Source organism: Lepisma saccharinum, chromosome 9 (genome assembly GCF_977018435.1).
Source record: "Lepisma saccharinum chromosome 9, izLepSacc3.1, whole genome shotgun sequence".
In the NCBI taxonomy this organism is placed as follows: Eukaryota; Metazoa; Arthropoda; class Insecta; order Zygentoma; family Lepismatidae; genus Lepisma; species Lepisma saccharinum.
The window spans coordinates 46,680,060-46,752,148 of NC_139237.1; the positions used below are offsets into that span (position 1 = coordinate 46,680,060).

At 37.8% G+C, this 72,089-nt stretch overlaps 1 long non-coding RNA gene across 1 annotated transcript; it reads left to right on the forward strand.

The window, feature by feature from the left end:
- Positions 1-23,101: 23,101 nt before the first annotated feature.
- Positions 23,102-53,896, forward strand: LOC145992655 (uncharacterized). Its single transcript, XR_014442191.1, has 4 exons — positions 23,102-23,225; positions 37,124-37,279; positions 39,584-39,643; positions 53,696-53,896. It is a non-coding gene; the product is annotated as an uncharacterized LOC145992655 (long non-coding RNA).
- The last annotated feature ends 18,193 nt before the right edge of the window (positions 53,897-72,089 follow it).

Sequence of the window (72,089 nt, forward strand, 5' to 3'; positions counted from 1 at the left end):
TTATGCACAGTAAGGCTAATCGGGACGACATACAATTTAAAATGGGATCTGAACCACCATGTGCTTCCACCTGGTATCGAACCCAGAACCCCTTGATTTAAACCACATTTTTTAAAAAAATACCCCTATGTGGTAGTATCCCCTGTCATTCACTCCTTTCTCAACTTTCACACATACCATTTTTTACTGTATCCTTGTTTTTTCTCATTACGGACAAACACAAACATCCATCTTTTAGCCGGGATCCGAACCCGGAACCCCTGGCTTCGTAGCGCTTTGCGCGGACCACTCTTTTTATTTTTAAAAGGAATACCCCTATGCGGTGGTATCCCCTGTCATCCACAATTTCTGTTTTTACACTTATCAATTGTTGCAGTATTCTCAGTTTTACCTTCGTATGGACAAACACAAATACCCATGTCTTACCCGGTACTCGAACCCGGAACCCCTGGCGTTGTAGCGCACTCCGCCACCGAGACTGACTACCCATCGGGGAGGCCTAGATCGGACTCTAATTGCAAATGGCTTCTCTGGCTGATGCTGTAGTAACAACCAATCACAGTGAAAGTTGAAAGATAATCTTTGAGTTTGGTAACGAAAATGGATATTTTTTGGCTGTGCTTTCCGACTCTTGTTTTTCTTCGCTGCTCGATGAAAAAAGAAAACAACAGAAACAAAGTGCATTCGTGTTCATTAATATATAGGAATTAATCCATAGAAATGAGATTTGTATACGACAGATGTGATTAGTCAGGAGCCGCGGTGGTCTGGTCGGTGGGGTGTCTGACTCCCACGCGGGAGACCCGGGTTCGGTTCTCGGTGTGGATGATCTAAGGTCTGAACTTTTCCCACTAGCCACGCATGAAGCGGCTCTGGGGCTCACCCTGCTTCAAATCAATGGGCGCCTGGCAGGTTAAGTTGCTGATCACATTGCCTCCAAAATGACCGAGATCGAGAATGTGTGGGGACATCCTATGAACTTTTTCGTCAACTGGATCTAAAATCCTTTTTTGATATTCAATAAATATTCAATTCGTTATCTATTTAACATTAATTTCCTTACCATGTCGGCAGGCACGTATCTAGAAATCTGTTTTGCGGGGGGGAAAGGGGGTGTCCGAAGCAAGTGTCTCAGGTATGATAATCGTTTATTTTTTTAATAATCGTTTATTTTTATTTTAAGTGTTGAGCACAGTATGAAACGTAATGCAGCACTAAGTCAAATACAAAAGTACAAAGTTACACGAATAAAATACATAACATAACTAGTTAGCATATTTACACTTCAAGTTACAAGTTACATCATGATGATGATGATAATAATAATAATAATGTTTAAATTAAAATAATTATATTAAATCAAATTAATACAAATTGCAATACATAAATTAATATAATATTATTATTACACGAATAAGTAAAGATATAATAGTTTACCTGTAGTTAAGATCAGAATAATTTACGTAAAAACAAATGCCCTAGCAATGAAATTAATGTCAAATAGATGAATAATTGAATATTTATCGAACAACAAAAATGATGTTACATGTGGTTGGATAAAAGTAATAAGTTTCTGATTAATATGTTATGCATATTATTTTGAGTAGTCCTACATAAATTTTCTTTGTAACGTCATTCAAAGCCATATGATCCCAACATGATCCTTGTCTTCGAATAACTTCAGAGGAAACAATGCAACAAATGTTAAACGAGTATATTTACATTATTTAATTTTTGTACTTAATAAGTCTTTCGGCTGGGGGGGGGGGGGTCCGGACCCCCTAAATATGTCCTTCCTGTCCTTGAAAGCTGCATCATCCTTGCACGTCGGTTTTTTTTTACAAATTTTACCGAGCTTGACTATATGTAAGCTGGATAATGAATACGTGCTGCACTATCCTTATACCGGATTTTTGCCTATTTAGCCTATGTAAAAGAAATAATTTGAATATTTTAATTAATACTATTTAAATTAAATATAATTCTAATTATTTTAATTTAAACATTATTATTATTATTATGGAATACTTGGTTCGGATCGTCCCGAAATATATTTCTAGATACTTGTCTAATACATATATATATATATATATATATATATATATATATATATATATATATATATTTGATTGACTAGAAATTAAACCAATATTTTCATAATGAATAAGTAGGCATTTAAAAACTTGAACAAGTTACACTTGGTATTATAACAGAAGTTTTTTTGTTGGTGGACCCATGTTTCTTTTCTTTTTACACAGTTGGTAAAAATTAACAAAACACAAAATAATACTCACAGAAAAAACACGATCACACAATACGACCTCAACCCAACAGCAACGAATGCTAACTGTTGACTGCACTAGGGTTTTTCCCACCCCCGCTGTAGCGGTAATTGGAGATCCTTGCCGTTTTATGACCTGAATGCAGGGATTTTTACTATGTGACTGTATAAGCAGCATTTAGATGTCAGAAAAGCAGGGACGGTGCTACAAGGGGTCTGAAGTCCCTCCACCCTCAAATCGGATCTCAGCCCTCTCTTGTACGTCTGCCACCATATTTTTTCTAGAAGAACTAGAGGTGATCTTACATAATAGTTTCAATTATAAAACTTCCATTGGGGCAGGACCATTACAATGTTCAAGTGCATGTCCTACGTTAGTAAGATCACAGGATTACTCTATTACGGTGTTTTCCAAAATCGCATAGGTGGATTTGAGAGGGGGAATCCGGTAGATCTGACTGGATCAACAATGAACGCTGATCATTTGATACGAAGTAACTGGTCAATCACAAGTCGCCAACTGACTACTAAAATAACATGATACTCTGCTGTCTACATGGTTAGGTGGATGTATTCAGCGACAGCGAGGTGGTTGTTAGAAGCTTTGTGCTATTGTATTGTCCATACTCCATCATTAGCTGGATGTGAAAGAAAATTTTCCAGTTTGCGGCAAATCAAGTGTTACCTTCATAATCGGCTTCATAACGAAATTTTAAGTGCTCTATCTAATTCTCTCCAATGAGAAAAAGTTTGCAAAAACTTTGTGGATAATTTTGCAGCTGCCTCCCACCTAAAAAGACGTATCTCATTGTAGTTTCTTGATGAGGTTCATTTTTCATTTCAGCAAAAAAAGTAGCTGCACTCTTTCCACAGAAATAGTGTTACCTGTACTATATCCAGAGAGTTCAGAGTGAGTGTAGTTTTTATGGTGTATTTTTATGTTAATATGAATAGTAAGTCTGTGGCATTATTCCGCTAAATAATGTCTAGAGAAAATAAAGAAAATTTATGTATGGTATATTATTTGGCCTTTTAGATTGTGCGTAAGAGTTCTTTTGAATATGATGGAACAGAATGCATCTCAGATAGCGATTTATCTTTGGGTTTGGCTGTAAAATATGCCATTGGTAAAACATCTTTTATCTGGTATTAGTTAACATAGGCATAACTTAGCGAGGTCAAAGGGGAAGCATTTGCGTCCCAAAATTTTCAATGTTATAATTTACCGAGTTATTTTTTTTTAACCTCCTGGAACCTGAGGAACAAGAAATAAGGAGTGATTTGTATGATTTCTCAAATGTAACAGTTATTTACCCAGTTGTTCTGGACATTATTTCTATGGGATGGAAAAACTTTTCTATTCTACACTCCCCCCCCCCCCAAAGTTAAACCTCAGTTACGCACATGTTAGTTAGCCCACCTAGAATTTGAAACTGATATCTGTAGCCCCCCCTACTTATATCAGGCTGCCGCCATCACTGCAGAAAAGATCTAGATTTCATTAAAGCCACACAAAAATAAAATCCTACATTATATTGCCTACACCACTGTCCGTTTTTTTAAAGAATAAATAAGGAAGGCAATTGACATGTGTTAGCTTAGTTAAGAATCACCAAGAAATGCTTTGTTGTCCTTGCTGGCTCTTGTGTATATTGCAGAATACAACAATGCTCATCTGATCCGAAGCAAGATAAGCACGCAATTTTCTTCCTCCAAACCACGACAGATTCGGGGAGGACTAAAATAACGAAGACAATGCTGCCATGTCGTCAGTGCAATGAAAATAATGAGTCAGAGCCCAACTAGGGCTGACACTCAAATACAAACACAACCCGCCAAGATACTGACTAAACTTGACTCCTACAGTTTGCAATATTTTCGTAAACTGATCATTCGAGGAACTTATCGAATCACAAAATAGATATCTGAATAAGCTATTCAGCATTGTATTAGTATCATAGTATTTAGGTGGTAGAACAGCCGCAGGATGAACCTCGTCCTTTAATTAACGAAATTGAAATTAAAATCTGGAGTATTATCATAACATAAAATTATTAACCTGGAATAAATTGACAAATGGGGAATAGCGATGTGTTTTGAAGAGTTTAAGAGAATAAGTTTAGCTATTCATACATAACTCTTTCTAAGATAGCCTTCTTTTGACGTAATATACGCTTGTCGACGTTTCTAATGACAAAAATTATTCCAAGTTAACAAGCATTGACAGCTGATTAAATTATTTGCTTTTACTTTTTCGAGACTTTTCACGAGCCGTCCCGTCCCGTCTCGTGTCCCGTTTCGAAAACGAGACAGGCATTCCGTCTAGTCCCGTCTAGAATTTCAAAGGGTCTGTCCCGTCTCGTATCTCGTCTCGTTTTCGAGACAAGACGAGGACATGTCTCGTTCCGTGAGCAACACCTAGTCCAGTGCTTTTTGAAAATTTCCAATATTCAAAAGTAGATCAAAATTGAAAACTCTTCCAGGGACTAATTTTCCTTGTACGATTTTTCAATAAGACTTTCAGCATTCTGTTTAGAACTTCTCTTTAGAATATTGTTTGTAAATTTCGTATATAAACACATTAAATGGGATTTTAATTTACATTGATAAACAATCAAATAGGAACTAAGAAAATAAATAGATTTATGTTCCTTGATCATAAATTGGTGATTGAGTAATATCCTGAGACTAACGCTGTGAGGAATTTCAGAGATTTACATAAAAAGTATAAACGATGCAAAGACCAGAAAAAGAGCAGTACAGCGAGAGGTGATGCTAACCTTACTTTTGTGAGGTGTGTTATGAAGCTCCAAGATAATTTCTTTGTTATCCATGTAAGGTGTATCACATGTAATGGTTGTAAAGGAGATAGTGGTTTGGTTTACATACAGCTTTTATAAACACATCCCTAAGAACCCCCAAAATTTACTGCTGTGTGTTTATATATATGAATCTATATTCGTGTGTGTGTGTGTGTGTGTGCGTGTACCATAATTTGAATATACGGGCTACGTATAAATTTGAATTTCAATAATTAGTCATTTCATTATTCACATAAAGGGTTGAACAATGCGAATATTTCGCAATGGTTCCCTAATTGGTACTCCCCATTCAATTCAAAACTATATCTTTTCGTATAACCTTTTATGTTACAATTTTCCTACTTCACTAAATTAATCAATATTTTGGAGTTTATCTGCTCTGAATCTTGTATAAGCAAGTTAGCAACAAGATTTATGACAACATTCTTCTTCTCTTTCTCTTATGCCGATGATATTTTAATTGATCCTCTTAATTGCATTCCCAACTAATTTCTTATCAATTCTAATATCAGCAATATTAGTAAGTGTTTCTCTTGTTCTTCTTACTTTCTTGTATTTGATGCCTTTGTTGTAACAAAAACATTTCTTGGTGTTTACAGTTTGTTAGTATTTGGCTGTCCGTTTCAAGAGTTTCTAGGCATGACTTGATGAGCAAAGGCTTTCAGAGAACATATCGTAGAATGAAGCTTGAAATGTTTTCAATCCCAAGTCTTCTTGACGCTTTGATATTAATAAAATTTGCTCGACATATGTAATGAAATATATTCATCCGATATATAACGTAGTTTGCTTATTGCTTGAGAAATTCTACTCACGGCAGCGTTGTACAGTCATGGACACTGTTTGGTTGTAACTATTCCATTGAAAGTAAATGTATTCATTACAACCCGGCAGTGTCTGTGACTGTACGAACACGAGTGTGTTTTGGTGAATGTACAAATACCTCATTCTACGATACCAACTCCTCACATATAACATACTACTTACAATTAATCTTCTGTGTTTACAGTTTTCACTTTCCTCAAAGCACACGTTGCAGATGTAATAACTAATCGATAGTGCGAGTACGTTCTAATGTTCTTTGATAGACACCGGTAACAAATAAACAAAAGTCATTGTTAATTAATAGTAGTAGCACTACTACTACTAACAACAACGACGACTACAATAATAGTAATTGTTATTGTGAACGATAGTAATTGCATATACTTAATTGTTCAATAATATAGTATTAAAATAATATAGTGTTCAATATGCACAATTATATAGGACTACGGACATAACAGGCTACTAAAACTTGCTGTACGCACTGCATAATTATTCGCTTAAAATGAATTTTACGGTTAAAACCAAGAAGTAATATGTCAGATTAAGGATAAGCGATTACGCTACACTATTTCCTAGAAACATTTTCTTCAAAGATGTCTAGTTTGTTGTTAAATTTATGTTAAATACAAAATTATTAATACCAAATGCGATGTTTTTACTAATACGTGATTTACTCATTAACGGTTGCTTACAGAGGTCATATTACAGAACATTAAATTAAGGTAATATATATCGGACCATTGGTTCCAGAGATATTTTATATTCTTCAAAAATCAGTGTCTGCCACCTTCGAATGACTGCCATTTCTATTAGCTATCACTTTCTCATGGAAATACGTATTGTTGTAATTTTCTTTTCTATCATTATACGCCTATGGAATTGTCACATGAAAGAAAATTATCATTATCAACTAATACCAAAATTTTTACCCGCACGTAGACTCATTTAAGCAGTATTGTACAAAGTGTTAAGAGTTTTGTATTAAACAAATATCAATTTTAGTTCTTATTGCATCTTATGAAACATCTTTTTCACAAATAAGCAATAATACTTTTCCTAATATTTAAGTTCCATTGTGTTCGTATCTCAAGCAATAGAATGAGACACAATTTAGTCAAGGAACCTTTTATTTGTTGCGTACAATATAGAACATTTCCCGATATTACTAGCCCAATAAATAATAAATCTTACATGTAATACTTATTCTTATTTTCAGACGGCGTAAGGTATTGCAGTTTTGAAGATGCCGCATGTGCAGATGCTGCAGAAGGTAGGAACGTGAGCACAAATACTTATTCGCATTTGTTAATCTAATGAGAAATTTGGTCAAATGTACAATCTAGTGAGTCCTGAAAGAGTATATTTCATATACATTCATATATTTAAAATATATTGCCTGCTCTTGTACCTCGATTTGTATATTCTTGAATTTATAGCTCCAAATTAGGCTCTACACGATATTTTAATTTCATATGTAAATATTACATTATGATTGGTTCTTAGAAATCTGTAACTGTTGCAAATAACCGGTAGCAGCATTTTACAGTTTTATTACTTTGGGGGTTAATGATACAAAAACAACATTCTGAAGCTTAATTCTTTCAATTTCAAGTTTTTTACCTACATAGCGTTTGTGGTTTTTCTTTTATTGTATTCTAGTAGGACAATTATAGTACGTCTTTTAATAACTTTAACCGTGAGAATACTTTGATGATAGGGAATCTATGAATTATTAAATACTAAACCTGTAGTCAATGGTGATATTTTTTTTCTTCCCCAGTTCCATTAGAAGAGAGTAGTTCAGAAGCAATCCCTGGATTTAATGAAGAGGAATGTGGATGTTTGCCCCTTTGCCATGAGATTATATACATCGAGCAAGATGTCAATGAATATCCATTTCACAAGTACTATAAAATTGCGAGTAGCTTCTAGATTTTAAATTTCTTAATGTATTAAAATGAATTCACCTAAGGCATAATCATTATAAAACATGTATTCATCAAAGAACTATTAACGTTATAGTGGGCAGAAACACATAGACAATTTAAATTTGCCAACATACAGACATCTTTGTAGGTATCATGGTGAAACACACATCCCTGAGTAGAGCGGTTCAAAGCCTCCAACGTTGGTCGGAAGAACATCGAGAGCTTGCTTTGAAAACGCCTATCAGAAACAATGACTCCGCTACTGTAAGACAGCGGGTTTTTCGACGACATTTTGACATCGCAAGGAATGGAAAGATTCCGACACGCCAAACAATATTAAATTGGGTTACACAATTTAAGACTACTGCATCCATTGTCAGCAAGAGGCTTCCTGGTGGCTCTCGAACTGTACGAAAACGGAAAGTGTTTATCGAGTGGCAGAAGAATTTCAGCATAGTAGTCCATTGCGTTCTGCTCGTCTCTATTTAATAGCCCTACACTTAACCCCTACAACCGTTCGAAACATCTCACATGAGGTTTAAAATTGTGACCCAGTTCAATGTTGTTTCGCATGTCAGAATCTTTCCATTCTTCCGATGTGAAAATGTCGTCGAAAAACACGCTTCGTTATACTAGCACTGTCATTGTTTCTAAAGAACGTCTCCACAGCAAGCGCTCGATGCTCTACCGATCACCGCTGCATGTCGACTAAAGGCTTTAAACAGCTTTACATAGGGATGTGAATTTCTCCACGCTACTTGCACAGATGTTGGTATGGCGCCAAATTTAAATCGTCTAATTGTTCCTGTCGCACCCTGTATGGGACTTTGAAACTAAGTTAATATTTAATGAGTTCCTTGCACGAGCCGAAAGTTGTACTTCTTATATGAGGATTGTAGTTCTCCAAATGATACACCTACCAAACAAATTGGTTGTACAGTGGGATCCATGAGTATTATCGTGCAAATTGTCCATGACTATTCCATTAATTATTCTCGTGCATCCTATGTGTTGTTAGGTGATGGATTTTTGTGTACGCTGCTGCAGAAGTGTCAACAGCATGTTTTGAGATTTCTTATAATTCTTTAAGCCCTTATTGGGTCAAATAAAGTGCACGATCATGGTGATGGACAATTTGCACGGTAATAGTCATGGATCCCACTGTACATCTCCTAAGATTTATAAAAAATATAATGGTGCATGGAAATTTTCAAGTTCCTGTTCTAAAAAGAATATTAATTACAAGATAATACTGTCGTGTAAGTGAATCTTTAGTTCCTCGCCTTGTAACCATGGGGTCCCGGGTACGATACTCGGTGGAGGCTCATAGTGGTTCGGATCCCACTTTAAACTGTAGGTCCAGCCCCGATTAGCCTTACTGTGCATAAAGTGAAACACCAACTCAATCAATCAAAAGAATCTTTAGTTTCCAAAGCTCACATGAAAGAAACATATTGCAAGCGCAACAAAAGGCTGCTTCTGTAAGGTTACTGAATTTCTTTCGCGACGACAATAATACAGGGTGACTCAAAAAGTCACTTAACACCCCCGGTACAAGGCCACTGTAGCGAGCAACATGGAAATGGTGATGACCAATCGTTATCAGGCCAAGGGTGAACCACATTGACGCTACCCACGTGGTCGTCGGCCATCTTGATGTCCGACATCTTGAATTCAGCTTCAGAATTTTAAATGGGAAGGGAGTGATATGATATATCAAATCAGGCTAGAATTTCACGAGAAATGCAATGGTGAAGGTTTTTTCGACGTATCTTTATGACTGAACTATTGTACCAATTTACTCCTTTTCGAGGTGTTAGAAAAATGCCTTAAAATTTGTTTAGCGCATCGGTAATGCATCGAGATCAAAGTGATGTCTAGGGAGAGAAGTTCGCATGCCATTGCACACGATTTTAATCGGATACATCCACGAAGAGCTGCGCATTATGAATGATTGTCGTGAACAATTTGCAGTGTAACGCTTCCTTTGAATTAAAAGTCCTTCACAGTGACAAGGCCAATGTTTATGTTCATAAGGAAGTTCATAAACAGAATATGCGACCCCTGTGATCTGATAACAAACTTTGGACAGAAACTGCTTCACAACGTTCCCATACTGTTCTGGTGTTCCTCCCTATTGAAAAAAAAACCCTCTGTAAACAGTACCTTCTTCCATAAGCAAGAATGAAGAAACCTGTTTATTTAACAAATCCAAGTAGCCCTAGGCATTTAAGGTTACGTTGATAGAAAATTGACTAACCAATTGTGTTCCACACAGCACGCCACACCATTAACTTACCAGTACTAACCATTCAGCTTTGATATGTCGAAAAGGGGTTATCAGATAAAAGGCATCGAATATTCTGATTATGAACTTCCATATGAACATAAACATTAGCCTTCTCACTGTGAAGGACTTTTCATTTAATGGAAGAGTCACACTGTAATTGTTCGCGACAACCATTCATAATGCGTCGCTCTTCATGGATGTATCCGATTAAAATCTTGTGCAATGGCATGCGAACTTCTCTCCCTAGACGTCACTTTGATCTCGATGCATTATCGATGCACTAAACAAATTTTAAGGCGTTTTTCTAACACATCGAAAAGGAGCAAATTGGTACAAGAATTCAGTCATAACTTTTATCGGTTAAAGATACATCAAAAAACCTTCACCATTGCATTTCTCGTAAAATTCTAGCCTGATTTGATATATCATATCACGCCCTTCCCATTTAAAATTTTGAAGTTGAATTCAAGATGACGGACATCAAGATGGCCGCCGACCATGCGGGTGGTGTCAATGTGGTTCCCCCTAGGCCTGGCAACGATTGGTCATCACCATTTTCATTTTCATGTTGCGCGCTGCAGTGGCCTTGTACCGGGGGTGTTAAGTGACTTTTTGAGCCACCCTGTATATCAGCAATCTGTTTCAAAATGTCTTCCAATCGCCTTTCTAGAAAGGATTCTGCTTTAAATTATTTCCTAGCTTCATTTCGTTCTTTCAGCACTCAACTTATCAAAAGCTCAACACGTAACTTATTATGAAATTTCCATTCTCTCTACCGTTTGTCTAAAGCTTTTAATTAATTATGCAATACTGCCATTAACAAAATCCGTTACAACTCAAACATTCAGGAATTCCACGTTCGAGTGTCCAAATACACAGCACGAAACATGTTACGTGTCAGGTCTTTATCACTAAATATACTTACTAATAATCCTTAACGGAGAACACAAGACGTTCCATCTTACTATGAGGCCACCTCAGACGTGGTATGTACTTTTTACCGTTTTCATAAAATGTTTCTTCAACTCACTCTCAGGATTCCATATAAATTCCTCTGAAATTAATTCCACACTCTGCACTCACAAATAAAATTATAGTTCTAGATAAAGTTACATTAATTTTAACAATCTCTTCTTGATTACACCAACAAAAACATACATTTTATATCAACTTACATCAAATATAAATTCAATAAGGCACATTACCTAGCAACCGGAACTAAAAATTTTAAGGTTAGTCAATAGCCACAGGAACAGATTACAAAATTGCGTTAACCAAATTATGACGTCATACAACAACACAATTATTTATTTTTATATTTAACATACTAAACATTGTATTTTAAAATTAATTAAGAGCCTAACCAACAGAAACCGCTGGTATACAAAAAAACCTAAACTGGAAACTCAAAATATATATCTACTGCATACTTCCAACCCCATACAATGAGTCCCCATGAATGTTCAATATGTTTTCTTCAAAGCATGCCTATCGGCCAAATATTAAAGTAAATGCTCTCAAATAATATGAAAGACCCATCTTGTCTTAATAATTATTGTATTATTATTATTATTAATATTAATATTATTATTAGTTCTTCTTTTAATATATCTAGGTAGAAAATTCAACTATATATTCAAAATAAAGTTTATATTCAGAGATGTGCTAGATTTACATGGATAAATAATAAATTCAAACAAATTCAAAACAGTACGATGCACCCACACTTATACTTAGTAAGTTCACACAAATCTTATATAGGTGGAAACAAACAAACAATAATATGCAAATAAAAATACAATAAGTTAGATATTATCAATTTAATCAGTATCTTAAAATTGTAGAAATATTTTAATATTTTTGAAATGACATATATTTATTTTCAATAATCATAAGTGGTTTACATATTTAAAAGAAAGCATGAATATATTGCTGATGATCACATCAACCACATAATGTTAGAGTTTGGGAGAGACAGGTATGCAACTAGAAATTAACAAGTCCTAGTTTTCAAAATCATTTCGTCGGCCCTATAGTTGATTTAGTTTTCTTATAAATTGGTTGACTGGTATTTTTTTGTTTTGGAACCCCTCTCCCAAGGGGTATAGAAACAGTACTTTTTATAATTTCACAATAATTAATATTTTATTACTGATACTAGCAAATATTCTTAAAATATTATTAATTTTTTTAACAATTATATTCCCGTTTTAGTGGTAGATTTTCAGTAGGAATAACCAAGTCTAACAAACTACGTTACAACAGAAGGCTTATATGCGGATGGCAGGATATTCTAGGTAAGTAATACTAAGTTTTACAATTCCAAAAATTAAGTCCAGATGAAGCAAATCTTAAATTCAAAGTAGCAATGTATGCTTCATGGAATATTTACATTTAAACCTAACTTCATATTGTCTGTCCTAGACAGTGACCGCACATTAATGGGGCCAAAATGGAAGGTGGAGGGTGAGAGCTCAACCCTTGATCCTCCGTCTTCCATCAGAAGGCACGAAAATTAAATTAGCCCATATTTAGATGTATTTGAAGTGTGAACATGCCCTAGGAAATATTTAGCCTCCATCTATCTCTCTACTCCGTGTTTTCTGGCACAGTCTATGATACACGACTACAAATTTTCAACAATCTACAGTCACCACAAACTTAGTCTTATTGCAAAAGGTGTGCTTTGTTAGATTCCTCGAGCACTTTTTACCTGAATTCGAGGGACAATTGTATTGCTTGATGAATATACTTTTATAACGCCAAATCAATTTATCTGTAGCATTTTAAAACCACGTATACTATACACCAATATAATAACTCTGATGCCTATTAGTTCACAGTGGTTTGAAAAAAATGCACCTTCCATTGTTATAACCTATTCACTTGACAACCACTCGCCTTTCAAATCTTCGTCTCGACGTAAGGAAGTCAAGGGCCATACATTTATTCCTCCCAGTGAGATGCCTAGTTGAGTAAGTTACTTGAGTTTCTTTAGGGTTTCGGTTTTAATGTAGTTCACACAGGCCTTTAACAAAGAACAATATCCTACGGAATAGTTGGTTTTGCCGTGTAAGCTTTGATGCTAACAAATGTTCACATTTTAACTATTTCCTTACTTAAAACAAGCATTAACTCTTAATTTAAAATATACAAACTGCTGAATGTATGCTCCTCATAGCCTATACACAAGTTACATTCAATATAATTCTTCAACTCTAATTAACAAAAGTACTTAAGAATTTCATGCCGATAAATATAGAATCAAGTATATTAGGATAGTAATAAAAAAACACCTTTTATGTATATTTCAGTATCTTATGGAGGCGTCTTTGGAGTTTTTCTTGGAGCCAGCCTTCTGAGTGTACTAGAATTTATATCTTTCTGGTTACTTCAACCCATAAAGCTTATTATGCTATACAAAACAGAACGGGATAAGAAATTAAAAGAAGAAAACCTCAAGTCTAGAATTATAATCGGAAGAAGACATTTCATCTCGACTAATGTAGATCATCAGATTATAGAAACGGATAATCGAAATTTTACACTTTCCTATTCTCGAAATAAGAGGAATGATACATGTGGTGTTATGTACTATTCTTAATGAATATTTTTAATTTTGTTAACGAAGGAACAGTGATACAGTCATTGACTTCAGGCTAACAAGAACCAATCACAAGTTCATTGGAATATTAGACACTGATTAAATTTATTATTTTGTAAGAAAATGGAAAATAAAAATTTTCATAGAAATATATGAACTATTACACCTTAATGGAGCTAAAATAGTTAACAGGTTAGTACGCTCACATATCGTAAAATCATATTAGTATATTGAAATACTGTAACTAATTTTCAGTCATTCACTAATTCATAATATGTAAATTCTCTGTTGAACGATGATGTTTTTCACTGGTTCACAGTTCAAGGCTATTAAAAATAATGATAACGCTAATTCCAAAATGGTCAATCTGCTATGTGACAAATCCAGTAGGGGAAGGTGGGGGACTTTGCAACACTTTTCAGTTTAATTTTTTTTATTCAAAAACTGTTACAGTTGAAACAAGTTACAAATATGCTATGAAACGGTACATCTTTTGGCTACTTAAGAAACAAATATGAAATTTTAATTTTGAACCTCAAGTGAGAAAAGTCTGTTAATTTAAAGCAGGTCCGAGGGTTGCTATGTGCCCCATGCATGGGGTAAGTTGCAACAGTGTTTGGGGTACGTTGCAACAGGGATTATGCGTTGTCTGAATGACACTATTTGCAATCAATGCACACATAATAACACATCCGCGCACAGCCAATGGGACCACGTTTTGCATTGCTTGCACTGCACCCAGTCTTCTTCTTCTTCTTTGTAGGATTCTCCACACACTAAACAGTGATATTCTTTGCAAGAACTTTGGAATAATATTTTCTTGCACATAATTTTCTTCTTGCCCTTTTCCTTTGCACTACTCTTTTTTGCATCTTCCAAAGCCTTTTTTTCAGGTGTGTCTGTTAGAATGGCATTTCGTTTACGTTTACGATTCGTCGTTTTCCTGGGTTCAGCCTTTGGGTATGGACGAACATTTTCAGGAGAGAAGGAAACTTTAGGTCTACTCACTACTGAAGACATTTGTGTGCCACTTGGACCCGGGATTTCAATTTGCGAAAGCAAATGTTCATTTTGAACATCACCTGAAGATGATTTAGTTGGAAGTGCATCGCACCTGGCAGTTTGGACTATGTCATCACTATCAGATACGGGAGGCCTACTATCTACCTGTCCTGCTGGATTTGGTCGATCTGAAACGAAACACGACGCAAAGTCGCTTTCTTGGAATACCTCAGAATTGAAGGGAAATATTCCTGTTTGAACAAAACCTGATGTTATGTTGGTAGGGGTAACTGTATTAAAAAATGTTGTTTTAACTATCTGTGGTATGTCGTACATTGTAAGAGTTTTTCCTGGATTATTCTTATGCCAATAATCAATTTCTCGGACACACACTTTCTTAAATGGACCAAAAACACTGACATCTAACGGTTGTAGTCGATGCGAACAGTGTGGAGGAAATGACAAAAGGGTAATATTATTATTTTTGCATTCATCTAAAGCTTCACGGCTGAGATGGGAAGAATGATTATCGATGAAAAGAAGCACAGGGGAGTATTCGTTAGGATTCACCTGAGAAATGAAGTGTCGAATGAATTGGACAAACGTTTCCTCAATCATCCAACCTGAACCAGTAGCTGCTCCAATGCAGTCTGTTGGGCCATCTCGAATGAAATGGTCCCGAAAGTTCTTACGTGGAAATATTAGCATTGGAGGTATAAAAGTCCCTTCAGCACTAACTGCCACTGCAACTGTCACAAGTTCACCTCTTTCTGCACTGCTCACTATGCAAATCTGTTTTGTTCCTTTTCGAGCTACAACATTATTTGGTTTCATGACAGTTGTGACGCCAGTTTCATCCATGTTCCAAATTCTTGAGGATGAATAATTGTTTCTGGACAGAACTTCGGAAACTTTGTCAAAAAACATGCGCACATTTTCTTTGTTGAAACTGGACATTCGTGCTAAAGAAGTTGATTCAGGAAAGCGCACCGAAAGATCTTTGTTTCTCTGTAGGAATCCCCTGAACCATTCAATACCAGCCATTCCGTTTACAGACCACGATGAAGGAGCACTTATATCAAACTTAACTGCACAGAGATGAGCCAATTTTCGCACTTCCTGTGGTGTTAGTCCAAACATAATCTCACTGTAACGCTGCAAGTACATTTTGAAGATATTCTCTTCTTCCTCTGAAAACACTTTCCACGGTTTCGCATAACCACAACTTATGTTCTGTCCCTCACGAGGACCACTTTCTTGTAATTTCTTCTTTTGTATGTATCTTGAGAGGGTTGAATAATGAATGTTGAACTCTGCAGCCACTTGTCTTAAGCTGACATTTTTGTCATCTTCGTGTTCCAGGACTAAATTTGCTGCTCTATCCATCACATCAGGCGGTGTAGTCCCCTTTTGGGTCTTCCTCTTGTAGTTCCTCATCTTGCAGGCTACCTGAAACAATAGAAATAATAATAATAATAATACGGCAACAATTATACAGCAATTCGACAACAATAGTTTCGGCGGGAACATAAGAAGGAACAATCTTTTAAAAATAAATCTGCAAGACGAAAGACACCATATCAGAAAGCATAACAATATTAATGTTTTGTGCTGCTAGTAGAAATTACATGCACAAGATTATAAACAAAAATTCATTCACAATGTATCTAGCACTACTTAGTGAAATATAGTGTTTTCTTGCCGTACTGACGTGCGTGTAATTTTGTATAAGAATAAATAAGTGAAAATTCAAAATGTGTGTTGGTTACTGAATATGGGACTAAATATATGCGATCACATTTTTCTTTTACTTGAAAATATTGTAAAATTAGTAAACAATAAACCGTATTTCGATTTATCACATTCGGGACAGTGAACAATTACATTCAATATCTTATTCAAGCGCTGGTCTGTCATGGGGCAGTTTGCAACATTGTGGGGTTAGTTGCAACATCTGTTGCAACTTGCCTCACCGACATGTTTGATTACGAAAGCTATTCTTGCCTCCACAAAAATTGCATAACATAAAAAGCAATATTACTTTCCACACCTTCAAAAACATGCTTTCAATTGACCACATGTCGCATGCTGTGGTCATTTATAGGAATTGCGTATTAAAAATTGTAAGAGATTCTTAAAAATTACTCACCGTCCTCAAAATTCTTCTTTCTTCCTCCACTCTAACAACATCTGAAAAACTGGCGTAGCGAATGGTTCATCAGAGACACCTACCAACGTGTGTTGGAACGACAGTAAGAGCAACGCAGTAGAGCCATCCTACATAACAGAAAAAGCACTTTTGCAACGTGCCCATGTTGCAAAGTGCCCCACTTTCCCCTATAGAGAGGCACTTTAGTTCAAAATAAATCAGTCAACATGGTAAAGTATTCTAATGCATTGTTCTTTGTTGAAAATATACATTTGCAACATTTTGTTAAAATGGGCATTGTGGTATTAAATTATATTGACCAAGAATCGGACAATCTTCGGATTACTAGGTCAAGAACCAATAAGAACGACGTAAAATTCTGTCACGTACCCTGTGGATTGGATTGAGTTGGTGTTTTAAGTCCACTTTATGCACAGTAAGGCTAATCGGGACTGGACCTACAGTTTAAAGTGGGATCCGAACCACTAAGTGCCTCCACCGGGTATCGAACCCTGGATCACTTTATTACAATCAGACGACGTTATCACTTTCTCATCCATATTCTTATATTTTAGGATTAAAGTGCTAAACGTTGTGAGTGCCAAAAGCGAAAGTGTTGGGAAATCGCATCGTTCCGCACATCAATTAGTAAGAACGTGTACACTAGTGACCTCTTTACACGCCATTTTAACTACTTAGAGGGCTACGAGCCATCTTTCACGTTTACCACATTATAAAGCATGGCACATATCACAATTTAACGTGGAAAACGGTGTTTGAATTATTGTGGCACTTACAGCGTTTACCAATTTTAGTCTTCATTTGTCAATAATCCTACACACATAATCAAACTATTAAAGTATTACTCTGTATGATTATGCTTGAATGTATTTATCAATATTTAATTTCATAGGTACAGTCACGGAAAATGCCGGTTTGTAATGAATACATTGACTTTCAATGGAATCGTTACAAGCCAGCATTGTCCGTGACTGTACATGTTAATTCATGCATAAAACCTTAAATACGTTAAAGGTATTTACGAGGAAAATTCTTCGACCAAGGGCATTGACTTTAAAAATACCGGGACATGGTTTCACGAAAGTTGAGAACCATTTCTCTAGTGTTTAGGTCTTCGTTTTATTCAGCCTGGAAAGTCTAGTGAATACAGTATGAGGTCAGTGCAGATTGTTTCTCAGTTTTCTCATGAACAACACGCCTCTCTCGAGTTTCAATAAGGGCCTCCCAGATGGCGCAGTGGTAGCGTCGTCGCCTTGTAATCAAGGGGTCCCGGGTTCAATACCCGGTGGAGGCACAAGTGGTTCGGATCCCACTTTAAACTGTAGGTCCAGTCCCGATTAGCCTTACTGTGCATAAAGTGGACTTAAAACACCAACTCAAACACCAACTCGAGTTTCAATAACTTGCACACATTAGAACGCGAATTACATGTAACAATGTCTCTTTTTACGTTTTTTTCTGGTGACTAATAAACTGATTAATGTAATTATATCGGTACCATCATGCAAACAGAGCAAAGAAACAAGTTTTGCTTGCCGCGTGTTGCTTGCATCTTGTCTCATCAGTGTGAAACTCTCGTTTCGCATGTCGCGTGTCGCGTGTCGCGTGTCGCGTGTCTCTTCGGTGTGAATTCTCCCTTTAGCACAAATTTTCATAAGTTTCCTTCAATTCAATAAAAGGGAAATTACCTGAGGTACTTTGACACAAAATGAACGTCAGTTTGAAAAAATTATACATTTACTGCAGTTATCATGATCACAGAATTAATTGCTGGCTTCCACTTGTTCTCTCCCCACCCTTCTGAAACACTCACTTTATTTCAATGTACGAGTTTGTACCGCATCTTAGTGGAACTAATGACCAAATTGATGTTAGTTTTGTTTTTGAAACTGTCAAGATTTCTTTACAATATTGGAAAAATTAGTAGATTTTTGTAAGTTCACAATACTTCTGAATCGATTTTTCTTCCATTAGTGTGAAACTTGATGACAAATATTCATCGATTCCAATACCAGATCATTCATCTCTCAATTTGATACAAATATTGTGGTCACAATATTTGTGACTGATCTCCAATTTTGGTCATGCAGCTTATTACAGAAATGATATTTTAAAGTTATAGCTCGAATGTTGATTTTCGTTTCTTAATGTACTGAAATATACTCTAGCCAAATCCGAATAAAATTTGAATTTGTTGCCCCGATAGGAAATCAATTTTGCTCCATCTTCAAAACTGTTGATTACTTTCTTTTAAATGAAAAACCTACGAATATTCATACGTACCTCCAAGTCTGTATAGGATTTACCCTACACTCCTTCTGTGCAAGCAAAAGACTCTGAAAATCACAATTCATGGGAGGCGAAAATCTCTCTTCAAATGTATATTCTACGTGTACTCACTTACAACTTAAACTTCAAAACCAACATCATTATTGTTCCAAATATTTCCTACTTCCATTAATCCGTTCCTATCAATTTTTGAGAAGTGATAAATATATCACTTACTAAATTTCGTTGCCAGGTTAACACATGCAGGTTAGTCTATTTGTTCATCTGATGCTAATTGCCTGTGACGCTCCCTCTCAATAATGTAAGAGTTATCGAGCTACAAGAAAGTGTGACAGAGATCTCTAATTTTACAATCCACCTGCCGACAACAATTAGTAGTAATAATGTTACTTTCATTTTCGTCAACTTGCAGCGCTGAATATAGTAAGGTGTTTACTATAAGCAGTCAGAGATTTGGTGTTCAGTCCAGAAGTTGAAAACGGTTAAATCTACGAAATGGGGCTTAATACGAGTGCTAACTTGGAGAGATTCTTTATGTACTGATATTCACCTTTTTTATATATGTGGCAAGTGTTATAGCTCTTGTACTATAAATCTTCGAAACCCCGGAATTAATTAAAAATCACCTTGTATTTTACACTTTCCTGGGCTTGGCAACATGTTTTGCCATTCAATGGAGTCTCTCCACAGGACTTCGCTGTCTGTTAACGGGACGGTAAGAAGAAAACTGGAAGAAAGTGTGATGATTTTGTTGACTGATTAATTGATTCTGTTTATTTTACTTCGCTTTTCTGCCACTTTTGCCTAATCGCTACGATGGAGATGAGTGATGATATGATGAAATTGATGAACGAACACTCACAAATAACCCCACGCCGGGATTCGAACCGGGAGACTTGGCATCGTAGCGCGCTGTGATAGACACTCATGGGTGGTTCATCACTCAGCATACAAGAGGTTTTGAGCATGAAGAGAAAGGAACATTATTTTAAAACTTCAAGAGACTTTTTGAAGTATGTACTACAAATAATAGTATAAAACTTTGGTGAAATATGTAATCGAAGAGATTGGTCCTTTTTTCATAATGTGGCCATAACAACACATAGGATATTTCTTGCCCATCACTCAGTATGGGTATAGGCCCCTTAACTAAAACGAAATTTTGGACAAATCCCTAACAAGAAAATAAAATATGTACTACAAGAAGTATTCGTATAAAATATACACAAATATCAAGGTGAGGAGTGCTAATGAAATTACACGATTTGTTTATTTTACTCAACGTTTCTCAAACGTAGTTTTAAGCCTACACTATACGCACAGAGGTTAATGAATTGATTGATTGATCTTAATTTTGGGTGCGTTAGTACTTAGGCGATTTTGCACCACTAAACTTATACGGGGTCTAGCCCCTTACGTTTTCTTAATAACACAACTGTAATGTCGGAGACTAAAATATTCTGACTTCAATTAAAAGATGGTGCTGTAAAGGGACACTAAGCTCGAACATGTACAAAACATAAGATAACACGCACACAGTCCTAAGGAAAGTAAAATAAATGGTACAAGGTCCAGACGCCAGAGCCTCGTTAGTTTTTCAAAATGCAGTCCAAGGCGTACTACGTGGAATTGACAGTTGGGTTGACAACTGGGTTTTCTACGTGGGTGGCTCAACCCTTATATCGCATAAAGTTAAATCGGAATTGGATCTACTGTTACTGGGTGATAGCGGTAGCATTACACTTTTGGTGAAGCTGTGTCTACCGTGTTCTTATAACTGCTGCAAGGACAATTTACCTTGCCATATACGCACGAATAACGTGTCTTTTACAAAATGTGATTGTCACTCTTCCGTATTGAACGTAGAACATTGATGGGATAAGTGATTAACGATTGACAAAGTTCTAACATGTGCTGTGGCAGACGCTTGCGTAGTGGAAGAATATTTCTTTTTATAATCTAGATTGTGACAAGTGTACCTCGTCTGCCAGAGGAATTCGTTTCAAGAATATGGTGAGCCATACTGTAATCATGAAGACCCTCATTTTATACACATGTTATATTTTATTGTTGACAGTGAAAATAGGAGTACAATCATTCCACAGCTTCCTCATGTATGTAAATTGTGTGCTTAGATTACGTGTGCAAGGTCTTACGGAGTGAATATCTTTTGCGTAAGATTTACTTTCAGAAAGCCTCAGTGAAGAACTGTCATATGATTACAAATATGAGTTCCACTGTGATTATTTCTCTTTGAGTGTCTAACATCGGAGCATTACGTCACGGAGACTAGCTGAGCTTTCATAAATGCAGTGTATGTGTGTGTGTGTGTTTTGTGGCATTTTCCTGAAATTTTACTCAACAAAATTATATGAAGTTAATTACTGATTTTTACATATTATGAAATAAAGATTCTGTTAAGTCGCATATCATAAAGTTCTAACGTGGTCCAATAAAGAATAGTTTAAATAATATTGAACATTACATAAATATATCGGAAAATTGATTTGGTATGCCATTTAAGAGATACGAGTCAACTCTCATCAAGATGGGAAACACGTTATGTGAAAATTTCAGGTGATTGAAAAACCATGGATTTACTGACGTACGCACGAGTGGAGCTGATGGGGCTACAGCCCATTCCCAAAATTTTGTGAAAACACAAGTTTCAAATAAAAACAGTAATGAAAGCAGGAAAATACAAGCTGTAAGTGCAAACGTCCATTAAAAATATTCCGATTACCATTTTTGTCTTTAAAACTAAGGTTAAAAATGAAAATTAAGAAATACAGCTTGTCCGAAAAAGAACTCCGGGATTTCAACCACGAGTACATTATTCTTGTTGCATAATACCATGGTGTTTTTCGTCTTGACGCGACAATAAAGTAGGGTGACCATCCGTACTGATTTTCGCAGTACAGTACTTTCTTCTGATGGGCTGTCCTGCAGAATGCGAAGCTATGTATAAAATTAAGATATGTCCTTTCTGTCACATATCTCCTGCGAAATGTCCTGATTTCTACTCCGGTCTCCGAAGTTCAAATATTTATTTTCTATTAATATTTTCATTTGTCTTTTCCATGTCAACTGTTTATGCAGAACATACTTTTCTGTTGTGGTCGAGCTGGAGAGAATGAACATCCGGTTAGAGCAATGCGAGTTACCACGGCAGAGAGCAGGTTGTAGACAGTTGCGAACAAAAGGGTCAGGTGGCGCCGATCGGTCCAGTTGTTGCGGGGTGCGTAGAGTGCAAATCTTGTTCCTGAAGTGCACGTCTCGTATTTCAATACTGTCGGGTGAAGATGCCTCGTAGGAGGAAATGTACATTTAATTCAGAACTGAAATCTCTTTATCCATTTCTTAAGAGAGTCAAAAGCGATAGTGATGTTCACTGTGAAAAATGTTCACCTGAGTTTTCAATTGCAAACAGTGGAAGGTCTGAAATAACACGACATCTGCAAACCGCAAAACACAAATCTGCCGACGCTGCTGCTGCATCTAGTGCTACTCTTTCTACATTTTTTTGAAACACAAATTTTGGGCCTAAAGAACAAAAATTGGCAGCAGCAGAAACGTGTTTTGCATTTCATACAGTGCAACACAATCAATCGTTTCGTTCTACAGACTGTAGTTCGAAACTTGTTAAGAAGTACTTCGAACCACAATATGCTTGTGCAAGAACAAAATGCGAAGCGATCGTGACAAATGTGAAAAGTCCCTATGTAATTGCAGAGCTTCAGAAAGAGTTGGATCAGGTAAATTACATTACAGTTTACACAGATTCGTCGAACCATAAAACTACGAAATTGCTTCCATTGTTGGTGCGCTACTTCCTTCCTTTGAGCGGAGTGCACGTTAAATTTCTGGATTTTCAAGATCAGTGTGGTGAAACGTCCGCTATTGTGTCTTCCTATATCCTGAAGACATTAAATGAATACAACATTGAAACTAAAGTTGTTGGATTTAGTGCAGACAACACCAACTGCAAGTTTGGAGGAGCAGCAAGAAAAGGTAAAAAAATGTTTACAGTATTGTTCAGGAATGCTTAAACAAATCAATTGTAAGTGTAGTTTCTTCTGCCCATATAGTGAATAATTGTGTACAAACTGCGATGGACTGTTTACCGATTTGCATAGAAAGTATGGTGCACAAAATATACCCATATTTTTACATATATATACTGTACAATACGTGAACATGCTTTACGTGAATTTTGTGACTTCGTGGAGATTGAGTTCTCAAAGTTTCTTTCTTATAGCAAAACTAGGTGGCTGTCTTTGTTGCCAGCCGTAGAGCGCATACTTAAACTCTATCCAGCATTGAAATCATACTTTCTATCACAGGACAAGTGTCCCACAATCATTAAAATGTTCTTTGAGGACCCCCTACCTGAAACATGGCTTTATTTTATCCATTTCAATGCATCACTTTTTAATGATTTTAATCACTTTCTAGAGGGTCAATATGTTTCTATGATAGAAGGTTCTGCATTGATTGCAGAACTTAAACAAAAATGAGTTGACAGATATAACTGCCTTTTTTTGCCTCTTATAGTGCAGTCGAAACTGAAAAGTCTGGAGGAAAATGGGTTTGTTTGTATGTCAAGTTTTAAGGAACACGTGCGTTCATTTTATTCAACTTGTATTGAATATATTAAGCAGTGTTCGTCTCCCTTTTCTGAAATGACTGTATTTTATTGGGTAAAACTGGATTCGATGATCTAATGGGACAGGTTGCAAAAAAGCGTACAATTTTTCAACAAATGGTCAGGAAAGCAACTTAATGATTCTTATCTCTTTGATAAAATTTCAAATGTAAGAGCGTATGCTACTCTTGAAAAACTGAAAGCATGGAACACTGCTCAAATGAGAGTAGATTTAAGATGGGTTGAGATATTCAAATATTTTCAGGAAAAATGTATTTCCTTTTATCAGGTATTTGATATTGTAGAGTTCAGTTTGTGCATTCCAGCCACAAATGCAGCCACTGAGAGAGCTTTCTCATTAATGAATAACATGTGGACTGCTGAGAAATCTCAATTGAAAACTGAAACTCTGAAACAACTAATAATAACCGATAGTTGGAATATCACATAGCTGTTAACGATAAGTTGTTCATAGAAACAGTGAGAAGAACACCTTTACAATTTATTCTATTCCGAAAAAAACCTGTTCAAACCAGTGCATGGATCACTCACCGCAGAAGCAACTTCGACTAAAATATTGATCAATAGAGTGGCTTCAAATATTGTTCTTGCGATGCAAAATTAACAATACAACACCTACATTTCATACCAGCACAGAATAATTAAAAATGAATGAAGCAACTGTGTAGTGGTAGAAATACGTTCTTCCAACATATGGCTTTCATTGCAGCAGTGATTCAAAAGGGAAGGCAATTCATATTGCATCTGTGAATGATATGGAGATTCTGTCTGTCTCACCATTAACTTGTTTTATGTTGTAAAAACCACGACTGATATATATCATTAAAATTGTTGTATTTGTAATACGTACAAACGTCTGAGGGAAAATGCTGAAGTAAATATGTAGTTTTAAGAACAAATTGAATTCCTTTCTTTCATTGCCTAAAAGTGTCTCAGAAAAATCAGAAAAACTATATTGCCGTATTACAATGAAAAACGTTCGTTGCATTCGAAAATGTATCTCAGTTGGAAGAATATTCTTTGTTCACTGACCTTCACTCATAATCCGAGTGACACACAAATTATGTGCTCCAGCATTTTCTACACCAGCAGTGTTTAGTTTGAGTGTCGAGACAACTTCAAACAAGGATCTCAAGAAATGTGGAAAACATTCCACGAAGTCAGAATTGTGACTGAAAATATTTTGAAATATCATGTATCAACTGCACGCATTCCTCGTTTCAAACACACGTCTCTATATTTCATCTCTGTTTTCCCACTGATTTTCTACTTATCCATTTAAAGATTTTTTAAAATTCAAATTATGTGATGCCCAAATTGTAAGATAATTGCTATTCTTTTTCAAATTCATAGTGAATGACGGGCATAAGTTTAAAATGTATGGCAAGAAAAGAAAATACGTCTGGCACACGTTAAGACCACAAGAAATTTTCCCATATTTACCTACACCACGAAACAGAAGGGGCAATCGAAAAGATCTAAGTGAGTTAACATTCTAACTATGCAAACATATATGTCTGAGAAGATAACTGTACAGCACACAGCGTTCACCAAATGTTTAAAGAAAATGACATTTGATATTAGATAACCTAACTTACACAAGGCATTTGTTAATTGCATATGGAGATAGGTGAAATTTCAGGGTTGCCTGTACACAATGAATATTTATGAAATGAAACAGAGTATTAAGAAAATTCTGTACGTTCAAAATACGTACAGTTCATGTTATATCGCAGACTACAAAATATTTGTAAAGACTAATCAAGCTGAAATTCTTTAAATATATATTTATAATGTTAATTGCATATTTTCTCATTGGTGATTTGTTCCTTCATCTAAACAATTTACTTCTTTCTTCATTCACTTTGTCCGAGAGCGGTATACAGGAAAGAGCAAAAGAGAAAGAAAAACTGAAGCACACAGCATATCCCACGTTCTGAGAAGGAAAATTTGATGAATGATGAAATATTTTGATGATGATAGAGGAAAGGTCACATTCGTCGTCCTGTCTGTTCAATTTTCCTTTCGGTTAAGAATCGTGGCATGTAGAGAAGAAATTACGTTTATGTTGGAATTATATATTCATGCATAAATATACGGAATAGTACAAAAAGTGGTTCCAGTTAAGAGTGTAGCCAAGGTGTAGTGGTTAATATAATTGATTGAAATGAAAGAATAACATCCTTAGTTCAATCTACGTTGTTAGTTTTTCCCTTCATGTTTTAACATAAAAGTGTATTGTAACATTTGCAATGGAGACGTGAAGGTTCAAAACATGTTTTCACATGAAAATCATACATTTTAATATTGTTGAGATTAAACACACTAATAGCACAATGACGCCTGTTATTATGCTCTCTCTGTGTCTTTATCATATGCTCTAGGATTTACAAGAATGTTGTATAATTAATTCCCCAATTCGTTGTAAGGTAACTAGCCATCTCTGAACTTTTTTTCTTCCTAGTAAACTAGGAATTGATTATGTGCATATTCAGACATAAACAGAATATTCCTGGTGTTTAACTGAACCATGAAAATGTCATTTTTTTAAAAAAAAATCCTATTTCTTACCAAACAAATAGTCATTACATCGTCAATGGAACCACAACATATGGCATACTTTTATTACTGCGAAGACTATAATATACATATAATAAAATATCCGCATCGAAGAATTAATGCGTTACATGAACTATGAAAACATATACTGCATAATATTATCTATTCATAATTCTGTTTATTCACCCTTTCCATTTCTACTGCACTCGTGGTATGTACAGAGCATTTAAAGTTCTTTGTTGAAAATATACATTTGCAACATTTTGTTAAAATGGGCATTGTGGTATTAAATTATATTGACCTAGAATCGGACAATCTTCGGATTACTAGGTCAAGAACCAATAAGAACGACGAAAAATTCTGTCACGTACCCTGTGGATTGGATTGAGTTGGTGTTTTAAGTCCACTTTATGCACAGTAAGGCTAATCGGGACTGGACCTACAGTTTAAAGTGGGATCCGAACCACTATGTGCCTCCACCGGGTATCGAACCCTGGACCCCTTAATTACAAGGCGAGGACGCTACAACTGCGCCATCGGGGAGGCCCTTCGTACCCTGTGTAAAGAAATTTGGCAGTTATTAGTTCTTCAGGGATCTGTCGTAATCCCATGGGCCATTTTTGATATTTTGTATCTCTAATTAACCGTGTAAAAATTACGTACACAATTTCCACTGCATAACCAACATCTGTGGTGAGTATCTCATAGGTTATAAGTTGTTCACAAATATGACAAACCAAAACGATAATGTGATACAGGTCTTATTTATGGCATTGGCGTCGTTGTTGATAATTGTGATATTGATATAAATTGATAGCTGCCGTCAGTGGTAGCAGAGAACAATTCTTCAACAAATCAAAGGTTACAACTTTCGGTTTTTCCTAAGATTATCTAAATTATGGGTTTTACAAGATTATTCCTGCAATTAAATAAAAATATTTCGTGTAACCTTAAACAGCGTCGTCTCAAATGGCAGAGCCGCCGTGTCATGGCACTACCCTCAGAAGAAACGAATATCTCGCCAAAGTATTGTTAAATTAATACATGTATAATTTACAGACAAGGACATTCGAATCTGACAATCGGTCAAGCTCATGGTGGAAAGACTTGGGTCAAGCTGACGACCACTCCAACCTACAAGCACGCATCGTTAGCTGTTTCGTATAGCCCGACACATGTATCTCTGCCGTGCGATGCGCGACACAACTCAAGAAGCAGTGTTGCTAATGGAGCAGGTAGAAATATCGCTGCATTGCGCCGATGAACAGCTGTTACGTACAAGAAAATTAGAAAATTCAGCTCTAATGTTGAGATTTAAACGTCATGCATTATACTAGGACTAGGATTAATATATACTAACAAGTGCTTTTGTATGTATATACATATGGAATAAAGATTCGCAAAATATGGACTAACACATACGTAAAATTACCAAAAATGCTGCAAAGAAGACCTCTTCTTAGTGATTCCTTATTTGAGTGATTTCAAACAAAATAAACAATTTATTATTTTCCATTGCATTAATGCACTGGTGGTGTTCTAACTGTTCACTAACAATTCTACACTGGTACGGAACTGCAACGACAGATAATACACTACCGACAGACACTACCACTGCTTTGAGAAAACATGGAAAAAAGTGTTAAACCCCGACATGTGGACCACAACACTCCTCCTCAAGCAGTATTATTGCCTCTCTGTGATCGGCGACAGTCTGTTGCCTTTGTTGTACATTTACAAACAATGCCGGCTTCAACAACAATAAGAAGTACATATACTGCCAACTAGACGATAACCTGCGCGGCTTTTTCTTTTGCTATGCTTGTTACAGGTCAAAGCATGGCAATTTTAACACAGAAAACAATATGCATCGCATTAAGCAGTAACAATGACAGCCTCCTCTATGCAATTCCTACAAGAACACGTGCCGGAGCCAAGAGTTGAAAAGCTCATGGAGCCATGCAATTGATTTCTTTTGAATAATTCCAAAATTATGAAATATGAACAATTTGTGAAATAAACCTGTTGAAATATGTAAAAATAAGTATATTTTCCTTAAATATGTAAAAGTATGTATTAAAGTTAGAAAAATGCAAAACTATTGACACACTATACTACAAACATTAGTAATCGCAAAGATATCACAAAATTTCAGCGATATTTCGTCAAACTGAAAGTATGTATTTACCTATAAATCCTAGCCCTGATTATAACCAGTAGATAACACTTTGACAGTACTGGAGGCATTATGAAATTTAACGTTCATCAACAAACAGACACTTTCACATACAGACACGCAATACACGCACACAACGTCAAACCGATCAAATACTTGAAATAATATTATGGCGCTTTCAATCCAACAAAACTCACCACCACTTTGTCTCTCCTTGAGTGATAGAAATACTGCTTCCTTAATACAGTTGGCAACACTAGTTACTAGCTAGCCAATGAAAATGCAATGTGTAAAAGAAGCAACCATTACGTCATGCTATGTTGCCACATTAACGTCCCTGTCGAATGGTGTGAACCGCGAGCTGGAGCGCTATTCAATTTTTTTAAATTATGTTTGCGCGAGGGTGTCCAAGAATGGAATGATATATTGGTAACAATGGCGAAGGTTGGCGAGCAGGATAGAATACGTGATGCTAAGAAGGAGCGAAACGAAACTAAAGTTGAGATCTGCACCGCGTCAGAGATAACTGGGTCGGGCTTTAACCTCGCGAGGCCCGAGCCTGACCAAGTTGACACATGTGCAGAGGGTTGAAGAAGTCTCAGCTGGAAACTAGGTGGGGGGTGGGGGGTAGTCATAAGACACCACCTGAGATCGTTTTCGCTTGGAGCGACGAGGGACATAGTTGCCACCTTTGGAGATAAATCGCTAAATATGACTGATTTGTAAGGCCCGTTGGGAAGTAATTCGTCAGAAAGGTACTATCTACTTTTCTGCCTACTTTTGGGAAAACATTTAGATATAAGATAGATGCATCTAAAATCCATCTAGACTTTTATATTTTTTAGATAGTAAAAAATTCTATGGTGATGCGAGTACCCTTTGACATATCGATAATTTATTTGTCTAGGGTATTTTCGACATTCAGTTGGAATAAGTGTGCATGAGGAAGGAGGAGGTGAGAGGATTTGTTTTTCCCTTCCTCTTGTAATTGTGTTTTTAGGGAAGTGTCCTGTAGTGTATAAGAGACTGATTAGTGAGTGAAGATGAATCGGATTAGTGCGTTATTACTTATTACACACTGTTTTCCACATTAACAAACGAGGTTAAATTAAAAGTTGGACATCTTTACCAGTGGCGCAACCACAAGCAGGGGCGTGGGGGGGGGGCATTGCAGGGTTTTTTCCTTCGATTTCTTAATCACGTTGGCACTACCAATCATAGTAGCCGCGGGCAGTCACTGACCTTAAGTATCCTTACGTTCTGATGCTTTGTGTACAATGTATCATGTTAGCATTAATACATATTTTTTAATAATGTTCCTAGAGATCTTTTGTTGCAAGTACAAACGTTTCTTACAGTGCATCGGAAAAGTCTTTGAATAAAGATCAAGTGTCAGTTATAGTGTGTCCCAAAATAGTGTTTACACTCTTTGAACGTTAATAATGGGAACACTATAACAGCACGTATGAACTTTTTGAGTGTCACATGCCTTAACGTTATAGATGTTCATTGTCAGCAATACTATATCTCCAATGCTATGGAACAGATCGACAAATCAACAAACAGCAGATATGGTTTCCACAGGAAAGGATGCACAGGTAGTGTCAATCACATGTCTCATGTCATCCAGTGACCATGGATTTGTGAGGTACACGTCGTTGTTCAGTTTTCCAGAGTTAGAAATCTAATTGTGTTAAATTGTGACATCTGGGTGGTTATTTGACACTTTTTACATTGCTCAAAAGAAAACAATGCTTACAATGCAACAATGTTTACTTTGCCACATTAATGTCTAACGCCTGGTGTGCTGTACACAGACAAGTGAATTATATTTGTCCGTGCTGTAATGGGACTAAAAACAACACAATGCCTACACACGCTCGCACACACACTCAATGTAGATATTGTAGCTTCACAGTAAGAAAATCCAGTCAAGATGTATTTAATAGTTTCCCTGTTATTAACATTCAAAAGTGTACACACTGTTTTGGGACATTCTGTATTTTCAATATGCGATATTTAATGTCAGAAATAAAGCCTTCCCTTCTGTACCTAGTCGAGGTTACCTTGTTAGTACGTTTCGTTAAAAAATTCACTTCTCCTTATCCTATTAGCGATGAGTCTAATAGGAAAATATATGATCATTGTCTTCCTTACAATTAGATCATCCACTGTTAACGGGGAAATTCTTAATTTGCTTGTAAAAATATTTGACGTAATAAAATGTAAGTACATATAAGTACACACATAAACACACACTCACACACACACACACACACTAGCCACTAGCGTTCCTCGTTAAAAAGGACGACTTCAAAACAACAACTTGGGAGTCTTGCCTGAGCAAGATCCAAAACAATGATGCTTGCGATGTTGTAAGAAGCATTGACAGTATTTATAAACTGACCAAGACAAGTAATGGGCAAACTGAAAATCAAGATTACTCATTCTAAAATACCTCCATAATTGATTGATTGATTGATTTGGTTTATTTTAATTCGCTTTCCGCCAGCTTTGGCTAATCGCGAATTGAGGATGATATGATGAAATAACAAATGACACCAATGTCTATGCCAGGATTTAAACCCGAGACACCTGGCGCCGTAGCGAGCTGTGCTAACCACATCACCACGGAGTGTTTCGTGTATCATGCAGTATCAACAATTGCAAGGGACACGTGAGATAGGGGAAATCCACGAACGAACAAATGTAAACATGATGTGTTTGCTGCCTCGTTTCGAACATGCAGACTGTAATGTTATTGCAATTTATTTATTAGGAAGTTGGGAACTAGCTCTATGCCGAATCGAGTCTGTTATAAAAAGCAGGCAAACCTCTATACTGAAGAGAAACAAAAATCTCCGCGAGATGAATATTCTTGATCTACTTCGGTGACTGAGTACGCTTAGTAATCAACACATGATCTCTCTACCGAATGTTCCGGACACGAGTTCCGACCTGCACAAATGTGTCACTGGATATTTCGTCCTCGTATTTACTATTTACCTGAAAGTGCATCAAAATTACGTGCAATGAGAAGAATAGAAATTCACAAGAATTATGCTGTAAATTCATCTAGATGTCAGAATCTCGCTCGTTTGCTACAAAACGTTGTTTCCAGGGTGAACTAAAAGTTGACATTTTGGTGCCTTCCGAAAATGTTACTCTTACATTTCAATGTTGATATCAAGTTGCTACAACGAATGATAAATATGTACAATTTATGACGTGTTCTCAATGGTTTCCTTTTGATTATATTGTTTCACGTTCGATGATAAGAATGCGAAGCAAAGACACAAAATGAGAACACTAATCCCAACACACGAAAATAGTGTAAATTACGAGGATTTGGCGATAACTCCGAGATCAGTACAAGAGCTGTTGGTCACGAGTTTGTAGTCGATCATCGGTTAGTGTGAGGAGTTGTTCATGACGAAGGACTTCATCCGTATCACTATCAGAGGGACCATGCAATGTGTCCACAAGATTTTGGTAATAGAGTTCGATTTCTTACTTGGTTTTTAGACCAATGTGCACTATTGCCCGACTTTTCTTCAAGAATCCTCTTCACTGACGAGGCAATCTTCACGCGGGAAGGCATATTTAACACGCATAATAGCCATATGTAGGCAAGAAGAAATCTTTACGCAACATTCGCACATGGGCATCAACAGCATTGCAGTGTAAATGTGTGGGCAGGTATCATTCACAACCGTTTAGTTGGTCCCTATTTGCTGCCTGATAGTTTAAATGGTGAGGTATATCGTGTGTTTCTTCACCATACCTTGCCTGAGCTGCTTGAGGAAGTTCCATTAAACATTAGACAGATAATGTGGTTCCAGCACGACGGTGTAACTTTCTGAAATCTTTCCAGGACGTTGGATTGGTCGCGAAGGCATGGATGTTTGTGAGTGTCAATTCATCAATTTCATCACGTCATCACTAATCCCCATCTTCCCAAATTAGCCAAAAGTGGCACAAAAAGTGAAGTAAAATAAAGCAAATAATCAATCAATGAATGAATCTTAAAAGAGCCTTGCAATGATTTCCTTATGAGACGAACACGACTAGCAATAACTCTAGCACAGATAGGAATAATTTTGAAATAAATTGGAATAACATTGCAGTCTGTGTGTTCGAAACGAGGCAGCAAACACATCATGTTTACATTTGTTCGTTCGTGGATTTCCCCTATTACTAGGGCAGCTTAACGTCAAATTTCGCGTTAATGTGGACACACCGTACAAAAGCACCAATTTTTTTCCAGGTACTACTTAGGTGCTTAGCTTTCAATTGTTGATAGGAACCAACTCCTCCGTTGGCCATCTCGGATTTTATAGCGGCCATTTTGAAATTTAGGTATATTATCAATATCTCGGCTTCTAAATCACTTAGGACCACAAACTTGGTGTCTAAGTATACAATTTTTGGTCAGTGAATACAACTACACAATTTTTAAATGTATCAGACTATATATTTATTCACTAATATATGTACCAATTACAAACTATTCACCTTTTCTATGAGAAGGCAGCTACGGCCTCCATGATGAACCACGGGATGAATGTCGTGCGTTGGGCTACAGAATATCTTAACTCTGAACAGATACCTGTTTTCGCAGTTGATGCATCATTGTATGCCCTAGCCAAGTTCACACAGTGGAAGTGGCCTCATACTCATGGAGAGGAAACGTTCATAGTAATGATGGGTGGCTTGCATGTTGATATGGCGATGTGGAAAACGTTTCGTGACCACTTGGAGGGATCAGGATGGACTTGCACATTGGGTGAAGCTGGTATTGCTTCATCAGGCAAAACCAACTCTTTCCTTTCGGCCTCGCATGTGATTAGAACAAGACATTCTCACCAAGTGACAGCATTGGCTTTGGAAAAACTGCAGGAGGATGCTTTCTTACTCACTGAAGGACCACACGATGATGAAACCAAGGTTTCATGGAGAAAAGCAACGGTAGAAAAGAGTCCTACATTCAAGTACTGGGACACGATTCTTAACATGGAGCTCCTGGGTCTCATTTTCATCAGATCGCAGGGTGAGGGGAATTTTAATCTGTATGTGGAAAGCCTCAAAGCCCTGGCACCATGGTTCTTCGCTCTCGACCATCAGAATTATGCACGATGGATCCCAATACACATCCGAGATTTGGAGAATCTTCCACTTTCCATTCTTGAGAAGTTTGAGCAGCAGACTCACTGGATAATCCACAAGACCAAGAACCGATTCTCAAGTATACCAATCGACCAAGCACATGAGCAAAATAATAAGGTCGTCAAGTGTTCAAGAGGTGCTGTTGGTCTGACCGAAAATCCTTCAGCCTTCAGAAAATGGATGGCCTCAGGGCCTGAACAAGCTACGTTATTGAAGGAGTTTCAAGATAACTACATCCCTAAGCAAAACAAAAGTTATCGTCATCAAGAAGATGGATTTGCTATACAGAAAACATTTAACGAACAATCATTGAGTCTATATACAGTCATAGAAGACTTTAGAAATCCCTTTATGGATGACAATGACGAGTTATTGACTCTTGCCACACGAAATATTTTAGTTGAAGTGTAGTAAATACGGTGCGGACAGTTCCGAGTGTAGGCCAGGATCAGTATGACAAGTATTGCAAATCAATTATCAGTGATTGTACTCGCTCCATTCATGAACCAATAAAAAAAACACATCCTTTATTCAGAACTCCTATACAAAACATAAAGACAAAGATTAGAGAAACATACCAATACTTAAGACTGATGTTTCTCTGTTCTCTCAACTGTACATAGTGAAGCAGCATAGGGAGAGTGACATGACTACATTCTTCAGCCATGAGAATCATAATTTTCCTCATTCACCATCTGACGATGGAAGTCTGCGCTTCGGAAAGAAGTCAGATCTAATGAACATTCTGAACAAGAATTCCCCAAATGATCCTTTTGATTATGTTGATGTGAAACTTCTCGATGGAGCCGCTGTTGTGCATTTCATCCCCGCCAAATACCAACATTGTCACATTTGATGATTATGCTGACCACGTATTCATTCTACACATCAGTAAACAATTAGAAAGCTGCAAACGAGTTGATGTAGTGTGGGACAAATACATTCCGACAAGCCTCAAAGAAGACACTAGAGAAAGCGAGGTAAGGGTGTTAGGAGAAAGTGTGAAGTAAGGAACAAGCTCCCAATTGCATTCCTTTCAAACAAATTGGCAAATGTTGAATGTGCCAAAAGCAAGGTAATTGTCGTCACATAGTTATTCTCCGAGGAATTGATAGGTCCATGCCATCATGTGACCATGTGGAGCGGACACAAGACTGATTATCCACTTACAGGTTGCACTTTTGAATGGTTGTAGTAACTGTATGGTGCGTACCGTTGACACGGACGTAGTGGTGATTCTCATTGGCAAGTTCCATCACCTAATGACCTTGTGTGCAGTTTTGAAGATTTGTGTTGTTTTTGGTATAGGCAAAACATTAACTTATATTGACATTAATGCTATCTACGAGAAGCTGGGTGTAGAGAAATTCTTCGCCCTCTGTATTCCACAGTTTAACTGGATGTGATACCAAATCATCACTTTTTGGACGAGGCAAGAAATCTGCATCGGAGGCATGGAATTGTTATCCTCAAGTGACACATCCATTTACCTACATTGCACTCTACCCTTACACAGAACTTGATATTGATAATGAAAATTTTAAACTACTAGAACTCTTCACCGTGATATTGTATGATAAGAACTGTGATTTAGACAATGTGAATGAAGCCAGGAAGGAGCGGTTTTGTCAGAAGATTAAGTCAATGGAGAAATTTCCACCAACGAAGGACGCACTACTCCAACACTCCAAGGGGGCTGTATATCAGGCAGGAGTATGGTGTACCAGTGAGCACAGTCAACAGCATGCTCCTAATCCGGAAGGCTGGGGCTGGACACAGAAAGTAGACAGTTCATCATGGGTTCCTGTATGGAACACATTACCTATTGCTTCGAAGGCATGCACTGAATTGGGTAAATGTAATTGTAAGCGTCAAAGAGACTGCACTGGTAGGTGTGCTTGCAAAACTGCTCCTTAGAATTGTACTGAACTGTGCAAATGTCAATGTTTGAATACAACATAAGCAATTCATATAACAGCAATCCCTCATATATTTCAACATCTTTCATATACGATTTCATAATACGATTTATTGTATTTTAATTGTATAATTATGTCTTTTATGTCATTTTTCAAGTATTATTTGAATTGGTGAATAGTTTGTAAATGTTAGTATAACATTAGTAATACGTGTAGTGAATACCGCATTTAAACTTCTTTCATACGATTGTATAAATTTGTTAATTTTCCAAACTCTTAATCGGTGAATAGTTTGTAATTCGTACATATATTAGTGAATAAATATATAGTCTGATACATTTAAAAATTGTGTAGTCATATTCCCTGACCCCAAATATGTATACTTAGACACCAAGTTTGTGGTTCTTAGTGATTTAAAAGCCGAGATATTGATAATATAGCTATATTTCAAAATGGGATGTCCGAGATGTCCGACGGAGGAGTTAGTTCATGTCAAAAATTTAAAGTACCTGGAAAAATTTGGTGCTTTTGTCCGATGTGTCCACATTTTCATGATAAGCTGCCCTTCTATATCTCACGTGTCCCTTGCAAATGTTGATATTGCATGACACACGAAACACTCCGTAGTGATGTGGTTAGCTCAGCTCGCTACGGCGCCAGGTGTCTCGAGTTTAAATGCTAGACATTGGTGTCATTTGTTATTTCATCATATCATCCATATCTTCGCGATTAGCCAAAGGTGGAAGAAAAGCGAATTAAAATAAACCAAATCAATCAATCAATCAATTATTGAGATATTTTAGAATGAGTAATCTTTAATTTCAGTCTGCCCATTATTTGCCTTGGTCAGTTTATAAGTACTGTCAATGCTTCTTACAACATTGCAAGTATCATTAATATTTTGGATCTTGCTCAGGCAAGACTCCCAAGTTGGTGTTTTTGAAGTCGTCTCTCTTAACGAGGAACGCTAGTGGCAACGCTGCCAAACTCCTTTGTTAGTTATGTCAGAGCAAACGTTTGCCGTGTTGGGTTCCATACGTACAGGATAAATTTTAAGCTCTTATAGAGCAGAAACTAAACGGTTTCGAGGTAAACTTTATAGGGAAAAGTTACTTGTTTTATGTATATATGTGTATATATCCTATGTGTTTGGGGGTGTTTGTGTGTTCCATTGTGTGTAGAATTGAGTATCACTGTATGTAACATTATGACTGATATCGCAGGAGATTGTGCAGATCCAACATATGACGCAATGAAGCCATAGGTGTGCGAGACATCTCATGAAATCGGAATGAAAGATGCACAATATTGTAACGAAACGGTGTGTCAGTAGTTGTCTGAATTCAAAATAGACAAATGTTCTTATGAGAACGACAATGATACAAGATTTGAAATGTTCTTTCATACTTTCTTTAATTCATAGCACATAATCTGGCGATATATATATAAACGAAAGAAGCAGTTGAAGAAAACCTGAATCGAAGAAGCAACGATGCAGGCATATATCATATTGCTCATATTTCTTCTCTGCGCCATAGTGTTCTCTATGGCAAAGGGCTGTAGCGATGTACTGGAATATGTAAGTACTCGTTATAACTGATGTGTTATAATTGTTATATCAGTATGTGTTTTATAATTAGTGCTTGATGGGTGTGTGTGTGTTTCAGTGTAATTATATATTTATTCTCTACTCCCTCTCTCCCTCCCCCCCTCTCTCTCTCTCTCTCTCTCTCAGAGAAATGGGGTTGATTTTATGTATTATGTTCAAATTATATCAGCAAAATAGTATCTACATATGTGTAGGGGTGGTTTGTGAGTTGCTGAGGCGTGTACATAAGAGAGATTACAAAGGGAAGAGAAAGAAGGGAACAGTATAGAGGAAATGGAAAGAGATAAATGTTGTGCTGGTATGTATACAAGGATTCCCTGAAATGAGAATATTAAATTCGAATTAGAAATTAACTTTATTATTTTAATAATGAATAACAGAAAAAAAATATTTGATTATTTTTCCAGAAGGAAATGGAAAGAAGGAAGGGCAAATTATACGTTTCCAAAAAAATAAAGTGAAATGCAGGAACCAAGTCAGAATGTTATGTTCTCATATTCCATGACTTAATTCATGCAATAGAATGGATCCATGAATTTTCTAAACATCGTGGTTTTGTCAAAGAAAATTCCTGATTAAAATTTTCCATAAAAATTTCAAAGATTCTTTTAACATGATGCTTAAGCATTAAGAACATAATAGAATAACTATGCATTTCACTATATTAACGGTATAATTCGTAAAAGATGAACAGTTGTGTATAGTAGAAGTTTGCTCAATCTGGAACGCAATGTAACATTCCAAGTTGTATCTTCCTCTACGGCGAATGGACTTTGATTCTAGTACTTTGAGTTACAGGTGAATCTTTATTAGCATAGAATTCATTTTCTCTGTTTCGCAACATGGGTCTGAATCTAATAACAAATTCTGGATTGATAGCCTTTCCAACTAAGATTTTAGGGCACTAAACTATCACTTTATCACTTCGTCCATAAATTCACCTATTCCAAACCATACAACTACTGCACGGTGGCAAACCCCAGATAAGCATTGTGCAAATCACGAGATTGCGAATTGATCCTGTAAAAATGTCGAATAATATCCCTAAAATTAATTATCAGTGCATTAGGCTTCATAGAAGAGAAAACCTGGTGTGGATATCCTCTGCGAGAAGTAAGTTACCGAAGTTAGGATTGTGTAAAGTCGAAACACTACAGAAATCAAGTGGTTATGAACATATTCACTTAACATTTGTGAATTTACAGGAGTTAGAACTTGGCATTATGTGTAATGAGATGAAACAAAATATCAATGCAGATAATTTTCTCAAAGTAACTTAGTTTCATAAATTATTATGATGAATGTGACGAATGGCAGTTGAAAATTTATGGATTTACATGAGCTTTATATTCTAGGTTCATTGTAGTGGGTCATCTGACAATGTGATTTCACGAAATTGTCACTTTATATCAACATTAATTTTCGAATAATTAACAGATATGGAATAGTATAATCAGAAAATATCTTAGAATAAATTTGACATTATATTTTAATTTAATTCTGAGATATCGAAGTTTGAGCAATCATTAACTATCAACTAACGATTGAGACCAACATCTACATGTAAGATAATCGGGAACTTTTATGTCACGTTAAATTTATAATAAATAAACGTTTATGTTCTCCGAATCTGAGGTGTCCATTTTGTCCAAATGAAATGCATCTCGAAGTAACATGTAGAAAATTCAGATCTATCAATTCGGCTTTTTCGAATTTATTAGACTCTTTTTAAACACCTTTCATATTTTAGGACATTTAAAATTTGTCTTCTATCCCTGGACTTAACAAACATCTACATTGTCTAAATTTATTTCATAGGAATCAGCAAATCGGTAACTTGTAGGAATTTGTACAAATTGCTGAAAATTTGAATTTATTATAGAGAACTCATGATGTATTTTTTCAAAATTGTGCATACCGTAAAAAGACAACAACAAATATTTGAGCAATTAACATTTAGCATTTTTAATTTGGTTGTTTTTCTAATATATGTTTACACAAATATTAAACATAAGTATTGAACATAATCGGTTGCTCTATTATTTAATTTATTTTCAAATATTTCGGAGTTTTGTTTATCCCCTCGCTGTCACGAGCAATTTTTCATAAGCAGCTTAAATGTCTTATCATCTCAGTCGAGAAAATTTACGCTCCAAAAGGAGCGCAACAAGTCTAATAATTATAAAGATTAATATTATTTGGAAAGTATTTCGCTAAGTATTAACATTCAACAAAGATAAATTGTAATTAATATAACTTTCTCTCGAATTTCAGTGCACTTCCGATACGGATTGTTGTGCGGAACTAAATTGCAAAGTCAAGGTCTGCGGTTAGGTAAGTAAAGTAATTAGTTAATTAATTACTACAGATAGAACCCAACAATCTAAGCTGTGGGAGAAAGTCTTAGAATTGAATGGAGCCGTTCTCCACCTATGTGGTTCCATCGGGTATCGAACCGCGACCCATTGTTTACAAGGCGACGATGCTACAACTGCGCCATCGGGGAGGCCCTTTTATAGCTTGGAATTCCACTTAAATCTATCATTTATCATTTCAATGTACTTCGATTATCAGTAACAGTACGCTAATCGCAAAGACAGGAATGAAATCGTATCAATCCCTAAGATTATATGTTTAATATAAAAGCCTCTCTGAATGTTTCATGTTGACCAGGACATTCACTTGTTTTTCTCAGTTGTCTCAACCTCTGAAAAATGTAAACAATGCACAGTGTTGTGCTATGCAAACCTCCTGAGGTATTCAAGAAATAGGCAGTTTCTACTGCCTTTTGAGTCAGCGGTTTGCATAGTGGCAATTTGAAACACGATTCGGCATGGAGGAAGAGCTCCATGGCCTAGGGAATATAGAGGTGAGACAAGCTGAGAGGGGACTGACTTTTGGGATTGGAATAGAGGAGAGAGGAGAGCTTAGAAAGGAGTGGAGCAAAAGTGAAACGACGCCCTGGTCAACCTATAGATAAGCCAACAAAAGACTTAGTATATTTTTATTCATCGTAATTATCTTCATTCGTCAGATAGACAGGTAACTATCCTAAACCCAGCAATAATTCAGGTTCAAAGGTTCATAAAACCCACCGAGTTACCGTTGCATTTTCTACCTGTTAAGTTCCTAAATCTTATTTGTACCTTTCGTATTGCTAAGCGGTAACTCGTCATGACAATGACGAGTGCTCTCATCATAGAGGATGAATGATGAATAGCTTACATCACCAAGCAATTAATTGCGAAGTGACTGGTTCTGATCCCATCATTCTTTAGAATCATACGTAATGAAGATGCTTAGGGCTTTCATCCTTTTTTTCGGAAATGAGATGTAAAATTCTTAAGCAATTTTAAATTTAACCTCACCCCAAAAATTTTGCTAACTTGTTTAAAATTTTAGTATGTCCTTGCCACAATTGACTTTGAAAATACATAGGGCTTAAAAGTTTTCACCTTGCTGATGAACTCGATGAAACATTGGGCCAGTTATTAGATATAGCACGAGGGACTACAAGTTTTAACTTAGATGTCAGCGGTCCAAGTGCAAGTTCAACCCCCAAAATTTAAACGTAGCCCAATATTAACTAGACGGCTTCAGCGACAATTATCAGGAAAATAGGAATATGAAAAACAATTAGAGCAACAATTTCAGGATTTTAGAGATTCAGGCTCAACACAATTTGCAACTATGGTTCAGTCTAACTTTGTTCCCCCAACAATTTTAGAGGGTATCCCATTTCAAGGGATAGCCGGGGAAGATGTATCAAAATTTTTGGGAAAAGTAGATAGACTTGCAATTTTAAATGGTTGGAACAGAGCCAAAAAGCAGGAAATGTTCCAAGCCCTTTTAGCCGGGCCAGTGTTGCGATGGTTTCAGGCTTGGAAAGACGTCCAAGAAAACCAAGACAGTTCTTATGAGGATTTAAGATAAAAAATTAAAGACGAATTTACAGGGCCCTTGGATCAACTACTTTTAATTAAAGCAGATCCTAAAATGGGCGTTCAACAACAGATCAAACAAATCATTTTAGGATTGCAGGTGGATTACATGAAAGATACCCATCATAAAGAATACGATTCAGTGCATGGGCTGCTCAAGGATTTAAAATCCTTTGAAAAGCTTCAGTTTTTGATGAGGCAGTGCAAGTTGAAAGAGCTAAGGTGCGAAGATCAAAGGGACAGTTTATTCCTTCCTTTGAACAGCGCACCAACACTCTCGCAACAGCAGCAGATTTTATTGCAGAATACCAATCTGGATACTGCTGAGTCTGCACAATTGCGACGTACTTCAGAGATCGATGCAAGATTCAATGCCTTGCAGAAGGAGGTCGAACAATTAAAATTAGCTAACAATCCTCAAAGTAACAAGGTTCAAACCCAGACTCAGGAAACTGGTTTGGAAGCTAGATTAACTAGTCTTACTTTTAGACTAGATAGCATTGACAACCAAAAACAGCACCCTCGCACCGACTCATCTGGACAGAGGCAATTTAGAGAACCATATTATAGAGGCAATTATCAGTCAGGTAATAATTATAGAGGTTCCTACCGGGGTAATAATAGACGACCACAGTATAATAAGGAGTATAGAAATGCACGGCATAATAATAATAATAATAATTCACATCACAATAGGCGATATGGCAATGCCCAACAATGGCGAGGGCGTGGAAACTTCCGCGGACAGAACTCGCGGGGTTCCTCATCATCAGCAGGACGAGGCCAGGAATGTAGGGAAGAGCAACGGGAGAGACCACGCTGCTCTATTTGTAATTATCCCAATCACTCGGCAGCTACTTGTTTGCAGAACAAGGAGGCTTTAAACGAGTGGTGACTGCCCATAGAAAAGACGTATGCGCAGATTTTGAAGGAAAGCAAATTTCAGTCTCTACTTTCCCCTATGAGGAACTTATATACATTAACACAGTGATAGGGGGCAACGTCAGAGGTTTCTTTTGGATTCCGGGAGCCAAGTATCAGTTACTAGTGATCGAGGTATTCCTTTAACTGCCAAACGTTTTAAAATTCATACGGCCATAAGGGGAGTAGCAAAGGAATAAATTGAAATTAAAGAGATTGTCCTGTTAACATTTGCAATAAACGGCCGCAATTTAACCCACCCTTTTCGAATGATTCCAAATTTTGAACATGGGACAATCTTGGGTAATGATTTTTTAAGAGCTCAAAAAGCAAATTTGGATTTTGAATAGAATCGACTCACACTGAGGAGATTTGGAACTCCTCCTCGAAACCAATTAAGGACGAAACACAAAAAAACCTTTGACGTATCCATAAAAGTTGCTAGTCTGATCAGGGATTTATATGTGCCAGAATTTGTAACTTCCAGACAAATTAGAATTAAACCTAGGTCTCATTTGTGTATTCCTGTCAAATTGACAAATTCTAGTTATCAGAATTTAACTTATTTAGAATCAGATTTACAGTTTCTATTGGACCCAAGTTTAATGGTGCCCCGAGCCATTTTAAATATGAAGTCATTTTTAATTTGGATTACCAACCCAAACTCTTACAAAATTAAAATTAGGAAAGGGGCAAGCATAGGTACCGCAGAGGCATGGCAAAATCCAGTCCCAACTTCTCGTCATACTGCAGATGACGAAGGACCTAACGTTATGGTGACCAAGGAAACTGGCACCATGACAAAAACAGTGCACGACTTTACAAAATTTGATATTAACCCAGCAATAGAACCCGATCAGAAGTTGCAACTTACACGATTATTAGAGAGGTACGTAGATGTGTTTTCCTGGTCTGAGCAGGACATTGGTTGTGCCACAAATTATACGCATCGTATTAAGTTAAAAGACGATTCTGAATTTCACGTCCCAGCCTACTCTATACTTGTACACCTACGTTCGGAAATTAATCTGCAAATTGACAACTTGCTGGAAGCAGGAGTCATCGATCCTTCAACATCTCCCTATAATTACCCAGTCTTTCTCGTTAAGAAGAAATCAGGAGCTTATCGCATGGTGCAGGATTTTCGATTACTTAATGCCAGCTCTGTTTTCGATGCAGTTTCGATGGGAAACATTTCAGAAATTTTACATAACATGGCCGGTAAGAGCTACTATTGTAGTGCAGACCTTAAACAAGGATTCTTCCAGGTTCCTTTAGCAGATGAATCAAAAAAATACACTCCTTTTACTATACCAGCCAAGGGACAATTTGATATGAATTTTACACGCATGGGACATGTGACATCTCCCGCGGCGATAACCCGGTGTGTCCAGCTCGCTACAGCGGGCTTGAATTGTAATAATTTTGCTTTTTATATTGATGACATGTTTGTATTTGCTAATACATTTAACGATATGTTAGTGGATTTAGAATAAATGTTCCAATGTTTATGATCTGCCGGATTAAAATTGGCTGTGCCTAAATGTTCATTTGGATATTACCAGACAATTGTTTTAGGACATAATGTGGGCAGTTATGGCTATCGTATCAGCGACAGGATACTATAATCCATTAAGAATTATAAAATTCCTTCTACCACAAAAAAGGTTAAAATGATTTTTGGTCTTTGCAGCTACGTGAGGAAGTACGTCAAAAATGTTTCTGACATTGCATCGTCATTACAAGGTTTAATCCGTAAAGGTAAGACATTTAATTGGGTCCTGAACAACAGTCAGCATTTGATAAATTAAAATAAACTCTAATTAATGCACCTGTTTTGTTACCTTATGATCCAGCAAGGAACACCAAGGTTTTTACCGATGCTTCATCTCACGCCGTCAGTGGCGTGTTCATGCAGCCCAATGTAGAAGGAAAATACTTGCCGTGTGCATATTGTAGTAGAACTTCGACGGACACTGAAAAAAGATTGAGTGTAATTGATCAAGAATTAACAGGAATTTTATATGCTCTAAAATCATTTAGATTTCATCTTGTGAGACACCATTTCGATTTGCACACGGACAATTTAGCAATTACGTATATTAGGACATCCCGTAATTTAAGCTCAAAGCTTCTTCGATGGAGTAACCTTTTGGAGGATTTTTCATTCACTCCTATACATGTCAAAACTACGGAGAACATCGCCGATCCCCTCAGCGATAATGCGGCGAAAATATAGAAGATGGCAACATTGAAGAGGACATTCCCGAACCCAGGACACCTACATTGTTTGATGCAACCACAGATGTCGCGGAGCATCAGAGACAGGATTATTTTTTTGGCCTAATTATTAAAATTTTGGAGGACCCAGACAAGGACAATGGAACACAACCTTTATCCATCCAGAGGCAGGTTTAACATCATGTATTGGAGGATGGTTTATTATATAGGCAGGAGAAATTAGGAGTCACTACCAGGAAATTGTTATGCATACCAATGACGTTACTTGATTCCGTGATTGAGACACTCCACGCTTCACCCATAGGAAGCTCTCATCTTGGATTTACCAAGTGTAACAATGTTGCATTACCACGAATTTATTTTCCGAATATGAAATTATTTATACAAAGGAAAATTAGGGAATGCATTACAGGCCAGCAGAATAAACGCCGTCCAGGTCCACCAGTAGGAGAACTTTGTACTTTTCCCGCACAGAAGCCATTCCAGCGGATTTGCTAGACTTTTCAGGTCCATATCCTCCTTCGTCAAATCTTCGTCACCGTTATATAATTGAAGCAACAGATTTTGGGAGGCGGTATTTAATAGCCAAACCAGTTGCGGATTGTACGGCCAGTAAAGCAGCTGAATTTGTGTATGAAGAGATAGTATTACGCTTTGGAACGCCACAAGAAATTTATACTGATCGTGTTTCAGCATTCCAATCTAAGCTATTTCAGGAACTTGGCAATAAATTGGGAATTACCATCAAGTTTTCGCCAGTAGGTTTACATAATTCGATAGTGCTTCTGGAACTCAATCATGGCGATTTACAGAGTATAATGAAATGTTATGTTAATTCAAAACACACTGATTGGGTCCAATATTTACGACCAAGTGTGTTCAGCTATAACACTACATAGAATCAGAATTTGCGGTATAGCCCATTCTTTTTAGTACATGGATTTCAATCTGCTTTGCCCTGGGAGTTACATTACACACACCAAGCTGTGAAAATGTGGAGAATGATGTACGGTTTCGAGTATTGGAAAAAGCAAGAACCATTGCTGCGGATAACTTGGCAAAGCGACACGTTGAATAGAAGAAATATTATGATCGGAAGAGGAAACAGATCAAATTTCAACCAGGTGATGAAGTATTAATTTTTGACAGCACCCAGAAAATTGGTACTGCACTGTGCTTTTCGGGTATTTATAAGGGCCCGGTCATAGTCATTCAAGAAGGGAATCCTAACAAATACTTGGTGGAATTCCAAAACAAGAGAGGCAATACAATAGTGTATTCTATTGCCGTCCAGAGACTCAAAAAATATTATGGGCCAGATGACGGTGAAGGCGAGGAGAACTTGACAGGTCAAGATGAAGATGAAGGTCATCAGGAGGACATCGCGGACTCACGCATGGATAATGGTCACTAAAAATGAAAATTCATATAAGTAACAGGTTTAATATTTTAAATTTCACTCGCGTGACATAATAATAATTTATAATAAAAATGGCACTAATAATGTTAAACGTTAAGAGCAGACTTATTATTTAATAATGTGCTGTAGGCACAACATTTTTTTGCAGTATTAAAAATACTAGTTCAGCAAGTAAATCACTAAAAATTTATAGTTACACTTCAGAAGAAGGTATACATTTATATTAGCAAAGTTTCATTTTAGGCGCCAGTTATTGAGAATATTTATTTTATATGAATATGTAGACCTCGACGTCAAGATTTTTTTGCGCCCCCATAACAAGTATTTTCCTTCGGTTATTGGATAGCAACCAAAATCCTGGAAATCCATTCTGCCATCGCAGAATGATTATGGTTAAACCACAACGGTTTTAGTTTCAAACTTTGCCACAATAATATGCTAAGCATATTTTAGAATGAGTTGAGAGAATTAAAGATTCTTCGAGTTTGAGTGATGTTAGTATTTTAATGCATTGAAAGATTGCATAAATAATAATAATTATTTTATTTCAGGTAGTCAGGAGTAAATCAGTATCATTTTTCCATTACCTTGTACCTAAATTAAGATAAGTTTATAAACAGTGCTTAAAAATTTGGAGAATAAATAAATTATATCAGGTAAATAAATTAACAGATAAATTGAGCCTAGATTAAGAAATAAATAAGTTAAATACCTACTAATTTAAATTACGCACCTTAAAATACGTTTTAGTTTTGAAGAACTGTATGTTTTGTTGTTTAAGCAACATGAAAAACATTGCGATTTTAGTTATGTTTAACGGATTACTTCCATACGTAAGAGCTTCAAATTTTATTCATCTGTTGCAAGAGTCTTTCGATTATCCTCATATTATTATCACAAGTTTATTAATAGCAACATTTATTAGTAATATTTTTACAAATTTTGTAATTTGTTACTGTAAATGTCAACGCAAAAAATCTATTACTTATGACCATGAGTGTACCGATGATTTAGCCTTAAGTGAATTTAAAAATGATCCAAAGTCTGTGGAACAGCATTATGATGACGTTACATCACTTGTTGAAGTGGTACCGTTAAAGATAATTCACCCGCCAATTCCTCCACCCCTTCCTCAGTCCGTTATTATTCATCAAAGTGTAAAAGAAGAAGTTCAATATTCGTCCCGAAATACAGGGTCATCCGTTTGAGATGTCAGAAAAGTAAACCTTTATACACAAAAGGTTAATGTACGTATCTCTAAGCAGCTTGTTGTAATGTAAGCATAAAGGATGTAAGTTTCGAATGAGTGGAGATTTACTGACTTCAGCTGCGTGGCGGCAGTAGCATGCATGTAATACTGGAAAATTTCGCATACCATACGACACACTGTGTGTGCTGTTGTGACGTGATCACCATCTTTGTTACCATACACATTAGCGCTGCCATGTGGCCGAAGTCTGTAAACCTCCACTCATTCGAAACTTACATCCTTTGTGCTTATATTACAACAAGGTGCTCACTGACACGTACTTTAATCTCTTGTATATAAAGGTTTACTTTTCTGACATCTCAAACGGATGACCCTGTATATTAATCACCAAAGACGACGTTTTAGATTTGCCTAAAAATATTGTATCTGTCAAAGATAGAGTTCATAAGTTTTTCGTAAGCAAGGGTCCAAGTTTTGTACAAAACAGCCGCAAAATTGAATGTGAATTGATTAGTTAGCCCTGTGTCCAGCCAATTGCAAAGGTTAAAGATTTATTTGAAACTCAGCCAACAGCAAAGTTCGAAAATGTTCCACGTTTTACTAAAAATGCAGAAAGTAAGCCAAATTCTCAGGTTACCGAACCTGTTGTATCTTTTACTGATCATATTTTTTACGACTATACGTTTGCCTAAAAATATTATTATCTACATTACGTATTATTTTTTTTCCTAAAGTTAGAATTCATTATTGAAGTCTGATTGTATTTTATGTAAGGTTTATTAGTCTTTTATTTTGCTTGCACCTACCCAAGTCGTCGTTATTATGCGATCACGGAAGTGTTCGAGTTTTGCAGTCGCGCTGACAGCACCATATTTTCCATGTAGATATACAGTAGGAGACGTAAGACCTAATTGCCGAAATTTATATCAGAATGTTACTAATACCCACGACAGAGAGAAGAGGCAGATATTTCTCAATGTAATAAATTTGTTTAGTGCAGGACTTTCTGTTTTCAATACCATGTCAATTTATCATTTATCGCAATCAGTTAAAACTTTAGCAGTCAGTCAACATCATATTATTCAGGAAGTACAAAATATGAAACAAAGTCAATTAAAGATGGTCAACATTGTCAATGGAATTTTGGTAGCTTTAAAGCAATCAGTTTTGCATTTAAAGGAAGGATTACTTGCTAAATTTTGTTATGATTATAATGAAGAGGGACATATAATTGTTTTATTGCACGCCTCTGAGATGATAGAGCGTTTAGATTTTATAATTATGGAAATAGCTTCAGGAAAATTATCTTATCATATTTTAACTCCTAATTGGCTGCGTACATTTATTCAGAATCACCACGACTTTAAAGATTCGCTTTACAAGACAGACATAGGATTATTTTATTCTTTGACCAAAGTATATTTGATTAATTATGAACCCAGTAGTACATCATTTCATTTAGTTCTTGAAACACCTTTAGTACAGATGAATGACATCGCTCCTATTTTTAGAGCAGTAAACTTACGCATTTTACGTAATAATTCCTGGTCCCGCATTAGAATTCCAGAGTTAACTTACAGTATGCAAAATAAGGGAAGTCCACGATTAGTGCAAATTGTTGAGAGCGCATGTGAGCTTAAAAACTTTTTTACCTCTGCTCGCATAGTGAAGTTACCATTGATAAAGATGTACAGTTTTTAGAAGACTTACTTTTACACAACAGATCAGTTTCTTGTAATTTTGAAGTGAATTCTATTACTGGCAACAATCTTTTTCAGTTTATTAGAACACGTAATGGTATTTTAATATCAGGTACAGATCAATTTATTGTCATTCAGAATTTAAATAATAATTTGAACACCCACAGAACAATTCAGATTAACAAGGGGCAATCTATATTTTTTAATTATCAGGATTTTTCTCTGATTATTGTGGATCAACAAATTTTACATACCAGAATTTTAGCATTTTAACAGGTAAAAATGAAGGAAGTTGAATTACCACTTGGTATTCCCAAGAATTTATCTGATTTCACTATTCCCCAGTGGACTCCGCTTGAACTTGCTTTAAAGCAACTTAATTAATCTATTATTACAGGCATTTCATTTCATAAATTAGTTTTAACCCCTTGCCCAAGTCTATATTAGTTTTTATTATTTGGAATTTATTGTTAACCGCAGTACTTGTTTATTATTTTTATAAGCACCGAGACAATTAGATTCAGACCCAGATAGCACCTAAGTTAACTGCAAGTTAAATCGAATGTCGATTTAACTTGCAGTTAAGTTATATGCAATCTGGGGAGCAACATAGCAATAATTTATAATTCAAGGAAACACGTGAATCATGGACATTATTTATTTTATTTTATTACGGTTGTGTATGTTATTCAAATTTCTTTATTTATTTTCAAAGAATTATGGCATATGTGTAATCAATTTATTTTAATCATATTTTAATTTTGATGAGGCAATTTAATTTAATTTAATGTTAAGAAAATCCAATGGAATGAGTTTGGTTTTGTGTGCATAACGTGAATCAATTACACCTATTCCCAATAGTTTCCTTTCATTGTTATAATTTTCCTCTTTATTAACCTAACCTGTCTATACGAAACGACGTGGACGAGCAGTGCCTACATCAATCATGCATATTCTTATGAAGGACTTCCGCAGCAGCAGTCAACTACCGTGCGGAAAGACTCGTCACCAACAACTTAAAGGAGGCATGCAGACATTTTATTAATAATACTACAAGAGGACTACACTTTTCCAAGGAAGACATAATTCAACCATGAATTTCCCAGTTCAGTGGATCACAAACTGTTGATTTATCCACCACATTTTGTGAAGGAGCCAGTTAGAATTTTCCTCCACATCGTTTGTAGTTGGGACAACATTTTTCCCTATCTCCTAAGTTCAAAGAGTATTTATTACACATTTTACATTGCCTCAAACTAAGTTAAGAAGACAAGTAATACAAAAGAAGAAGAGAAGCAGAGAGACCAGATATCCTACAGCAGCAGTTTTGGTTACAACCATAATTACAGAGTTGTTGTTCAAATTGGGCTTCAGTGTTTCCCCACACATGCACATATAAGCTTATACCATGTGTATTTATGTGGATGTGTCCCATGCATCATGGAGAAGAACATTTTTCTGCAGCCCTTCTTCATGTGTTCAGTTCCGTACCATGCATGCTAGCCAGGTTTTAACATGCACCATAATACAAGGAGGCAACAAGCAGCAGCTGTGCCAATTATCCAGTGCTAGCAACAAATAGCGTTTATATTTTTTAAGAAGAAATTTTCATAACGGATAGCCAACTGAACATGCAAATAACAGCAAAGCATTCCTACAGCACTTTCGAACATTCCAGGAAGGATGATTTATTATGCCAATGTTTTATGAATGTGTTCATTATAAGCAGTTATTTTTTTTCATCAAGATGAAACATAGTGACACATTTTTTTCACATGATTTTTATGTGTGAAATTTCATTTCTGATGTTTACAATCAGAGGAGACAGTTTTTTGGACACTTGCAAGATCTTTTAATTCTGTAGTTATATATCAACAGTGTTTACAAGGCTATAATACAGTGTATATAATAACGTAGAAAAGGAAATCAAATGTTATTTTGATTTTCTGGGCTTTTATGCCTGTAACAGTGTCATTACTCAGTGTAAATAATTATGTGCACCGAATATTTCCTATTCATACACATAAATAGCGAAATAATCAGTGATTGGAAGTTTTGTATGCACATACACCTTCCCGTGACAATTTATTTTGAGAAGTTTATTTGGCTTGCAACGAAGGGAAGATTTAATATAAACAGTGCATAACAACATTTTTCTTACGTTTGGTAATAAGTAAAGTGGCTATAAAATAAGCACAATGTACGATACCTTGGTGTACCCAGGCTTTTTACATGCATAATCAGTGATATGTGTATTTGTGATAATTTTACAGCGAACACTTGTTTCATCATAAGATTCAATGCAACATATTACGTCTATTTTTCATATTCGCCATATACACTTATTTACGATAGTACTTACACATTTCAGAATCCACGATATCGTGAACTTCATAATAAACATTGTTTGTTCACGATACATATTTGAAGGGTCCACATCGGGCTCAATCCTATAGAAAGATTGTGAACTATGGTTTTTCTTGTGAAAACATGTCGGCCATTTGCATGAAGTTTTTTTTTTTTACTTCCGCTGGAAGTCAAGGCTTGGCATCGCACTGGCGATGTACAAAAGACTAACAACGATCGCTCGCGACTTAGTAGGAATGAGCAATCCTACATGAAAGGCTTACCTACCCAAAATTATGTTACGTCGAAAGTTATATCATGTAATGACATAAAATTTTGTATATACCAGTCATGTAATGATACAAAATACTTTTTTTAACAAAACATCTTTGACATGCGTACTTATTATTATGGATTGTAAGGTTTTGGGTAACAGAATATATTTTTTTTTGTTTAGGAAATCAAGAGAAAGCTATATTATTTAATTAATTTTTTTGTTGTTTTATATATTTTTTAAAAGTATAGAGTTGGCGAACCTGGGTCATGTCAAGCTTTTTGATTTGACTTAAATTTTCAACATTTTTTTTCCGTGGCGGTAGAACGTATAAATCCCGAAGATTATATGTTTATTTTAAAAGCCTCTCTCAATGCTTCATGTTGACCAGGACATTCACTTGTTTTTCTCAATTGTCTCAACTTCTGAGGTATGTAAACAATGCACAGTGTTGGGCTATGCAAACCTCCTGAGGTGTTCAGGAAATAGGTAGTTCCTTCTGCCTATTGAGTCAGCGGTTTGCATAGTGGCAATTTTAAACACGATTCGGCATGGAGGAAGAGCTCCATGGCCTAGGGAATATAGAGGTGAGACAAGATGAGAGGAGACTGACTTTTGGGATTGGAATAGAGGAGAGAGGAGAGCTTAGAAAGGAGTGGAGCAAAAGTGAAACGACGCCCTGGTCAACCTATAGAGAAGCCAACAAAAGACTTAGTATATTTTTATTCATCGTAATTATCTTAATTTTTCAGATAGACAGATAACTATCCTAAACCCAGCTATAATTCAGGTTCAAAGGTTCATAAAACCCAACGAGTGGCCGTTGCCTTTTCTAGCTGTTAAGTTCCTAAATCTTATTTGTACCTTTCGTCTTGCAAAGAGTTCACTCGTCATACCAATGACGAGTGCTCTCATCATAGAGGATGAATGATGAATAGCTTACATCACCAAGCAATTAATTGCGAAGTGACTGGTTCTGATCCCATCATTCTTTAGAATGATACGAAATAGCGATTAGGTAGAATTCATGAAAGCGAGATATAAAAATTAAGGCTCCACTCGGACTCCGTAAGGACATACGCAAAGTGAATTTCCCAATATGGGACTCGAACTTTGGTTTGCGGGATATCCACTTAGAAGTGTACATCAAAAAGTCAATGAGCGTGAAAACACTGAGACAAATTAATTTTCCAAAAAAGCGAAATCAGAAAATTAATGTCCACATTAGAATGTTCGATTTCATTGTGTATCTTGCAAAGGACAACTGATCAGAACACGATATCGAGACCATGAAACAAGTAATGGATATGTTCTCCAAGAGAACGAATTTCGGAAAACTTGAATGGAGACTTTCACATTTACTCGTTGCGATTAGCCAATAGTGGGGAAAAACGACGTAAAACAACATAATTCAATCAAGTTTAAAAAAAAAAAATAGTATTCATCTTCAGAAGGACAACGAACGTAAGACTTAACTAATGTTGCGAATGAAACGAACATGGGACCGTCACTTTTTCTGACTACCCTAATATGGATAAACCATAGCGATACATAATTTAATGTTGTTATCATTATTGTTATTAGCATATTGTGTGACAGTGAACAAAGACAACCGAACGCCGTTTTTCGTGTTCGAAAAGCTGTGCAAATGATGTGATGGAGCGATGTATAGACAAGAGCAAAAATTTAAAATCTAATATTTTTCATCTTCTAAAACAACGCCTAAGCTTTATTTATGATCGGTAAAACAACAATTGGAAAGTGTCAGTTGGATTTTGAACCACCTGTACATATATATGTGTGTATGTTTGGGTGCGCGTGTGTGTGTGTGTGTGTGTGTGTGTGTGTGTGTGTGTGTGTGTGTGTGTGTGTCTGTGTGTGTGTGTGTGTGCGTGCAAAGGTAAATATTTTCCCTTTGCATTGCATTGTACTGTACTATAAAGGCAAATAAGTAGTTTGGGGGTATGATCCCACACATTCTAGATCTCGACCAGGTGGAGGTGATATGATCAGCACCCGATCCCGGCTACCTTTTCCTCAAGGGTTGTAATATATAATTTGAAAAATAAACCATTTGCCAAATAATTATAAAATTATCCTCTACAAATTATGAAATGACTTACTAATGAAACCACATAATCAATTAAACTTGAAAGAATCTTATTTATTTCCTGCTGTAAGAACAATCATCTTAAAAAATAAGCATGTTTTTGCAGTGATAACTGCTACAAAAATAATCCATGTTTCAATCAATAGCGCAAGTCTGATATTCTTCTTCTTTGTAGTATCGTTAAAATTTGTCTTCTAAAATTAATTTGCATTGTACTTTGTAGGTTCCCTACATGAAGAGGAGTATGGCCGGCTTTTGGAGAATTTAGGAAACGATATTCCTTATTTATTTTCTTCAAAATTTTGAATTTATATCTTGATGTCGAAAATAATTTTAATTTCAAAAAAGCATGATTGCAAATGAAAAAAATGTAGTTTGATTGTAAATTGAAATGGTAAATTTCAATAAAGTTATGAAAATATTACTTTGCTTTGTATTGCAAAATTATATATTTTATGTATGTACGTACATAATTTACTGCTGCACATTGCAGAGGAACATAATTTACACATTTTTTTTAGTTTATGAATATTTTCCTTTCCAAAACGATATTTCTTCTTCATTATGATAAAATGCGTCATTTGTTTACTAGTGCTGTATTTCAGATTATTATTTTAAGTACAAGTGATATTTAATATGACAATATTAGATACGTTTGAAGCTTTAAAACAAAAAGGAAAAGACCCATATCTACGATTTTTATAACTTTGTGAAATATTTGATCACTGATTAAAATATTTCCCTTTGGTTATTTTGGTTACGTTTGGGTTAACTTTGGTACAACGATGACTGTAATGTTATTGTAGTGCAATGGTGATTGCGACAAACATGCGACATTCGAATGATGTCACATTCACTGCCTGTAAGACACTTGCACATCCATTGCGTTCCTGCTCTGATATTCGTCTTGTCATCTTTGAAATTATATTCACTAGCTGATCACCCGGCGTTGCCCGGGTTTTTAACAATTCTAACTATAGAGTTAAATGTAACTAATTTCATTTACAGGTATTTAAAAGTATAAGTACAGTATACAAATCATAAAGTAATATATTTTAAAATTCACTATAATATAATTGTAACAACAATTTATGAACAACATTTTTAGTTCCACCTAAAAGAACAAATAAATTGAATGGCATTGGGAGTGTCACTATTCGCCTTATCGACACCAAAAACTATGGATTCCACACTAATACAATATCTGTCGTTTTCGATTATTTTTTACATGTCACCTACTTCCCATCCCCACCCCTAGGGGCGCCAGGGGTGTCTTGGAATTGAACGGCATTGGGAGAGTCACTAATCATCTTAACGACTCCGAAAACTGTGGATTCTACACTATTGTCGGTCGTTTTACATGTCACCCACTTCCCACCCTACTCCTAAGGGTGTAATTTGTGTCTTGGAGTTGAACGGCATTGGAAGTGACCCTATTCATCTTATGGACCCCAAAAACTGTGGATTCACCACTAATATCGATCGTTTTCGATTATATTTACAGTCAACCCCTCACACCCCCTCCCTAGGTGTGCCAGGGGTGTTTTACCATCACAGAAATTCTTTTGAGCTTGCAAGCGATACATGTTCGCTTGAAATCGCTCCAGGCGTTCAGAGTTTTGCTGGAACAAACACACATAGTATATACACACATACATCCATTTTTATATACAGGGTGTCATTTTAATGGCGCCCACGGACCACTGAAACGTATAGAGGACATCAAAACAAGGACCGTTTCTCAGTAACATTTTTCTCGTTGGTGCATCATTTCGGCGCTACAGTCGTTCAAAAAGGCCCGGTTTGCCGCCTGAATGCTGGCAACCACACACAACATTTGATTGCATTTGTGACGTCATAGCCCGTCGAGAAATGAGGCGTTCCAGGGTTGACAGGAACACACATATTCTGTGAAAAATAACGTAGCTACAATCAGCCACATTATGTACCGTAAAACAAAACGAGAGAACACGTTCTGTAACCTAACAGGAAGTAAACAAACGATACGAAAAATGGTAGAATGAAAATAGAATAGAAGTGGAAGTGATCATATAGAATTTGTACATGTCGAATATTTGCAACTCTAGTTACCAAGTTGTCATCTTTAATTTAGTCTATCCACTTCGTCCTTCTGATAATCATTGTCTGTGACACACTGAACAGATGGTAAAATAGAAATGAAATAACTCAAAATTCCAAAGGTAAACAACACATAATACAATGTATATTCATGGAATTTTGAGCAAGTAACAAAAATGGTTGAAAATACAGAGATATAAGTAGTAGTAATACAAGCTCTCCGACGTCTGTGTTTATCTATGTACCGGATACACATGTAATGGTTTGCTAATGATTCATAATTAGATTGTTACTGTGGCTGTACGTGTTATAGCCGTAATGTAACAACGTGAACCTCTGATACTTCTGTTATCAGCACAAAAGTACCACAAGGCATCTGGACACAAACCTGTAGATATCAACTTCGCAACGAGATTTGCAAATATTTGACATGTAGCTGGGCGTAAACAGCCACATGTAAGCTGTAAGTCCAATGATATTAATGTATCGTTGGTTCACTTACCCTTTCCCCTAAGATGACTACTGATCTTCTGGCTGGTAGGTTATGATGTTCGGTCTACTGGACGGGTTTCTAGCTTCGTTTTACAGCTAATAAATAGGTTGGTAGTTTGTCATTTTTCACAAAATTTGTGTATACCTTGCAACCCTGACGTGCGCTATTTTGCCGCAGTACATGACGTCACAGATACGATCAAATGTTGTGTAAGGTTGCCAGCATCCAGGCTGCAAAACGGTCTTTTTTGAACGGCTGTAGCGTCGAATCGACGCACCAAGAAGAAAATTGTTACTGAGAAAAGTTGTTTGTTTTGATGTCCTCTATACCAATCTGTGGTCCGTGGGCGACATTAAAATAACACCCTCTATATAGAGATTGAGTAACGAAGTTGAGCAATGCTGTCTCAATCTGTTCCTCTAAACAAAGACACGAAGAACTGCTCACCACCTGGTGACACCGATTCGGAGATGCTCTAACAAGGTCTTCTAACAAGAATATTTCTGCACAATTCAAGATAAGCAGAAAGATCTGACTTGTTTGAAAGAATAAATCAATATAAATCAATGGGTGTATCAGCGCATATGGATATTTTACAATCTTTATATTACATGGGGAGAAACCTTTTATCTAAAATGTTTACCAAGATTTTAAAAATTGATGCAAAACCTAAAATACTGCCTCCAAGAGTACTTTAGAATGTACCGTAAAATGAGCTACTTTGGCAATAAAAAGAAACAAAGTTAACAATTCTTTTCAAGTGTGCTGAAGCTGAGGTGACATCATATCAGCACCTATTGAAACTATAAACTGTGCGCATTTCATTTCAAGAGAAGCAGAGAAGAGAAATTTTGTTGCTTTCTATTGCAGCATTTCTCCTCGTCTCAGTGCGTGTTACGGTTTCTAATTTACTCCATGGTTGTCGTGTGCGGTATGAACACGATGTGTACATATCTCCTAATCAAAAAATCCTCCACCTCTCTCTAACATTATTAAACCTAAAGGTTTATGGCTACAGCAACATAAGCCTTCTATCTGTCCTTATCCTCTGCAAGATCAATTCAATATTTTCCATCCTTATTGATTTCCTTTAGGTCAATCTCAAGTTATCCCTCCATTTTCGTATTGGCCTTCCTACAGGTCTCTTACCATCAGATATCCCCTGCAAATATTACAGAGCGCCCTCAACTCCAGCAGAATTAGCCAATCTTCAATCGTAATTAGTGACCTTTGTGTTGAATTGATGGTGAAAAACTACTCCAGAAATATGTGGACCTCGCCTCCATCTCCAGCCTTCAAGCCTAATGAATTAAAAATTTCACAAATAACGATATAACAATGAGTTAATTTTAGTTATACTTTAGTGAAAAACAGAAGACCGATTGCTCAAGCAGTTCTCTCTCTCTCTCCCTCATGGTTGCCATTAGACAAAGGAAGTTTCACAGTTGCACCTGCACGGCGTCTCGTCAACCAATCACAGTTATCTTGAGACGGGATGCTCCTGACCTTACGCACTATTGCAAAATATTTTTTATATGTTTTTTACCACAACAACACAAAATATATAAAATGTGATCGAAGAGGTATTGGTATAATACCGGAGACTATTTGACTACAAGGAACTTACAACATTCATTAATCATTCTACCAAGCCATGTATTTGTGATATGCTTTAAATGAGTGATAGGAAAACGAATCCTCTTATACGAACTACGGAACCTAACGTGACTGAGTGGCATGCATAAGTGCTACTCTTTGGCGTTGAGTGGAATGTGTTTACCAATTGTCGCATGTGTTAAAGCAGAGGCTGACATACGGAAACAATAACTCCTTTGTTCAGTAGTATCCAAATGTTAAGCATGACGAAGTTATGAGAAAATGTGTTATTGATGAAGTGTCAGAATTGCACAAAACATAGTAAAAATTTATCAAAAGGTTACATGAATTAACAATTTTTTTTAGTTTGAAGACAAAAAGTCCAAAAATAAGAAAATTTGAGATTGCTTCCTTAACAAGAAAAAGAAGTTTGTATGGGACGTGATCATCCACAACAGATACACAGCCTTGCAACGACGTAAACGGTTCCATTCCCCACGAAGAGGAGTGCGGAGCTCTGGACATGTCTTTGGTGGAGACTGGAGGGCTGCAACTCGTCTCCAGTATTTTTTCCTGGAGATCTCGGTGGCCAGTCCATGCGGTGATTTCTTCATCTTCAAGAAAGTCATCGAACTGTTTGGCTCGATGCATACATGTATTATCATCTTAGAAGTTTAAATCTGCGTCGACTGCGACTCTAAAAAGTTTCATATATTGTTGGAGTTCCTCGTCTCTGTACGTCCATTTAACTTGATATCTGCTCACACTAGTATTCCATCATCACCCAACCGATCCCTAAATATGTTGACTGAATGAAATAATATAGCACTAATAAAGTCTTCAAATTTGCTCGTATGTGGAGATTTGTTGTCCTGTAGATGTACCAGAAATGGCAGGCATCTCAGTGAAAGGGAATTAGTCACTGGAATTGCTGACGAGAACCGGACAACAAAGAAACAAGTGGAAGAACATACTGAAAGAAGTTTTCAATCTTGAAATCTAGGTTGTTAGGGAAAGTCACAAAGTATGATTTTCTCTCAGGTTTCATCTAAGTCACACTGAATAAGTGTGGGGAATGAATTTGGAAGAGTGAACTAATGTCATTTATATGCAGAGATTCTAAACAGTGAAGGTCCAACCTGTATATCATGTCTGTAATGTTTGCTATTAAAAGAATGAACATAAAAAAGTCTGCTGGAAAATTGCATGTTTTTGCTAAAATGCAGGGACGTAGCGAGGTTGATCAGTTCGGGGGGGCTCAAAACTTAATAATATTTTCTATCAAACCATTAAAAACTAACAAACTATTAATATACCATATAAGCCTACATAAGTATATGTATAGTATGTATGTGTATATATATATATATATATATATATATATATATATATATATATATATATATATATAATCTTATTGGAAGAGAATATTATTTTCTCCTGTAGCCCCCAAAAATTTACGGATATAGACTCGCGAAATCGACGGCCATTATTCTGGAATCTAAATGCAGAATGAACTTATTAAATTAATGGCATCTAGACAGTCTTTAAAAATCCATATATTTTCCCTTATGTCAGATTTTTGAGACACCAAGAACAATGTCATTAGTCCTTACTCCTTAGATTTGTAAATTTGCTCGAAGAAAATTGAGAAGTAGAGAAAACCCTCTCCCGTCACTTTAGTTATAAAAAGTTTCTGGAATCAGGTGCACAAGTATGACAACGGTGCGAAAATAAAATGTTTGTGTAATGAGTTCAAGAGAGGCATCCCATATATATTTTTTATACCAGAATCGAATCCGGCGGCCTTTAGTGCAAGACGACACCCGTAACCACTATTCTATGGGAAATGCACGAGTCGTTTGTGTCGTCGTACTGTACACATTGAAGAATGATGACTATATATGTGAAATTTTATGCATACATCTAACTTCTTAAAAGTAATCTTCTTTGTGCGTGCAAAACTGAATATATGATGGCAATAGAAACAACAAAATTAACACGCGCTCAAATTATTGCGCTCTAGTCTTTCAAGGTTCGATCCCTGGTGGAAACTCCAAAATTTCTGTGATGGCCTAACATCGTGAGAACAATTGGGAAGCTACTTGAAATCAAAATGTAAGCGAATGACACTCTCAAAGCTAGATGGGACTCGATGTGATGACCACGCGTCACCGAATGGAAAAAAAAACACTTCGCAGGCTTTGTCTTTCAAAATTAATTTTACTGAATAACTGTAGTTTTCTTTAGAGGACCTAAACATGTTTTTTTTGCACACTACAATGTTGTTTTCTTTCACCCTACTTTTAAAGTTTTTCATTCAAAGAATTCCACTCCCGAAGCATGAGCGTGACGCACTACGCAACCAGAGTTCCAAGGTTCGGACTTTGGACAGGTGTGGTTGCATCGTGACTCGCATCGCTATTCCTTCGGATCATCATTCAATCTCATCGTCGCATTTAACCCAAGAGGTAGAAAAGTGGAGTAAAATAACGAAATAAAAATTATTGATTGACTTGGTTAATTTTACTTCACTTTTCTGACACTTTTGGCTAATCGTGAAGATGAGAATGAGTTAAGATTAACTTCATGACAGGACCATCACAAAGAAGACATATTCTCAGGCCAGGATTCGAACATGGGACATTCTGCTTCGTAGCGTAACCTGCTAACCACTCCACCACGGAGCCGTCGGCCCAAATAGAAATGAAAATTAGGAAATGCCCTCTTGAATTTGCAGGAACCGAGATCACCACCAAGGGCAAAAGATTTTCGCTCCCACTAGGATAGACAAATAACAGAAAATGCTTGATAAGTAATCTGGCTCTCCATATTTCATGATATTATTATGTAAGTAACTATTATTTTTATATAACTTCGGATTAATTCTATTTGTATGTCCAGTCAACTTTCCCGTCTAAGCAGCAGATACTTCGTCTGCATTTGCGGGTGGAGGCCAAAGTTGTTAAAGGTCCAGGAATTTGAAATAAATTCAATTCCCATCCAGGAGAGAAAATCAGCAAGCGTAAATGGGTTCTAGGCCACAATTAGGTCCAAGAACCTTTTTTTCCGTATGAATTTAAATACGGTGCAGGAACTCCTTTTTCTGTAAAATTTAAATTCTGTCCAAGTTTTTGCGGCTGAATTTAAACACTGTCCAAGAACCTTTTTAGTAGGTTCAATTAAAATTCGGTGTAGGAATATTTTCCGGATCAATTTAAATACAATCCAGTAACCTTTTCTTAATGGAACAATACACTACTAGGACCGAATTTAAATTGTGCGAGAAGAAAGGTTCCGGTCATGGAACGGAACCCAATAAAACCCATAGAAGTTGTGGGTAGATGGACCTTTGACCACCCAGATGAAGGCTAAATGAAGAAAAATCACAAAATATGTAGAATTTTGAAATATATTATTTCTAGAGCATGCACACTACTATATAAAGCTGACTACATACCTTGTTTCCTTCCTTAATTGAAATGTGACTTATTCTTCATCACATGTGAGATCAACCGCTCTGGGAGTCAAACCCGGTCTCCTGTGTGGCAGTGGGACGCCAATTTAGAAAGTCAATGTGTTGGACATTTGGTCGATCAGTCGATCCTACTTCACACTCGAAATTTCACTTCGCCTACCCCCGTGGTGGAGTGATGATGCCAGGTGTGCCGAGTTCGAATTCCGGACTGAGCATGGGTGTTTGTGAGTGTCCATTGATCAATTTATTCATATCATCACTCATCCTCATCTTCGCAATTAGCCAAATGTGGCAGAAGAGCAAAGCAAAATGAACCAAATCAATCAAAATTTCACTCGCAATGCATGACAATAAGATCTCAAGCAGTCCGTGATCCTATCGGAATCTCACGTTTACAGAAGCTAACTATGGAACCACTTCTCGGATCAAACTCTTCTTCGAACCAGCTGACAGTCATCAATTGTCGACCAATCAACACAGTAGGGCAAAAAGAAGCAGACGGATATAAAGTCGGTACATTACAAATTCTTATTATTGTCTTTCCCTTCTTTGCAGGTTATGAGTACAAGGGTTGATTGTGGTGACATGAAGGAACCGCGACATCTTTGTCATTCATCTCCCGCCAGAAGAGGGACAAACAGTAGAAATTTGTATCTTGAAATTTGAAAAGCCTATGTCCATGCTGAACCATAAAGTAATTTACCCAGAAAGTCCTAGCTACCTGCAGTGCGTTTCGGCGCGGCCGATAACCAGAACCAGACGAAGAGAAGATTTTGTGGGAAGAGCTGAGTAGTAGGAAAATGCAGAAGCTGACTCATCCGGCCGAACCCCAAAAACGCTGAATTTTTTTTTCAAACGCGAACAGCCCAAAAGCGAAAAACGCTGAAATTTTTCCAAACGCGAACAGCCCAAAAGCGAAAAACGCTGAATTTTTTTCCAAACGCGAACAGCCCAAAAGCGCGAAACGCTGAAATTTTTCCAAACGCGAACAGCCCAAAATAACAACCCCCTTTCACGGTTTTTCCAAACCTAACGCAGGTAACTGTCAGCGTTGCCAACTCTTCGTAGCCGTTTACGCTGTATATTTTAAGGTCGTTCACGGTGTACGTTAACCTCACTGTCAGCGTTGCCAACTCTGCGTAGCCGTTTACGCTGTATATTTTAAGGTCGTTCACGGTGTACGTTAACCTAACTGCCAGCGTTGTCAACTCTGCGTAGCCGTTTACGCTGTATATTTTCGGTTTATATCCATCACCCGACCCTTCCGGGAGCGTCGTGTGGAAGATAGGCAGTTGGCACGTCACGTTCGACAAGGACGATATCATCATCTACAACGAGAGCCGAGCGGGACGCAGAGGTTTCTTCAAGAAGTACGCAGGCACGCCGGGACTATGGGAACTGATCACTAGAAAACCCCCCGACGCCAACGTGTATTCCGAAGAGGATTACGACAATTACAAGGAAACTCTCAAGATGACCGATGCTTTGTATCAGAACAACGACCCATCTCAGAACAGGGTCAAGTCGAGTAGCAGCGAGAAGTACAGGAACATCATCACACCGTTTTGGAACGAAATCAAGCAGCAACCTGGCGCCACTCGCCTGCCTACCGGCAGCGGTATCCAGCGCTACTCCAATTTGCCCGTGGAATTCGTGTGGCTGGACGACTTTCGTAATCTCGTGGACCGGCTGCTGGTCATCGCCGGAGAAGAAAGGGCCGGAAACCGAAACTTTCAATACGAAAAGGTTGACATCGTGGACATGATCGTTTCCAAACTAAGCCGCTTAATCGTCAACGAACCGAAAGGCATCGGGTATCTGATCAACATCATCAACATCTTGCCCCCGCGATTCTGGAAGCTGGCGGAAGGCAAGGGACTCATCAACGACATCATCAACAAATTGCCTTTCGAGATGCATATTCCGGGCTACCAATACTGCGGTCCCGGCACCAAATTGGACGCGCGACTGGATCGCGGTGATCCGGGGGTTAATCCCTTGGACGCTGCCTGCAAAGACCATGATATTGTGTACCGGGACAACAGGGATCTCGCAGCAAGGCACGATGCCGACATGCAGTTGGAACACCGGTCTTTCCGGAGGGTGGTCAGCAGAGACGAAGGCATGGGTGAAAGACTGGCCGCTCTGGGAACGACAATGGCAATGCACACGAAAAGAAAACTCGGTTGGGGTTTGTAACAAATTTGTATTTATTTCATTTCAATAAAAAATATCAAAACTGTTCAATGATTCTCTCGTTCTTTACATCGTAAACAAACTTTTTCCTTGCAATCAGGACCACGCTGCATACCGTATTGTCAGGGATCGCCTCTTGGAAATCCACGACAAACTTGATGCTCGTGCGGTCGCTGATCACCACCTGCTTGCGTTTCGATGTGTTGATCACGTACATCGGACTTTTGTGGATAAACTCCGCTGGCGTGTAGTACATGTCGGTAGATCCTTACATGGTGACCCTTTTGAACGCTGTGTAAGCTTCGTACAGCTTCAGGTAATCATCTTCCGCGAGGTTGTAGTTCTCTCTGGGGAAAATCTCGTTACGCCCGTTCTTAAGGTAAATGTTCCTAACTTTGCAGTAGTCGAACACACTCGAATCTGCATTCTGACTACCGTCGCGACCGGTTTGAAACACGACCACCACGAAGTCGGGCATGTCGTACTGGATGCTGTTGAACTGTGTCGTCACTGGAAGTATCGCCCGGACACCGTCCTCTGCAAGAATTGGTACATCTGAAACTTGAGCGGGATGTTCGGGTTCTTCAGGATTCCTGCTTTGATCTTCGTGGCGTGGTTAGCTTCGTATTCGATGATCGGCATGCGAAGTTCCATGGATTTTATCACGCACTTACCCTCGGACGGGAGGCTCGCATCGTCCACGGCGCCCCCAGGCGTCGCGGATTTCCATCGCAGAAACAAGTTGTTGTCGTTGGACGGTCTCTTGAAAGTGATCCTCAGACCACCCTTCCACATGATTTCCTTGTAGTCGGAGAAGAATCCAAAGAGGAGTCGCAGAGGGAATAGCACGGTGCTGATTTTCCCGGGTAATTTGTTGTCGGTTTCGAAACCCGCCGCTTTGTAGTACTGGATGGGAAAAAAGATCTGTTTGGCTGGTTCGTAAAGAATCGGCTCGAGGAATTCCGAATTGGGCTTGAACGTCGCAATTATACCGGTTTCCTTGTGTGTTTGGTGCCGATTTGCGTCCGTCGATACAACCATGCCCTGAGCCAGGTTGCAATGTACGTTCAAAGTTTCTATGGACAGGAATTTGGGAATAGAGGACCCGACGTGCTTGATTCCCGGCGCCAACCTGCTGTCGTTAGGGAAACCCAAGAGCTACCCGATGGATCCGAGGTTTATTTCTTCTGTGGCGGACATGATCTCCACGCGATGAGTGACCGAACTCTCGGACAGGATGACGTTTGAAGGCAATTGGGCTTGCAGCGTAGTCAGGTTATATTGTCCAGGCTAAACGGTGATCTTCTTGCTTCCCACGTAGAAGGTGTGGTTGTATTCGGTGACGTTGCGAATCAAGTACATGCTGTAGAAAGCCACGAGCCCCAACGACTCTTGTTGCAGAGTGCTCCTGATTACATCGTAATGCAGTTTCAGTTTGAGGAGTGAAGTCTCGCTGGACAAATGCAGGACTAGCATTTTTCTTTTATCGCTATTGTTTTATCAAATCCCTTGCTCTCTGAAACATTTCCAAAGACGTCGAGTCGCCGCTGCCGGTTAGTTGCGAAAGAATGACCAGCATTACGACGCAGAGATGACCGCAGTCCTTTTCGTAGAAGCACTGCATCCTTTCGTCGTTGTAAAATATTTCGGACGTCGATTTCAGGTAGTTCGCAAGCGCGAGAAGCGGAACGCCACCGAAAGACTCAAAAACGAAAGCGCTTCCGTCCTCGGCAATCCAATAACATACCCAGTGGGTTCCCGGGTTCAGATAATTATCCAAGTTGACCACTCCGCTTTCGTCGCCACTTCGGGGTCCGTTAGCAGGCAATGTATCGGACATGAACACACCTCTGAAGTTTATAACATTGAAAAATTCGGCTAGAGACTCAATATCTTCGTTTGAAAGTGGCACTATTTTTTAAGGTTGAATTTCTTCAACGCTGCTGCGGTGGTTTGCTTCTTCGTTCTTCTTCTCTTCAATTCTGAACCAGTAGCGTTCATCTTGCTTTCCACGGCGATGTTGTGTCTTTTTTGTGTCTGTGGATAGCCCGAAGTATCGAAGTATTCAATTCGGTTACAATGCCCCTGTACGGATCTTCCTTCATCACATAAACGAAACTGTCCGTATCCATGTAAGCGATCTGGATTTGATTTTTGTATCTTCATGATGATGTAGTGGAACTCGTACATTTGCAGTTTCGACAGTTCGAGAATTGCGGCCCCCACGTACGTCAATTTGTTGAACGTAATGCAGGATTTGTCAAGATGAAGCAACGTCAGGTTCTCGGTGAAAATTTTTCTGCTCTTGAAGCTTGGGTTGGCAACCCACTTCCTGCATTTTTTTTTCGTCCGAAACTATCTTGACGTCCTTGTATTTCCTTATATTCTCCATTGTTTTTCCTTATCCAGGTCAGATGTCGCCACCTGCCGCTTCTGGGTGTTCATGTTGATGAATTGTTCCAGCCATTTGCCCTGCGTGAATTTCAAAACTCTGTGCACTTTAGTTAAAACAAGGCCCTGCTGGAGATAGAATTTCAGAAGCTTGCAGTGCACTAAGTAATGATCCTTCCTCTCCAACGTCAGAAGCAGTTTTGGTTGATTGGAGCGAGGAGGACATTTTAGCTCAGGCGCCAGAGGAAAATCAGAATGGAGCTGGTGCAATTCTGAAGGATACTCCAAGTCTACCTCCGCGAAGTATCCTGTCGATCCTTCAAAATTATCCTCTTGAAGCAGACGTTTCAGTCCTTCTTCGGTGATGTCCGACCACTCGAAATTAGACTGTGGCAGCTTCTGCGTCATCGCATAACCATACAGGTTGTTGGCGTCCAAGTATATTATGTAGCTGGACTCCTCATTGGGATCGTACTCGTCTCCCATGTACTCGTTGTTTGCTTTCGCGGGTCTTAAACAACATTGCACGATACCGCCCCTAATACATTTCTCGATGAAAAGCTGCATGTCGCATTGATATTCCCGCGAAAAGTTGCAATCGGATGCTACTGTAATACAACATGGCATTCAAGGTGAACCCGGAAGACTCACGAAGTGCGCAGGGTCGACTTTGTAATCACGAATAGCCGTTTGAAACGCTTGGAGCACGTCAAATAGGAGAAGCACGTCCAGCTTCAAGTATTGATCGTGGAAATCACCCAGCGAGCAGCATCGAAACTCGTTCCACATACGTCTGGGGTGCGCGTAGTATTCGTCGGAACACACGGAATCCTTCAAGGTTGAATTGAAAGCGTCTTTCGACGGAAGATCCGTCTCGTCGAACTTTTCGGGCCCGTCGACGTACTCATATGGGTACAATCCTTTCCTTCGAATAGCGTCCAAGGACACATCTGGGAAATGATCTCTGGTAACTTCCGGCATGTCCAACATGGCGACGCATTTTTCGAGGCTAGCCTGGAGAAAGCGGTAAGAATCGATGAATCTAAGTTCAATTCTTCTGTGTTTTGGCTTCTTGCCAGCAGCGCACAACGTGCACTCATCGTCGCAGGGGATCATTTTGCTCATCTTACCATAATAGCCCGGTGGAATATTCACCCACTTGCTGCAGTAATGTATTTCTCGTCGGTCTCGGCAATCACACGGATGGATTTTTTGTCATAGCCCAGTTCTTTGACGAAATGGTGAAGATCATATTTGCTGAGCCCGTGGAAAAATACCGGAACAAACTTGGCAGTTTGAAGCTTCAAATTGCATCTATGGCATAACGGACGGATGTACTGGCCCGTTACGTGATTGTGGTGTGCCACTTTTATCACAGAATCATCAAATTTGGACCCGCAATTTGGACAATGTGTTGCACAAACAAACCTCAATTCTTCGTCTTCGGTAAGATCATTCATGGTTTTAGTCCTGAACAAAACATCACCCTATTCCTCCAATTCCTTGACTAGGAATTCCAGGAAGCGTTTTCCAGCCTCGGGTCCTCGGTAAAGAATCGGTTCCTTGCTATCTTCGTCCGCTCCTGCCATCCAGTGCACGTAGTATGCGAAACTGCAAGGTATGTGCTCGTGGTAGGCAGTAGTTGAAGATTTCGCCGGATCGGCGTGGCAGATCGCCATGGGCTTCAAGAATGCCTCGAAGTCCGCAACGATGACAACGGGGACCTCCAGCTGGGACTTGTACTATCTGAAGAAATGGGAACCACCAGGGAACACGCACCTGGATGGTTGATGCTGCAGGCATTCTCTGAGGTGCTCCTGCAGCCTCTCCTTGGCGGTTCTTGAACTTTAGTTGCTGAAAAAAGCCATACATCGATAACAGATTTCGATTTGATGTTCATGTTTCGTTATCTCGCTTCCGACCAGCTTCGAAAGATCACGGATGAGGCAATAATGGTGCTGTTTCACATTTTTTATCAACAGCATGTGCACTACATTCACCTCATCACCTACAATTTTGCTGATCCGAAGCGGAAAAATGGCTACTTTTTTGTTGCTGATTGTATATCCGTACACATTTACACCGATTGGAATCTCGTTCTTTTGTTGATAGGCTTTTTCGAATTTTTCGATTTTTGTCAGCTGCACAGGAAATGGAACGTCTTCGAAATATTCATCCAATTCATTCTTGTACTGGCTGTAACTTCCAACGCGCGCAGAGTTTTTTGTTTATTTAATGCTAATGGGCCAGGAGGCACCATTTGAAACACTGCTAGCCGTTATTTTCAATGTTAAGAACGGCTTTCTTGTTTTCGATCATCTGTGGGAGCTTCACGTAAGTCGATCCCGAAAGAGGCTTGTATTTCCTTATGTTGATGTTGATGATGTGTGTAGTGTTGCAAACACTCCAACCCGATCCTTTGCCTTGAAACTCTTCCTGCTTCCGGACGATCTCATTCACTAGCTTGTCGTAAAGTTCGCTTATCACCTCCCTCTCACTTTACAGCAGAAGTTGTTGCTTTGTTCTACTGGAGAACACGTGAGTTTGTTCCGACGAATGCTTCTGGAACAACGAATCCAAAACCATGTCGAATTTGAAGGGGCCCTTGTCGAGAGTGGAAACCAAAATCTTAACCACTTCTGCTTTCTTATCCTCCAGGAAAATTTCGGCACTGCAGGGCAAACCCCTATTCTCGCTGCTTTGGCTGTAATTTGCCAACATATTTATGAAATCCGTTCTCTTCGGCTTAATGCATTCTGGGTCGCGTGCTTCATCTGACTCTGTGATCTTCGTTCTCTTTCCATGGCTCAACTGGTCATCGTTTGAAGACTGCTTTCGCTTTACCCCACTCTTCTGATTGACGGTCAAATTTTCTGTTGTTATCACTTTCCTGGATGTTGGGGAAGGTTTGGTGATACTGGCGGGTTCTTTCGACGAACCAGGCCGTTGAATACATCTTTGTTTATGCCGACTTAGGTGGGACTTGGTTTGCGGGATATTACAGAAGGGGCAGGGAACTTGGGGTTGTTTCGTCTTCGGAACTGACAACGCAGTGGATGTGTCTTGTGGCTGCGACATTTTTCTGCAACAGAGAAAGCCAACTTTTCAGGGATATGCAATAGGCTATTATACACATTGGGGCCATTGGTTTGATTCGAATCTGTAAGTAAACAATAAGACGCATCAAGATGCCGAACAATATCTTCGGCCACTCCAGAGGCGGCACGGATACCGAGCCACCCGACAACACTGAAATTCTGAAACTCGACCAACGAGTGAAGAAACTTCGCAGCGACCTGCTGACTCTCCAGAACACTCTGTCCTCGAGCCTACAAGATGAGATCGCAAGTCTGCAGAGAACATTAGTGGATCCGATCCTGAAGATCGATGCGGAATTCAAATCCCTGTTCGCCAAGTATGCTGATTTAGCATCCTTGGAAAGTTTGAGCGGCATTTAGGAAACAGTGAACAACCTGCGAGAGGAATTATCTAACCTACAAAAATCCAGAGACATTATTCAACTAAAAACTAAGTTTGAGGAACAGGAAACAAACATCGAAGCTAGCTTGAGCGAACTTCAAAATGTTATTTCTAACATTAAGATCCAACTTGAAACCAACCCGGTACCCGAAGACATACTTCTGATCAATCGAGCAGTGGCCGATCTACGAAACGAACTCGGTAGTTTTCGGGATGAGATCCCGTCTCTGATATCCTTCGCAGAACTTGAAAACTCGGTGAAAAACATCAGGGAGAAACTTCAAACCGTCGAAGAAGCCATTGCCAACTTTTCTTCGTCCGAGGAACTGAAAATTATAGGAAAGTCTGTGGCCAACATCAAACTGCAACTCGAGACGTACGAGGATTTCGGTAAAATCCAAGGCACCGTAAGCCACATCGAGGACACTTTGTCGACCATGAGAACTGATCTATGGACCGTGCAGGAAGCTTTGGAATCGGAATTGCCAAGCATAACGGAAACCCTGACCACCGTTCAACAGCAAATTGCCAAGCTGGAAAGCCTTAACACCGAAACCAAACTTTCACACTTCCATCACCTGATCGACGACATACAGAGCAAGTTGGAAACACTGTAGCAATCAACCCCTACACAGGACGACATGACGCGACTCCGGGATGCGCTGGGTACGGTAGCCGACGCCAGTTAGCTGGACGCCGTGAGAAAAGCTTTGACCGCGCTGCAGAATACAGTCGCCAACTTACCAACATCGCAGGAACTGAAAGCCGTGAAGAGGGCAGTGAATCGTTTGCTCAAATCCGAGGACGTGAAAAACATTCAGATTGAAATCGTGCAAATTCGAGACACCATCGCCACGATGCCCACCAACCAGAACGTCAACGAGCTGCACACTCTGTTCGCAGAAATCAGAAATCAGGTTCACGACCTCGCGACACAAAACTCCAAACTGAGGCTCGTAGAGAGCTTGCAGCAGATCATCGCAAACGTGAAACTTCGAATCGACGACGTGGAGACCGGTCAAGAGTCTGCTTTGGCTGATTTTGCCGACAAGCTTCGCGAACTGAACGAACACTTCAAGCAACTTCGCGTGGAAATCAAGATCAAACCTTCTTACTACAGCATCGTCAACATCTTCAGCGAACACCTGGAGCCCGTACAGAACAAACTGGACGACGTGCAGGAGTAACTGCGAGCCAACGTCGGCAGCCTGAACGTTAGCCTCGACAACTTAAAATCGACAGTCGTCCTAGAGATATTCAGCATCCCAAATCGAGAATTTCCATCCCCTTTCAATCCACGAAGCAAACTCTACATGCTCACTCCTGTCAAAGCATACCATCAGTTTTACCTCAGGGGAAAACTTCAGTTTGTCAAAGTAACTTACTGGTCGCTACTGCGAGCCCTTCACTATCCGACTATGACTGTGACGAATATAGGGGACGAACCTAAAGTCCGCAATTTAGAGCTGGTTGATTTCACACATCCCGAAAGTGGAGAGACTGCATATGCCGAGGATGCTTCGCAAATCATAGACATTCAAGTCGGCGATAAACTGTATGTAGAGAACCCCACGTTCTCTCCAGCACAAAATCCCATCGTCATCGTGTTCCTTTTCTCACACGACGTCCAGTAGAAGCAAGTAAAATTTTGTTATGTAAACTTATTAAAGCTCAAACAAGACTTTCCTGATTAGCACAAAAATACACTGCTATTGTGCGATCACGAGATAATTCGAGTTAATAATATGCAATGTAAAAGTAAATTCCAAGTTAACTCGGGTTAATAAAGCAAGTAAAAACAAAATTGCTGTACTTACCTCTGTTGAAGTAAAGCTGTTCTTTCTCCTTCTTGCGAAAGTTTTCATGCAATTGAACATACCGTGCACCACAAGCTCATATAGATCTCAGACACTAGAGTTAATACAGCAAAAATGTCACTAACAATTCACGGCAGGAATGCTGTTACTATAGTCAATCCGGTCAACTTCTCGCTAAGCACTGCGCAAAACCAATGCGATGTATGGCGTGGTAGGAAACGATATCGATCCGTCTAGGAGTTGACCTACATACATCGTTCCGTCTTTCTCACTCAATTAGAGGGAAAGAATCGCGTAAATAGCATTAGCGACGACTCCTATACAGATATTTTTACGGGTAAAGATTTTCTTTCGAAGCCAACGCCCTTTTTTCCCTTGCTTAATTAACCAAGAACAGAGCCGCCCGAACGGCGAAAGAGGCTCATCGGTAGAAGAAATGCTGGAATTTGTATTGTTTCTCGCGTTTATTTGTTTTCAAAAGCATACTTACTCCCCTGAAGAACGCTCGTTTTGATTTGTTAGCTAAATTTAGCTGTCGGCTCAAACAACAGTAAAACCAAGCAAAAAAGATAGTAAAAGCGTTTCTTTTTTTCTCGGTTAAAGAGCCAAAAGTGCCACTTATCATCGCTAGAAACAATATTGAAATTTTATTTTCACTTTTGTGTTGTACAGTCACCATAAAAATATGAAATGTACGGGTTCACAAAAGACTTCGACGCTCACGCGCACAAAACTGATCACAAAAGGCGCGCCATGAAATGTTCGGGAGGGGAGGGGTGGCCACTCTCTCTGAGGTGACCTGACCAATCAGAGCCATTCACCATTGGGAGAGGTTAGGTTAGTTCGTGCATGATAGAATAAATGTTGCCAACTCACTAGGTTAGTTTAACTCGTAAAATATTGTGGTGAAATGTTGATGGCAGAGTTGGCAACGATGACAGTGAGGTTAACGTACACCGTGAATAACCTTAAAATATATAGCGTAAACGACATGTTGCCAACTCACTAGGTTAGTTTAACTCGTAAAATATTGTGGTGAAATTTTTATGGCAGAGTTGGCAACGCTGACAGTAAGGTTAACGTACAC